At 43.2% G+C, this 72,089-nt stretch overlaps 1 protein-coding gene across 3 annotated transcripts; it reads right to left on the reverse strand.

Moving 5' to 3' along the window:
• Nucleotides 1-9,649: 9,649 nt before the first annotated feature.
• GRPR (gastrin releasing peptide receptor) lies at nucleotides 9,650-50,838 on the reverse strand. Of its 3 annotated transcripts, none has more exons than XM_054007075.1 (3): nucleotides 50,120-50,838; nucleotides 21,767-22,118; nucleotides 9,650-16,497 (listed from the first exon to the last, which is right to left on the reverse strand). In XM_054007075.1, the coding sequence occupies exons 1-3, from the start codon at nucleotides 50,422-50,424 to the stop codon at nucleotides 16,105-16,107; spliced, it is 1,050 nt and encodes a 349-aa protein (XP_053863050.1). In that variant the 5' UTR covers nucleotides 50,425-50,838; the 3' UTR covers nucleotides 9,650-16,104. The 3 variants fall into 3 exon arrangements, with proteins under 3 accessions (XP_053863050.1, XP_053863042.1, XP_053863058.1); XM_054007067.1 differs by having other exon boundaries at nucleotides 50,006-50,838; XM_054007083.1 differs by having other exon boundaries at nucleotides 49,942-50,201.
• Between the last annotated feature and the right edge of the window lie 21,251 nt (nucleotides 50,839-72,089).

Below are 72,089 nucleotides of genomic sequence, written 5' to 3' on the forward strand. Positions count from 1 at the left end.
ATGGAGAAAACCTCATTGGAAAATAAGTCACCCATGTAAAAAGGATCCCTTGTTAGTATGGAGAATTTTGCCAGGATGTAAAATGTATTGCATGTAAAATGTAGTAGCTTGTAGGCTCTTCCATGGGCTTCTGCACCAAGTAAAACATTAAAAATATGGCAGTCATTCCAACGTACAGCAGAATGTAAACCTTGCAATCAATTTGCCAAATCAGAGGTTGCTAGAGACCTTGTTATAGGATTCATTCTAGCTCATCCTGCATGGATAAAAAACACAGCACTATGTCACGTATGGTGAATTAAACCTTACTTCATGGATGTTAGAGCCATTTTCATTGATGTTTTGCAAAGACATTAATTCCATTGTCTGATTTCCCAAAGGGTGGGTGGGACTAGAGAAAAGTATGTTTTGCTTTTGCTGGCCCTCCATCTGTGAGACTGGAACGTTGACTCGACCCTTCCATCATTTGCCATTAGTAACGACTGAACCCAAGATCCGATAAACAAAACCAGAACACAAGTGATTAACTCCCACTTCTGCCTGAACCACAGAGTTCACTGATGATTAGTACACCTGCAGAGATGTCAGCACAGCAGATAATTAAGATAATGAACAGCAATCCTAAATGTTTTTCTTACAATTATATCAGTCAAGGATTCCAGCTCATTATCCTGGCTCAGGTCCTCGCTTCTGATGCAGCATACTGCATTCCAGCCTCATCTCCTGCATCCACGTGGATACATTTTACCTATGAAGTATAGATTACAATTTTATTTAATGAAATCTTTATGTCTGGGGAGCTAAAATCTCCCGCAGACTTTCCAGAATAAAATGAAACCTATGTAGTTTTTGACCAATCAAAAAGAGTAGCAAGCCAAAAATATAATTTAGAGAAATAAATACATTTTGTCTCTGGAGAGATTCAAAATGACATGATGAAGAGTTCTGGAAAGACACAGGAGACAGATGTACGATAGGTGTGCCGTTCAAATCTGAGTAATGAGCAACTCAGAAATCCTTGGTGAGTTTTATTTACGCAGACATGTTGGAAGGCGGTACCCAGTGCTTGTAACATGCATGAATGTTTTTTTTCTCATCTCCCGGTCTCACAATAGATACATGGCAGCATGCCTTATCACAATTATCCATTTAATCTAGTGGAAATAGCAAGCATTGGAGTTTACACTAAGAACAGTTATGCAAAGTGCAATGAGAGATCAGTTAATTAAGGTTGAAATAGACCTGTATTATCATAGGAATTTTAGCCTGCACACAGTGCTGGCTCTAACAGGATTTATCTATAAGTCTTAGATGGATTCGTTCATTAGTTAAGGGATCTTTCAAAAGTGCCCCTCACTGCTCCATTGTGACTGCTAAGCAGCTCAGTGAGAGGCCGGCACCTTTGCAAATGGGTTGGGTCCTTTGGCATGTGCCGAGGTAGGCTAGGATTAGCCATTGCCTATTCATCTTGGAGTGCTATGCTGCAAGCAGGACAGAAGAAGTAGCATGCAAATGGGAAAAGTGATGTGGCAAAGCAGATAAGTGCACCTGGGGAACTAAGTAGTGAGCCTCTAGACGCAATATGGACATATACTACAAAGCCAGGTCATGGGCAAAATGCATATTGAGAGGCACGTAAAGGACATTAGAAAGGCAGAACTGTAGCTAACCAGTGTAAATGGTCAAGTGTAGACTATACAACAGAGTAGCTAAGCAGGAGTTCTGCCCCCCTGCTCAATAAACATGAACAAAAAGACACAAATACACGCCACACATTTGTTGAAAAGGACAGAGATTTGAACCTGGGAACACATATTACACTAGAACCTCAGAGTTACGAATGGAGATCGTTCATAATTCTGGAGATCATTCATAACTCTGAAGTGTTTGTAACTGAACAAAATGTTATGATTGTTCTTGCAAAAGTTCACAACTGAACACTGACTTAATACAGCTTTGAAACTTTATTATGAAGAAGACAAATGCTGCTTTTAACCATCTTAATGCAAATGAAACAAGCATAGGGTTACCATACGTCCGGATTTTCCCGGACATGTCCGGCTTTTGGGGGCTCAAATCCCCGTCCGGGGGGAAATCCCCCAAAGCCGAGCATGTCCGGGAAAATCGGGAGGCTCGGCCGGGGCCTCTTTGTGCGGGGCCGGGGGCATGGTGCCCGGCCGGGAGCCGGGCCGGGGGCCAGGCCGGGCCAGGGTCGCAGTGCCGGGCCGGTCCGGGCCCACGGGGCCGGGCCCGCGGGGCTGGGAGCCGGGAGCCGGGCCCGCGGGGCTGGGAGCCGGGAGCCGGGCCGGGGTCGGGGAGCCGGGAGCCGGGCCGGGGTCGGGGAGCCGGGAGCCGGGCCGGGGTCGGGGAGCCGGGCCGCGGGGCTGGGAGCCGGGCCGGGGTCGGGGAGCCGGGCCCGCGGGGCTGGGAGCCGGGCCGGGGTCGGGGAGCCGGGCCCGCGGGGCTGGGAGCCGGGAGCCGGGCCGGGGTCGGGGAGCCGGGCCGCGGGGCTGGGAGCCGGGCCGCGGGGCTGGGAGCCGGGAGCCGGGCCGCGGGGCTGGGAGCCGGGAGCCGGGCCGCGGGGCTGGGAGCCGGGAGCCGGGAGCCGGGTCGGGGAGCCGGGAGCCGGGAGCCGGGTCGGGGAGCCGGGAGCCGGGCCGCGGGGCTGGGAGCCGGGAGCCGGGCCGCGGGGCTGGGAGCCGGGAGCCGGGCCGGGGTCGGGGAGCCGGGAGCCGGGCCGCGGGGCTGGGAGCCGGGCCGGGGTCGGGGAGCCGGGAGCCGGGCCGGGGCTGGGAGCCGGGAGCCGGGCCACGGGGCTGGGAGCCGGGGGGTGCGCCGGGGGTGGTCGGCCAGGGCCCGAGCCGACCCAGGCTGGAGCCGCCGGGGGCCAGCCTGGGCCGCGCCGCGCCTCCTTCTCCCTCCCCCGCCCCTTACCTTACCTTACCTTACCTGCTTCAGGCTTCAAGCAGGGGAGGGGGCGGAGACTTTGGGAGGGGGCGGAGTTGGGGCGGGGGCATGGGCGGGGCTGGGGGCGGGGCCGCCCCCCCCGGGAGTGTCCTCCATTAGGAGGCACAAAATATGGTAACCCTAAACAAGCACAGAAACAGTTTCCTTACCTGGTCAAATCTTATTTTTAACTTTCCCTTTATTTTTTTAGTAGTTTACGTTTAACACAGTACTGTACTGTATTTGCTTTTTTTTTGGTTTCTGCTGCCTGATTGTATACTTCCGGTTCCAAATGAGGTGTGTGGTTGATTGGTCAGTTCATAACAGGTTCTACTATTGTGAGCTGGCTAGAGAGCCTAGTCACAAAGAGGAAGCTGCAGCTCCTGGAGCAAGAGAGGGGCTGCAGCATGAAAAAGAGGAGGATGGGGGTGGAGGAGGGAAGAGACTGCAAGGGGAGGTGTTAGACCAGGAAGACAGATAATCCTCAGAACAGCCAGGAGGAGGCACCACCTGTGGTGAGTGAGTACCCCATGACACCGCTACTTTCCCTTCTTCACTTTTCTGCTCAAGACCCATTTTTTTATGTGGCACCTACAAGAAATCAGCCAACGACTGACTGATGATAGACTGACAAGCAGCCAGGGAGAGCTGATATTTTAATTTTAAGATAAACTTTCAAATGTTTTGGAGCGATCAAGCTGTACACACATGGAATCTCTTGATCTTTTTGTGCTCATTTTCCCTTGGCTGTTCCCTGCCATTATTTGTTATTCACTTGTTTCAAATTAGATTGGAAGCTCTATGTGGCAGGGACAATATCTACTTGTGTGTTTGGACAGCTCAGAGCACAATGGGGCCCTGCTCTACAAAGTAAGCATAAAATAATAAAATTAATAATAAGTACATTGGTACATTATAGGCTCCTGGGCCCAGCTCTTCAAAGGTATTTAGGTGCCTAACTGTCACTAAAATCAAAGGGATTTAGGCTCCTAAATGCCTTTGAGGATCTGGGCCCTAACCAGTTGCCAAGTGTGGGCCCAGCTCCAATTGACTCTATTGGGAAAAGGATCAGAGCCTACGTGAGCAATGCAATAACAGTGGTTAGTGCTTCCGTTTATGTTTTTACTCAGATTTTTGCTTCCGCCATTTTATGTTGAACTGAAAAATAATTAAGTGCATTGTTCTTTCCCAAAGTCTTTTAATCACTGGTCTGCTGCTGCAGCTCTGGACTTGACAAGAAGGTGATTGATGGGTTATTTTAAATGAGATTAGATTTCGTTATTGTTGAAGGTTTTTTTCATTAGCTCTTTTTAAGAGTGAATGTTCCTTACCTATTGACAATTGAAATGTGCTGGTACACTGCAACCTGCTGTAATGACACTCATTTAGTCATTGCCATGTAAGACTACTGTGTTGGTCAAAAGAAAGTACTATTTATAAGTCAGTCTTTGTGCAATTTTATTATAAACCCTATTTGGAGAGACTAAAATAACATCTTTCTGGGCTGAAAAATTGAATGTAGAGAAAATTTCTAGTGATATCTGTTAAAACTGATTTAATCATTTTGGCTAGAAACAGCTAATTTCCTGTATTTTGAAAAAATAATTATTTTAACTAAAATGTTACTGGATAATGGGGGTCAGCTCATGTCTATGCATCTAATCTACTTTAGGTATTTCTAGATTGCCTGTCACCACAGTGTCTAAGTGCTAAATCCAGTGGTTTTGTTTGGTACAGGAAGATGTTAGTGGAATTTGCTTTTTGCTCCTCTCATGTTCTTGGAAGCTTTGTTTCCGTAAGGAGCTTATTTTATTTTTGTGTGCCAGGGCTTTTTTCCAAAGGTTTTTACTTTCAATGGATGAAAGACCCAATTCCAGTTTTACTGGAGTTGCTCATGGGATTTCAATAGTTTTAGACACAGTCTCTGTTAATAAATTCATATTTTTGTGGAGGAAAATAATCTCTCTAGGTAGAAGCCCAGTTCTGCAAGCTGTCCAGTGCTCTCCTCTCAGCTCACACAGAATTCAGCAGAAGTTGAGGGGACATAGTACTTTACAGGACCATGCCTTATACTAAGGGGGATTTAGGAAAACATAAGGATCTGATCTAGATCATATACATGAAATAGAATTGATTAACTAGCCTGAAGCATCATAGTATAACTCCTAGGAAAAAATTAACGCAGCCATTATTAAAGTAGCCATGAATCAGGGCCCTGTTAGTACTAATTAATCAAGAGCTTAATGCAAACCGTGTTGAAAAATAAATATAATTAGATCTAGACTCTACTTAGTATTTGTTTTAAGCTTTTGGCAGAAATCTAATCCGAGGAGCTGCTAGATTGACATTTTAAATATCAAATCCAATCCCATCAACTAAAATCATAATATATCCCAAATTTTGTTGCAGAAAATACCTATATTTAACAAATTATTTTAGCTTTGAATCCAGGCCTTGGTACCTGGAAAGAGTTCACAACACCTATCATACTGAAATAAATGCATGTGTACTTCTAACTAATGTTAACTGACTCCAACATATTCACCAGTAGATCAGCTGCACATCAGTGTTCAGTAATGCTTAGTGAATAAGGTATTAAGTGTTCTGCTTTTAGTGTCAATTCCCTAACTTCTGTGCATTTCTAATGTCACAAAGTAATTTAACCTGACCTCAGGCAATTCTTATTTTATTTATTATCTATATAGATACATTAATTCCAGAACAATTTACCTATGTTATGGCTCAAAGACTTTTTGTGAGATTGTTCGTCAGTCTAATTTTATCTGCTGTAATCTATCAGCAGGGCCGGCTCCAGGCACCAGCCTGGCAAGCAGGTGCTTGGGGTGGCCACTCCGGAGAGGGGCGGCACGTCCAGCTATTCGGCGGCAATTCGGCGGACGGTCCCTCACTCCCGCTCGGAACAAAGGACCTCCCGCCGAATTGCCGCCGCAGATCGTGATCGCGGCTTTTTTTTTTTTTTTTTTTGGCTGCTTGGTGTGGCCAAAACCCTAGAGCCGGCCCTGTCTATCAGGACCTTTCTAATGGACCAATCATCGCAGTATCTAGGGGCCAGCTTTCAATGACTCCAATAGATGTTAGGTACCTAGATGCTTTTAAAAATCCCACTAGGCACCTATCTGCACCTTTAGGCATCTAAATATCTGTTTAAAAATCTAGCCCTAGGTGACTGGGTGAAAATATCTGTTCATTTAATTCCAAGTAGATAGTTGTTCACCAAAACACCGTCATAATGACACAACTTTTGCTTGTCTCAGTTGAAAGGAACAGGATGGAATAAGCTTAGAATCTGATCTTCCCCTACAGTTCTAAAGATCGACCGTCTTAAAGTGTTGTGCTATGAGTAAGCTTGCCACACCTCTGTGCAGACAATAAGTGTTCCATGGAGTAAAAGGGGCTTTCCGTTTTGTGCAATCCACTGAATGAAATTTGCATTTAAAAAGATACTGGAATCTGTGACTATCAAGTTTCATATTCCCTCACATCACACACACATTGAAATATCTTAGTTTGGGTGCATATGCTGTCTGAAAACTCCACTCCAAATATAGTACTCTTCTTACCTATTATAGCACTTATTAATCTGAAAGTACCCCTGATTTGTATCAAAATGCAGTGCAGGGAGAGTAGCAATACAGCGCACACAACAGTAATGCTCACCGTTCAAAGGTAAAAAATTAGGCAAACTAGTTAGTATGAATACTGCATTGAAGAGAATTCCTTCAATAAACAGACCTGGTATCTGGATACTGTATATGATACAAATGGAATTACTAGGTTAGAAATGGAACAAAGAGTATGAGCTGGAATATAAACATGAATCAAACCATGTCAAAGAGAAGGGACTGAAATATGCAGGATTTGAACGAACAGTATTGTTACTTTGATATTCTACTGCCATACAGCTTCCTTCACTCTTTATTTCTGAGTCCAGTTGACAGTGTTGTTTTGTATCAGGTGTGGGAAATGTTTAGTGAAGGACATTATTGCATCCTGGATCATAAATGCTCCACGGGGACTCTTTTAAACACAATCTGCCATTGAGACTACAAAAGCCGAAATTGCTATGCAATGGATGGTCAGTCAAAGCAGAATAAAAGTTAAACCAAGGCTGATCAATTTCTTTCAGTAGACCTGATCCAAAGCCCACTGCAGTCAATGTAAAGACTCCCATCGGTATAGCTGCTGACAATTTCCCTGACATAGATTCATGCCTTGTCCATTAATCAATCAGACTAATTCAGTTGAACTCTGTAACTGATAATCGTGGAAATTCAATTGTTCTAATGAATGCCATTCTTCTGGCTACAGATGCCGGCCACAGCTGTCAGAGATTTAGCAGCCAACTGGTCCTCACCGAAGGAACACTTTCCTGCCTAGTTTTAATAATTCTTAAAACAGCATATTATTTTTACTGCCAGCAAAGTAAAACATTAAGGGCCAGATCCTCGGCTGCTATAAATCAGCATCATAGATAAAATGGACAAATGGACCAAATTCACCCCCGATGTAAGAACTCCCAGTGACAAAGAAAAGCTCAAGGATTTTATGTGACACCACCTTTAAGTTCCACATTTGATCAATACTGGAAAAGCCGCTGAAATGCTTGACAGCTGATGCAAATTGAACAGAATACACACTTAGCAAACAGGAGATTTGTTCTAAACCAAGAAGATACATTTTTATTTCATTGGTCATGCTTTATTAGCTACAGGGATGCTGTTCAGTCAAAACTTCATGTCATTCAATATTTATCTTTTGATAGTGCATTTGATTTGAGTCCACATTTATGTATAGGCTGTTCATGAGCATTTAAAAGCACATTGAAAACTAGAAAATATTTCAGAAACGTACAAATGAAACTAAGGACACATACTTTAGCATTTGAAGTTTTTCCTATAAATTGGCTTCTGAGTCTTAATGCAAGTTTTCATTTTATAAGAAAAATAATTGATCAACAGATTTCACATCTAAACTACACAGCATTCTGGAAAAGAGAAAGCAATGCATGTTTCAAATAAAATAAACTTCATTATCTCTGTACACAATAACTAAAATAGGTAATCCTAGCCAGATGGTTTAATAATGCATATATTACTTTATAAGGCAATACATATTCAGAGTAGATATTAAAATCATACACACCTGGAGATTGGTACAGGTTTTGTTCAGCACTTGTACATCTAAACTCAGAAAATAACATGAAGGAGGGTTGTATCTTTGAACCACCTAAGTGTGAAGTGTTAATAAATCCAGTCTAGAAGAACTAACTGATCACCACCACCATAATACTTCTGTAGAAACACAAATACTAAATGGTCTTTTTAAGAGACAATTTTAAAGTGCATGGATTGCCATCCTTCCTGAAGAGATTCCAAACCAATTCTATATTGTAAACAACTGGTCCCAAATGCACATCCAGAGCACTTATAGTAACACATTTATTTTTCCTCTATGGATGGGAAGGTGGCTCTGGATTACTGTTGGAGCCCTGCTTTCAATCACCATCTCAAGGCCCTGCCTTGTGTCCACTAGATGAAATCCCCTTTGAAGCTTATTGGTGCTGCTTATAAATGGGACAGAGGGGATGCATTGCTATTGAACTATGTGAGGGACCCTCCCCCCCCTCCAACACAATCTCTACACCTCAGCTAAAATACCAAGCTTTTGCAGCAATCCCAGTTCCTGCCTGTATCCGGAGTAGGACACCCAGACTGAGAATAAATTCAGATTTACCACAGTGCAGAACATTCCCTATAGGCCACCAACCTGGTCCAGCCTCCTTTGTCCATGCACAACTAATATACACCAGATTAAGGGCCATATTTAGCCACTGGCCTGAGGCAAGATGTTGCAGCCCGCTTTTCACCCCAGCTTTTGGTGCAGAGGGCAAAGATATAAGCACTGTGGGGCTGAGGTAGGCATGTAACTCACCAGAGTTGTCTAGCCTCATGTTTCTGATCCCCTCAATGTGTCTGTAGGAATAATGAGTGCTCACTCCAGAGTTCTCCCCTACCCAACCTTTTTTTAGGTGGCTGCAGCCCTGGCAGACTGGGGGTGGGTCCATAAGCCTTCCACTCGAGGGCCATAGCAAAGGAGTTGCCTCTTTGAGCACAGGCTGAACCTGACAGGCCCTCACATAGACAGCTGAAGGGTGAGGGAAGCTCCTTGCTCAATCCCTCCTCCTCACACCTGGTTAAGGGGCAGTCACAAACTGGCCACAACATGGCTTTAGGAAAGTTACAAGGCATAGCTGGCTTTGTGGTTAACAAATTCATTTTACACATGTGGTCTCTGAACTTTGATGGTGGCCTTTGAGATCAATGGTAATCTTAGGCAAGTGATTTCACCTGTCGGTGCCTCAGTTTTACCAAGTGTAAAATGAGAACAATGAAAACTTCCTTTGTGCTCTAAGGAGAAATAGTGCTTCATAAGAGCTGAATATTCTGATCATTCTTAGGGCTTATCTACACAGTTGGAAAAGGCGCACTACATGAGGGGTGATTTCTAAAGCTCCTTAGCATGTTGCACATTCATTGGTCTGTATAAACGCTGCTGGTGTGCACTAAAGGCTCCTTAGTACGCTTTAATGTAGTCCACTAAAGTGCACTAGGGAATCTTTAGTGCGCACCTGCAGGATCTACACAGACCAATTAATGCACATCATGTTAATGAGCTTTAGAAATCACATCCCCATCGTGCACATTACCCCACTGTGTAGACACGCCATCAGTCTGCCTCTCGGTGCATGGATTTCTCACATTCACTTTCCAGTAAAAAGCAACAATAAGAGAAAACACGTCCCTGTAACTGAATGCTTATGTCCAGTGATGGTCTGGTTATCAATAGCCCTCTTATCTGCCTCCAGGGGGAAAAGTGCTCACAAATATACAAAATTCATTCAAATCAATATACTGTGCGGGCCCTAGAGTCTGACTTGTCTTGCAAATAAACAGCAACACTTCTTAGCGAGAGGATATTCATCATTAATTAGCCTGAAGTATAATTAATTCATTTATACTAAAATAGATTTAATCCATAATTCCACAGGAATTCTACCATCATGGCTCCACTTATTGTAAATATTCAAGCAAACTAATCACATGCATTATATAAAGTAGCTATTTCCAGAAACAAGCAACTATATACTTTAAAATAATGAGAGGTTTTGAATGTGATTTTATAGAGACTTGTAAAAAAGTCTCTTTGCTAACTGTGGCACAACACAGACTTATAATTCCCAGTGAACTAATCATTATGAAATGTAACATAGAAAGATTAACACTGATCTATCAAATTGTTCTACAAATGGTGGTATATGTTCTGATTCAATACAGTATCATTTCTAAGGTCCGGATCCTGCAAACACCTGTGCATGTGCCTTAAGTTAAACGTGTGAACACCTTTGTAGAATTGGGGGCTTAAAACGATACTAAATTTCTATATCTCAGATTCCACATCTAGTTCTAGTAATTTAAAGGCCATGTGGTTTCTGTTAGTATGATTGGCACTGATTAATGTAACTGAGGCTGGGTCAGTCTTATAAATCCCGGGCCAGGTCAGTTATATTGTCATAACAGAAAGCAAAATGTGGTCTAGAGTGTATAGCCCTGAACCAGCCTTAATTACATTTGTGTGACTAGTACTGGTGTAACCAAAAGCAGAAACTGACCCATAAACCAAAATACAAATACTTGGCCAACCACATCCTCACAGTAATGGCAAATTGTGTATTTTTCTGATTCTAAATACAGATTTAAGTGACCCTCAAATCAACTACCTTTTAAACTGCAATCTCTTATGGCTGTCTTGGCTAAGTAATAAGTAAATCTCTCTTGGCTAAGTAATATGTGTTTTATCATGAGAGATTATATACAGTGGTACCATTAGAAATTGGATGAAGTGTAGGGTTTATCACAGATACTGCCGTAGAGGTGCGGTAAGCATTCAATTTTTAAATGATGTCCTCTGTATATTCATCTGCATCCCAGAACAGTTGCCTCTTTTCTCTTGACCATTACTATATATGGGTTAAACAACGTTTTAAAAAATTATATAGGCACATCTTATGTGGCTCCACAGAACCTGTACTCTAAGCCTCACTGTGATAATGATGGATAACACTGGCAATAATAACAAAACATTCAACATTCAATGGCTTGCTTATTGCTCAGATAGGCAGCAATGAATTTCATGCCTTTAGAGGCCAAACCAGAGCTAGACTGAAAGACAGTTTTTTCTCATGGAATAAACACAGATTTTCTGCTCTAAAATTGGATTTTTTTATCAGAGGGTCAGAGGCACAAGCAATAATGGAAGTATCTTTTGCCAAATCATGCATGGAAAATGTCATCTTTCTATTCTATGGCCATAGCTTTACTTCCATGCTGATCAAATTAATTATGAAAATTGCCTATATGTTTATCAATATGCAATATTTCCTGTTTCCTTGCTAGGTTAAAAAACTTCCTTTAAATGAAAAGTTAGAAGTCACTGCTCAGAATAAATGGCAATCTTTTCTGCTCAAAATAAATATTTGGGTTCAATAATATCACATTTATATTCCACCATATGCTTGTTTAGTTATTGTTGCCATGCAGCACAAATATTTGAGGGTCTATAATTACATATTTGACCTAATACAATATTTAGAAACACTGGGTTACAATTGCAATATTGGTGCAGAGCTGCATGGTGAATGAGAGAGCTGGATTTGTACCTTTCAATTGCAGAGGTTTTCTTGACTTTTTAGATTGTTTCTGGTGTTTTTCTTATGAACAATTCTAAAAGAATAATTCTAAGCCAATGCAATTTTAAACTGAAATCCTGGCCCTGGCCCCACTGAAGTCAAAGGCAAAACTCCTCTGCTGTGTAAAGCATTACAGTCTGATTAAGCAATAGTTCGGCCTGATGTATGCTATTTAGTGCCGATTGTTTCTAAAGTCCCATTTGTTTTTAAAAAAGCAAAACAAAAAACAAAAACAAATTTCCTGAGACTACATCTTGGGCCAAATCCATGGTCTTACTGAAATCAATAGTAAAATTGCTATTGATTTCAATGAGATCAGGATTCAAACCTTTGTAGTTCTGTGACAAATTGCATCATGTTTTTGAAACTGGGGAAATGAGACAAGTAATAAACTATAAAAAATACAACCCCAAATATTTCATCGTCCTTAAAAACAAACAAACAAACAAACAAACAAACAAACAAACAAACAAACAAACCCTCTCAAAGTCTGTGTCTTTCCTGATGTCGTAGGCTGTGTTTTTCTGCTACTTTAGTGAAGTGATGGGCCAAAAACAAATGCCAGTTTCAGACTGGCAAGAAGGCTGCAGAGAAAATTCGTTCTTTGTCTGCTATAAAAAAAAAATTCTTTGCAAATTTCCAAGAAAACACATTTGAGAAATCTGTCTGGGCCAGCCCAATTCAATTCTTTGCTATCTGCAAATTTTCCATCAAAGCTTTTTTCAATGGAAAACTGGATTTTTGACTAAAGGAGACTATTTTGAGGAAAATAGAAGCTTTCTGAAATATTTTTGGCAGAAAACCAAAGACTGATTTTTTTTCTACCAAACCTTTTCAGTTTTTATCCAAAATATTTTGGTTTTCGGTTGCAAAAAACCAAACACTTTTTAAGGTTTTCAAATTTTTGATGAAAAGTTGAAATTTTCAGCAGAAACACACACACACACACACACACACCTTTGACCAGCTTTAGAAGTGAGGAACAAAATTGAGTCATCAGGAGAATACAGTAACAGACTGTCATACATGAATTTGTAACTAGAAAGAACTCTCTTCTTTCTCTGTACTATCCCATCTATCTGGTGCACCAAAATTAGCGCATTTGCTTTTGAAGAACAAACAGTTAGCTGCTATTTGCATTTTGAGGAAAGCACTTTTTAAATCAGAACAGCAAATCTCTCCACTGCCGCCCTCATAGATCTCAGTACCTGTACTTGCAGTAGAAAGGTGAAAACTAACAATAGTCAGTTAGTACCAGACTCTAATGGGTTATTCACATTAAGTGCTTGTCTACACTTACCGGGCGATCAACGCGTGGCGATCGATGCATCGGCAGTCAATTTAGCGTGTCTAGTGAAGGCCTGCTAAATCGACCCCAGATCACTCTCCCGTCGACTCCCGTTCTCCAACTGAACGAGAAACGCAAGGGGAGTCGATGGGAGAGCGTCTCTAGTTGACATCGCAGTAAGCAGATCTAAGGACATCAACTTTAGCTACGTTATTCACATAGCTGAAGTTGCATAACTTAGATCGATCTCCCTCCGTAGTGTAGACAAGGCCTAAGTAGTACCCTGATCTACAAGTAGGTCCATCTGATGTCAGTGGGACTACTTATGCTGCAAGGTACTACTCAACATCAGTTAAGCCCTAAACAGTTTAATCATCATGTTTACTAATTCACATTGGTTGAATTTACTTAATTACTAGAGCAGTGGTGGGCAACCTGCAGCCCATGGGCCGCACTCACCCCATCAGGGTAATCTGCTGGCAGACCACAAGACAGTGTTTACATTGACTGTCCGCAGGCATGGCTGCCCACGGCTCCCAGTGGCCAGGAACAGCAAACCAGAGTCACTGCGAGCTGTGGGTGGCCGTGCCTGCGGACGGTTAGCCCATCAGGGTAATCCGCTGGCAGACCGTGAGACAGTGTTTACATTGACCATCCACAGGCACGGCCGCCCGCAGCTCCCAGTGGCTCTGGTTTGCTGCAGCCCGCGGGCCACAGGTTGCCCACCATTGTACTAGAGCATGGAAAATATTCATTGCAAAATCCAAAACCACATATATTCCTCTCATTTGGGATTTTCTGAACTGCTTGAAAGGCAAGCCAGAGTCTCTCAAAGGCTCCCAAACCTGGGCCCAATCTCATGAGTAGGGCCCTACAAATTCACGGTTCATTTTAGTCAATTTCACAGTCATAGGATTTTAAAAATAATACATTTCATGATTTCAGCTATTTAAATCTGAAATTTCACAGTGTTGTAATTGTAGGAGTCCTGACCCAAAAAGGAGTTGGGGGGGAGGGGTCGCAAGGTTATTGTAGGGAGGGTTGAGGTACTGCTACCCTTACTTCTGTGCTGCTACTAGCGGCAGTGCTGCCTTCAGAGCAGGGCAGCTGGAGAGTGGTGGCTGCTGGCCGGGAGCCCCGCTCTGAAGGCAGAGCCACCGCCAGCAGCAGCGCAGAAGTAAAGATGACATGGTATGGTATTGCCACCCTTACTTAGGCACTGCTGCTAGTGGGGAGCTGCCTTCAGAACTGGCTTCGCAGCCAATAGCTGCCACTCTCTGGCTGCCCAGCTCTGAAGGCAGTGCAGAAATAAGGGTGGCAATACCATGACCCCCCTAAGCTAACCTTGTGACCTCTCTACAACTCCCTTTTGGGTCAGGACCCTCAAATTGAGAAACACTGATCTCCCCCGTGAAATCTGTATAGTATAGGGTAAAAGCACACAAAAGACCAGATTTCACGGGGGGAGATCAGATTTCATGGTCTGTGATGCGTTTTTCATGGCCATGAATTTGGTAGGCCCCTAGTCATGAGACCCTAGTCATGAGATCCCAGGACAATCTATGGTTTCACATCTAAACCAGGCAAAACTAGTTTCTACAGCTGTGAATGCTGAGTTAATATAACCCACTAACTAAAATTCAGAGGACACACACTCTCGTAGACTGAAACTACTGAAACCAACAGAAGGAAACCAACCCGTGAACTGCTGAACATCCAATGTCTGCCCTTGGAGGCAGGCAGGCACCTCCTACTGAATTCAGTGGGCACTGGGAGGTTTTGGTCTGATTATATCCCAACTAATACATTATATTTTTGCATTTTCAATACAAATTTACCACCAAGTTTTGCTGGTTTCATTCTCTCTTTGTCTTTGATACCCCCTGCCCCAACAAGGTGCACCATTAACTCAGCATTCACTGTTCCAAGGGTCAAATTCTGCTCTCATTTGCACCAGTTTGTTTTAAGAGGTTTATAACTGTACAGCTCGATCCGTATCACAGTTATTTCAATGGGAATTGGATTTTGCCTTATGTTAAAGCAGGGTTTGGAATCTGCAGTGACTGTAGCACATTATCTTCCTATTCTGAGAATAATGGATGCCATGGTGCCACAACCACTAGGCAGTGGAAAATACTGAAGGCCTGATTCTCCACCAGTTTTATGATTTCAGTGGAGATACAGGTATAAAGCTGCTGTAATTGGTTTGAGGCCAGGCCCTGAGTTTTTAATGGCATTCACTGTACACCCCCATATTACAATACATCCCCATGAAGAACTTCTGTGCTTCATTTGACATTTGTTGTTCATCTTTAATCAAACACAACTAAAATTCTGTATTACACATTTAATAATGTAACTCCCCATTATTTTGCACCCCAAAGAGAAGAGCAGAGTAGTCAGTAACTCTCAAAGTGCTGTGCTTTTTCCTCTGCAATATGGCAAAATGCGCACACTCAAACTGTAAACTTCTTCTAACTCACATTTATTCAAATGTTACTGCTTTCACATTGATAGTGTACAAGATACTACTCATTTCAGATGGGGCCAGCACACCCCAGTAAATACTGTTAAAATCTTTTTACACTATGAATACTGTATTCAAAACATTTATAAATAGTTGACAGTTCTAGGAAATAGTCAACACTTAACTTTTTTTAAAAGGGTCGCTCTCATTTAGATGAGTTTACTTCAGCCAAAAAACAAGACAGAAAAACAAACAAACCCATGAAGTTGTTTCTGCAAACAATGGGACAAATCTTGAATCCCTTACACCGTTTTTATGTGACTGTGGTTGGAGTCTGCCTGAGTCAGAACTGAGGCAAAACTATGGACTTCAAGATTTGACTCCAAGCCAATGAAGGCCTGATCTTATAGGGGCTGAGTGCACTCAACTCTCGTTAAATCGGTGGACAATAAAGGCATTCAGCACATCACATGAGGTGTTCACTACGACGGTGTCAGGCCCTAAAGTACCTGGAAGTTCTTGTATGCAGTTGCTTTCTCTATGCATGTATGGTACTCACTATCCCCGCAAAGCAGAGCAGGCAGCCATGCTATCTACACTGCGCAACCATTTCCAAAGCTGTCCCTGCCATGTACCCTATACACAGCCTTCGTTACAGATGTGGTTGCCGTTGATGAGGCTGAACGTGGCCACTGAATGGTTGGTGCTCTTGAGGGAGGTCATTCGAGTGGTACTTCTGCCCATGCTTTGGGACCTGATGAGGAGACGGGTTCTGCAGCACAACAGCTGGTTGTTGAACTGTTTCCTAAAACTTTTGCTGAGCAAGTAGAGCGCGAAAGGGTTTACGCAAGAGTTAGCAAAGGCCAGGATTCGAGCACAGATGCTGGTGATGAAGTGCAGCACTGAGGTGTCTACCTCTGAATAATGGTAGGACCGGTATAAATAGATGATGTGATTCGGAAGCCAGCAGAAAGCAAAGAGGCACACAAACACCAGCACTGTCTTGGCCAGACGCTTCCGTGAATCGATCTGAAAAGAACAAAGAGAAAAGTAGATTAGCAAATGTTCCTCACTTTGGCAACAGATGGGAAATTGGAAGCTAATTACTTTTCCTGTCACAAGGGAGTGGATGGGGAGGGGGGAATGAGACAGTGAATGCAGGGGAGTCTGGACTGGATGGGACTTTAGCACTGAGTGAGTCAGCTCCCCAAAAAGTAAAAAACCAAACAACTAAATTGTCTCCTCTATCCTAAAGATAAAACTCAGGTCAACTAATGCTCAGTGACTGAGTATCACTAACCCCAGCATGATCTATAGAAATCCAAGAATCAGCAACTTATTAGCCATGGTAGGGGCTACCTAGCACACTGCACAGAGCGCAAATATGTTACCACTTGGGGCCATGTGGTATACATACACATATATAATGCCGGCAGGCAGAATCATTGTTTCTCCTTCATGGAATCTTCTTCCCCAGCTCCTGTAGCCTTCCTTTCTCCTCCTCCAGGCTTTTTGTATATTTCCTTATTTAAACCCCTCCTACTCACCTGAGTTTCTTTGTTCTATGCTTGGTAACTTTTCTCCAGAAAAACCCTCCCCTCAGAGAAGATGGATAAAAATGGCTTTCCCCTAAGTTACAGTCACTCTTTAGGTTAACTTTTGTATGCTCAAACAGCCATCATTAATGTTAAGTATTCCCCATTGTCCTTCATCTAGTGAGTACCAGATGCATGTTCTGTCAACATTGATGGATCCACATACATATAGGCTTTCTGGGACACAGAAATGTCATGATACAATTTAATAATATTATCCACCATTTGTAAATTGCACAGACAGAACCCACAACCTGTCACAGGGCCCATCTCAGAAATGACTGTCCCAATCTTCCAGCTCAGACCATGATGGGTGAAGGCCGAGGTGCGATGAAAGGACAAATGCCCTGAGGCCTGGCCTACACTAGGAAAAGCTGTATTTTTACCATATGATAGTTAACGTGTTACACAGACAGGGCAAGCTGTGGTTTTACATTGATTTAGAGAGTGAAGATGAACCTTAAGGGGAAATCCTGAGGGGGACCCTAGGGTTCCCTCAAGCAGCTAAATCGAAGTAAAGCTACAACGTGCCCAGTCTGCACTAGGGTGATACAATGTGTTCTCTCGCTCTCTCTCATTCTACAAACATATCTATCTTCCTAGAGTAGACAAGACCTTAGAGGGACCCACCATCCAAAAGAGGAAGACACAGCTGCTCCACCCAGGGAACCTCTAGACAGTATTGCATCATGGGAGAGGCAATGCCTCCTGGAACTTGCTGGCACAGACAGTGCACTACCACTTGCCTTAAGAGGCTGCTGTGTGCACACTGCTTTGTGGGCATGCCCTACCTCCTCCCCACCCTGCTTAGAGTGGCTCTTGCCACTAGCTCCACTTGCTCTGCATGTAAGTCTTGAAGTTGTGAACACCACTTGTGGCCACCGCGCTCTTCCATATTCGTGCAGCAGCTGGGCACATGCAGGCCCTTGCAGAGTAATGGGCTCGGTTCTGATTGCTTCAGTTGAGAAGGGTGAGAGCTCAAACTGTGGGTATGCCTACATAGCAAAAGCTGTGCACGGGCTCAATTACCCATGCCTGACTCCAGCTGGTGTAGGCAACAATATCAATGAAGACAGCACAGCATGGGCTAGCAAGCTGGTTACATACCCAGGGTCCATGCTGGGCTCTCACTACCTGCTCTCAAATTGTTGCTGAGGTGTCCTCACTGCTTTTGTTACCTGCTATCTTGGATAGACTAGTGGTCCTCAATCTTTCTAGACTACTGTACCCTTTTCAGGCGTCTGATTTGTCTTGCGTACCCCCAAGTTTCACCACACTTTAAAACTACTTGCTTACAAAATCAGACATAAAAATACAAAAGTATCACAGCACACTATTACTGAAAAATTGTTTACTTTCTCATTTTGCCATATAATTCTAAAATAAATCAATTAGAATATAGATATTGTACTTACATTTCAGTGTATAGCATACAGAGCAGTATAAACAAGTCATTGTCTGTATGAAATTTTAGTTTGTACTGACTTCACCAGTGCTTTTTATGTAGCCTGTTGTAAAACTAGCCAAATATCTAGATGAGTTGATGTACCCCCTGGAAGTCCTCTGCGTACCCCCAAGAGCAGGGGAGGGAAAAGTTTTTGGCCCTAGGGCCACATCTGGGTGGGGAAATTGTATGCAGGGCCATGAATGTAGGGCTGGGGCAGGGGGTTGGAGTGCGAGAGGGAGTGCAGGTTGTAGGGGAAGAGGGCGCGGTGTGCAGGAAGGGGCTCAGGGCAGGGAGTTGGGGTGCAGGAGGGGTGTGGAGTACAGGGTGTAGCGGGGGCTCAGGGCAGGGGGTTGGGGTGCAGGAGGGGTGCGGGTTGCAGGAGAGGGCTCAGGGCAGGGAGTTGGGGTGCAGGAGGGGTGCAGAGTAGAGGGTGCGGCGGGGGCTCATGGCAGGGGGTTGGGGTGTAGGGGGGGTGCAGAGTGTGGGAGGGGGTTCAAGACAGGGGGTTGGGATGCAGGAGGGGTGCGGCAGGGGGTTGGGATGCAGGGTGGAGGGTGCAGAGTGCAGGGTGAAGGAGGTGTTTGGGGTGCTGGCTCCGGCCCAGCGCCACTTATCTCAAGTGGCTCCATGGTGGCAGTGGTGTGCAGTGGGGCTAAGTCAGGCTCCCTGCCTGCCCTGGCCCTGCGCTGCTCCTGGAAGTAGCCAGCATGTCCGGCATTGGCTCCTGGGGGTGGGGTGGGGCAGGTGCTCTGCTGCGTGCTGCCTTTGCCTGCAGATACACCCCCAAAGCTCCCATTGGCCGTGGTTCCCCGTTCCTAGCCAATGGGAGCTGCGGAGGGCGGTGCCTGCAGGCGAGGGCAGCACACGGAGCCCTCTGCCCCCTCACTCAGGGACATGGTGCCAGCCGCTTCCAGGACAGGGACGGGGCCAGGGCAGACAGGGAGCCTGCCTTAGCTCCACTTTGCCACGGGGCTGGTAATCCCGTGGGCCAGATTGAAAGCCCTGATGGGCCAGATCTGGCCCACGGGCCGTAGTTTGCCCTCCCCTGCCCAATGGTATACGTACCCCTGGTTGAGAAACACTGGTATAGACTAGCCCGTGCACAGTTTTTGCTGAGTAGTCATATTCAGAATCCCAGCTCTCATCCTTGTAAAATTGAAGGAGAGTTAGATGGGTCTCATTTGAGGTATAAATGTTTAGAAAGTGTATCAAAGTCTGATCAGCCACTCCTTTTCAGACCCCTTATGTATAGCACTGAACAATCATTATGTACTGTTTGCCACTACTTGAGGCAAGATTTGAGACTTTTTGTGCTCTGTTCCAATGTGGCAAATGCTATATTCTCATTACTCACATGGAAGATTTGAGTCAGATAGTCAAATCCCAAAGCACTATAAGTAAATTGAGAATTAAGCTGGTCACAAAAAGCAGATCTTTTCTCATGATAGAAGCAAGCACGAAGCAGGCAACAGAACATTGGCATAGCACGTCATGACTTTATTTTGTGTTCCTTTAATTGCATAAGCTGAAAATTAGCTATTGAATTCAGAAAAGATTGACATGTACCAGATGACAGTCAAATGTCCCCAAAGATCTAACTGTAAATTAAACCCTGTGGGATAAATCTCTCCATGAGTGAACTGTACATATATATTTTTAATGTATCTTTAATTTGATACTGAAGCTATTGTGGCCCACATCTGCACTAGGAAGAAAGGAAACAATGCAATAAAGAAATCAATATCACTTATCTAAGACAGAGACCTATCACTATTGAATGCACTGCAGGAGTGAAATCATTGACTGACTGCTGGAGCAGACTTACTTTTTGCTATCTTTATAATGCTGTATACAAACCTTTAGGGGAAAGGACAGACGAGAAGTGACTCTTTATACTTCTAGTGCACTTTAGTGGGTAATCAAATCAGTCATCAAACAGGCAGAAAGGTGGGAGTGGTGGGAGAAAGACTTATAAACATTCAAAAGTAATGTAAGAGAAGTTCTTTTTAATATGCTGAAAGCACATCTTTCCACCCATGTGGTGCTACCTGATAACTAGTGATGGGAAAATTTCTAAAGGTTCAAGAAATTCAGTTAGGTTTGTTACTGATAGAGGGTAAAGTCATTGTTTGTACAACTGACCGCACTCAGGCTACCAGCAGACTTAGAGCCTAAAACATAAAAGCGTGGGCCTCTACTGATTGTGCTAAAGTAGCACGGGCTTACCTACATGAGAAAGTTGCACCAGCTCAATTTAAGATGAGGATTTAAACTGATTTATTGAAACTGGTGCAAACCCCTGTACTGACACTTATTTCAGTTTAATCATGGCTTACGTTAGTTTACTTGAAATCCTGCAGGAATCAGTTTAAGGCAGACTGAAATAATCCACATGTTAACTGAAATAGGAAAGTCCACACGGGGGTTGTACTAATTTAAAACGGTTTAAAAGCAATTCAAGTTAAAGAAGTGTAACTTTCTCATTTAGACAAGATCTAAGGGTAGCAGCATACTGGAGCTGGAAGGGTATTTCCAGCTCGAGGAGACATATCTGTGCTTGCTCTGATCAACCTAGTGTGCTAAAAATAGGAGTGGAGCCACACTGGTGCAAGCAACTAGTCCCCCAAGTACATGTCAAGGGTTTCAGACAGGATTGTTCTTGGGGCAGCTAGCCCAGCTCACTGTTTGTGCCCCCATGGATACTGTTATTTTTAGTCCTCTATCTTGATCAAAGCTATGAAGGGTATGTTTACCTGAGCTGGTAGTCCATCTCCAGTATAAACATACCTTAAGTGGATACCTTAGCTGGAAGCAATAGTAGATTCACACATTTCCAGCCACTAAATGGAAACAGAGATCCACACTCTCCCAGTGTAAGTGTACGTCCAGACTACCTGCCGTATCGGCGGGTAGTGATAGATTTATCGGGGATCGATATATCACGTATCGTTAAGACGCGATATATCGATCCCCGAATGCGCTCCCCATCGACTCCGGAACTCCACCGGAGCGAGCAGCAGTAGTGGAGTCGACGGGAGAGCCGCGGCCGTCAATCGCGCGCTGTGAGGACGGGAGGTAAGTCAGAATAAGATATGTCGACTTCAGCTACGGTATTCCCGTAGCTGAAGTTGCGTATCTTACATCGACACCCCCTCTAGTGTAGACCAGGCCTAAGTTTCTCTATACATGGTACAAACTTCATGTCATTCCAACATCCACGAGGGTAATGTACTTTCAAATAAAAATAAATTCATACCTGTTTCTGAACATGTATGTTTCCTTCCACAGGTATGTTGTAAGCACTCCGGATCAAATTTTTAGCAATGAAGTAGTAATACACTGAAATGACCGATAGAGGAATGATGTAAAAGATCAGAAATGATGCCATTGAATGAATTTTTGGATGTAGCCCATCAGAATGTGGGTAAGGGGCACAGCTGATGAATGTTTTGTTAGTGTCTCTGTCATAGAAAGGGTGCAAGTCAGAAAACACAACTTCAGGAATGGCAAGCAGCATGGATAAAATCCAGATCATAGCAGCTTTCATACAAATCTTCATCAGCGCATGAGGGGCTTGGATATCCATTGGCCTCACTATCGCTTTATACCTAAGAGCAAAGAGAAAGAACTGTTAATAACTATGACGTTGAACAATCAGTCATACTGAGTCATACTGGGTCAAATTTATCTTTGTCCAATCTTTCACTGATTTCCCTTTTCATTTCCAAAAATCCCAACAACGGTTTTCAACTGGTGCTGGTTGAAGTTTTTAACATTTCTGAAATTTTGCAATCAGCTCAACTTGTCACCAGTTAATTCAATTTCAGGTGTACTGATTTTGAACATGTACGGAGATATTCTGAAATCCATGTATGTGTACAAATGGCATTAAGAGGAAGTAAAATAAATGAGTGTACTTTTAAAGCATAAACACCATGATACTACTACTGCAAGTATAAAACTTCATTCAGTATTGTTCAAGGAAACTAGACTAGATATTGCTTAAAGAGTTTGTAAAAGCTGCTGGTGACTTCTTTTGGAGTTGAGGGTACACAGCACTTCTGAAACTCAGACCTTGTGTTTTCAAAATTGTAACAGACATTCTACTTCTTTTAATTACTTAGGTGTGATCTAGGACACAATTTCCATTTGTCCATAATTAATTGTATCTAGATTAAATAGAATGTGGTGATTTATAGAAGACAAGTTATGAAGAAAGAAATTGTATGCTACATTATGTAAATATGCAAAACAGCTTTTGTGTTTCTGTACACTTTTTCCTTCCAGAATTTCAAACTTTTTTAAAAGTGTGAATTTCCAATTCAGCACACAAGCAAAATATATTTGAAGCTCATATGTAGAATGAAAAACCCATATAACAAAATAGCCACATGTAAAAAGAACTCCAGATTGAAATCGGTGCATTTAAAAATTCACAGTTCATAAATATATTTAAAGTATAAATTAGAAGTAAGAGATGACATTTAGGAAATAATATCTATAGGTTTTATACAGTATTATTCTATTAATCAGACTCATGATAATGGAATTTATATTCCATTCTATACTTAAAATCTAGATATTTTTATTTGCCCAATCCCCTTTTAAAAGATTATATGGAAAATGAATCCTTACGGAGCTAGGGGCTAAGTGGTCATCATAGAATAAAACATAAATGGCGACTCACTTTCTCATAACTGTTCTTCGAGGTGTGTTGTATATGTCCATTACACTTTAGGTGCCTGTGTATCACATGCACCGGTGCTGGAGAGTTTTCCTTACTGGTACCCATATGAGTGGCTCTGCCCACTGATGGGCTCCTCATACTCTGAAGCAAGGCTATAAAGGGTGGAGTTGCTCCCTCCCCCCTTCAGTTCCTTCACACCGGAACCGATAGTAGGCTCTGATGCATCAGGAAAGGAGGGTGGGTCGTGTAATGGACACATGCCTACAAACATCCTGAAGAACAACAATTATGAGAAGATGAGTAACCATTTTTTTCTTCAAGTGCTTGCATATGCCTGTTATACTTTAGGTGACTCCCAAGATATTACCCCAAGAGGCAGGGCAGGGAGTCTCATCAGAAGAGGGACTGCTTCCCAACATTGGCATGCTCCTATGATGCAGCATACAGTGTTTGGTGAGTGTATGAATCGAAGACCATGTCGCTGCTCTACAGATGCCCATAACTGGGATTGTGCCACAAATGCTGCTGAGTTCGAATGAGCTCTTGTCGAGTGCACTGTGCGTTTCTCAGGAGGCATTGCTTCATGATAGCACATTGTAATGCAGCTGGTGATCCATTTCGAGTGTCTGAGTTGTAATGGGGTGGTCTCTCATATGTTCAATAAAAGAGGCAAAGCTGGGAAGAGACACCAAAAGGCTTTGTTCTATCTAGGTAAAATGCCAATGTTTGCTGAATGTCCAAAGTACGGAGCCTCCGCTTGTCTTTATGTGTATGTGGTTCAGGAAGGAAACTGGCAGGTGAATAAACCGATTCAAATGGAAATTGGCGACCACCTTTGAGAGGAACCTGGGGTATATTCTCAGCTGAACCTTGTCTTTGTAGAAGACTGTGGATGGTGGATCTGTGACAAATGCATTCTGTTCTCTCATCCTTGTGACGGAGGTAATGGCCTCTAAGAAGGCTACCTGTGCTGACAGATTCTAAATGAGTATGATGGTAAATGCTCACAAGGAGGGTCAATAAGCGCAGAAAACAGCAGATTTAAATCCCAAGAAGGTGTTGGGTCTCTACAATCTATCAAGACCCTAAAGGAACCTGGTAGTGATTGGGCAAGTGAAAACAGTCTAATCATCTGTGCAAGAGTGAAATGCCAAGATAGCTGACAGATGCTCCCTGATGGAGCTAAGGGCTAGATCTGACTCCTAAAGGTACACAAAATGGTCCAGAATTATGGGAGGTGGCCCAGATGGAAATACACTTCCATTTACTCAAGTAAGTAGCTCTTGTGGATGGCTTTCTGCTATTAAGGAGCACTTTCTGACCTGCTACTGAGCAATGTGACTCCTCTGTATTCAGCCACTGATGAACCATGCCATAACATGTAGCACTGGGCTGAGATTCTGTGTCAGGAGATCTCTGGCTATTGGTAACAATAAAGGTTCATGAGTGGACAATTTGCAGAACTCTGTGTGCCACATCTGTCTCAGCCAGGCTGGAGCTATAAGGATCATCTTGCCCTGATCTTGCTTGAGCTTAAGAATCAGGGAGCTCTTTGTTCCATGGAAACAGGAAAGTGTCTGTCATTGATCCTGAGGTGTGTCCCGCTCTGAAACAGAAGTGGGGATACTTCCTGTTCTGTCAAGTTGCAACCAGATCTACAGATGGGAAACCCCCTACACTGAATACCATGCTAGAACATTTGTGTTGAGGGACCATTCATTGTCCAAACTGAAGGACCTGCTCATACAATCCACCAAGCTATTTCGAACCCTTGGCAGTGTGTTGCCTAGAGACTGACCAAGCTCTGAATGCACCAGTTCTACAACTTGGCTGCCTCCTGACAAGGCTGTCTGACCTGGTGCCCCCTTGCTTGTTCAGCTAAAATGCCACTGTGGTAGTGGTGTTCAGCCCCTGGATAGTCTTGCCCCAAATGTGAGGCAGGAACTGCTGAATGTACAGAATATTGAGCTCAATTTGAGGACTTCTATGTGTAATCTGGCCTCGTGGATAGTCCACAAACTCTGGGCTCAAAGGATGCCCAGATGCACTTCCCAACCCATAGCTGAGACATCAATTACCAGTCATGGTAGGGAGAGGGTGGAGGATGAGAGAATGGAACTCCCCTGCACAAATTGTCTTGACTCATCCACCAGGTCAGAGATGATAGTATGCTATCCAGGATGCACACTAGCTTGTCTGGATGATGAATATGAGGGTGATAAACCTACTTGAGCCATACCTGCAAAGCTCTGATGTACAGCCTGGTGTGTGGGGTGACATACTACCACATTACCTGAGTCTGGGAGAATTCTTCACAGTGGTCTGAGGACGGTTTTTGAGGGATGCACAGAGATCTGATATAGTGTGAAATCTGGAAAGAGGCAGGAAAGCCTTGGCCAAGGTCAAATCCAGGACTGCCCTGATGAGCTCTAGCATCTGAATATGCACTAAAGATTGCTCGGTTTCAGGCCCAGGATACTGAGAAGACAGAGCGTCTGACAAACAGTGGCCTATACCTGAATCGTCGGAATGGAAACTGATATTTATGTGCCATTCTTTTTGGCCACAAGCAGAATGGAGGAAGGTATTTGCCAAATTGTTTTGCCCAATTGTGACACTTATGGACAGGGACCACCTTCCCTGCTGTTGTGGGATGGAGAATATCAAAAAGTTTGTGAGTATTCTCTTCCACAATCTCCAGTTGAATCCCCAAGGAGATTGCCCAGGAGCTCCTGGTGTACCTTAAGGTAATCCGGTACCAGGGAGAATGTTTCCAGTACCAAGGCCTCATCAGGAGATGAGGATGATGCCTGCCAGGAAGGTAAAGCTTGACAATTTCCAAGATTGCTTATGTGGTACCAGGGCAGATTGTTGCTCCAGAACCAGTTCAGGCAAGCCCTGAGTTTTGAAAGTCCAAAGGCTGATCAGTACTGACCATGACTGGTTTGTTGGTATGGGCTGGAGAAAGCTCCCTCCTGAAAGTTCTATTTGTGCAGGGGAGTGGTGAAGTAGATCTAGCTGCAGGAGGCATCCCCGAGGGCAACCAGTGAAGCCACTGCGGGCACTGGGCCCCAAGAATGCCTGACCAAAGTGGCCCAATCCCTGGCTGAAGCCCTCTCAGAATCCCAGTGGTGAGTATGGGAACAGGACTGAGCTCTAGACTGTCAGTACAGGGATATCCTACTCTACCTCAAATTCCAGTGAGGAATCTGAGTAATCTAATAGCCAGGGTGGTGCATGGCCAGGATGGGATTCTTGGTGATTCATCTGGATCTGCGTCAAGCATGTGGTACCAGAGGAAGCATAGACAGCTTGCAGTGTAGAGAAACTGGTACTGAACCAGACAAGTGAGTAAGTACTGGGCCTGAGGACGGTGGTGCCCAACTAGAGTACTCTGGTACCGATGGCTGCACTGAGCCCTGACAAGGGTCCTGGGCCCAGAGCAAGGGTGAAGGTGGTACTGACAGGCACAACAAGCCTCTGGCTGCAGCACAGGCCACTGGTATTGGAATAGACATGGGCTACTGACCTGCTGGAATAAGGGATGATGGAGCCATTGCAGATGATGTGGTAGCCAGTCTCAACAGTCCCCGAGAGGACACTGGAGTTGATGGCTCAGGTGTGTCCATGTGAGTTGGAACTGGAGAGTGCAAAGCTGAAGAGTGCACTTTACCACAGGTACTGGACCAACCTTCTGTAGAGGAGTCCCATCTTCTGGACTTTGAAGAACTGGATACCAATTTCTTCCTAAGCTTCTGAGTCTGGGGCTGTTCCAGAGTCCTGGGACTCAAAGAAGATGGTCCGGGTGGTGGGGATCTCCTCTGGCTCTGGTCTGCTGCCAGGGCTGGGGAAGCAATATGGGAAAGAATCGCCAAGGAACAACCTTTCAATGACTGAAGGGTTTGGATGCTGGTCTAAGAGTGACCTCCAAAAGGATATAATGAGACATTCCTCTCTGCTTTTTTGACCTGATATTAAAACCATGACAATGGAGAATCTATCTCCAAAGTGAGCATCACCCAAGCACTTGCGGTAGCGTGAATGAGGGTCACTAATAGGCATAGCCTCTCTGCAGCTCAGACAAGGTTTAGACCCCAGGGACCTTGGCATAGGCTCCCTCTGTACTGGGAGGGGCCCGGAGGCCCTCCTGACAGAAAAAAACAAAGTAGAATTAAAAAAATTAAAAGTAAAGAAGCAACATATGATTTTTTTTTGAATGTCAAACAATGGGAAAAAAACCCCACTACATCAAAGAGAACTTTGTTTGTGAGGAACCCCAGTGCTCTGACCATGGATGGTAAGAAGGAACAGAAGGAAGGGCAGGGTGACGCTGCCCTTTATACCCTCATTTCAGAGCACAAGGAGCATGCCAGTGGGTGGGGCACCCCCATGTGTGTCACTAGGGAAAACTCTCCAGCACATTGTGTATGACATGCATACACTTACAGTTTCATGTAGAAATGCAAGCACTCAAAGCAGAATTGTTCTATATAGGAAGCTATTTTATACATGAGGTAATACAAGCCTGTATTCATATTGTTATATGTCAGGCTTGTAGTAGTTAATTGGTGCATTGTGCTACGACTACATCATTCGTAATGTGATGCAGAGTATGTTACGATATTTGTGTGGTCTGTGAGCACAAAGTTTTTAGAGAATGAAATAGCATGACTTCTCATTTGATTTTGAGCTTGAATCAGCTCTTCCACCCCCCGCCCTCTTCACTTTCTCCCTCCACTTCTCTTTAGAGATTTCTGCTGAGGATGTTTAATCAATCATGTGGTTTATAATTAATTAAAAAACCTCTTGTCTCCATTTCAAGATCTGCCTCAGGATATCTGTGACTTCAATGGCAATTAGTTCTGCTCTTCTACTTAGTCATTTTTATATGAGGGGTCAAATGGTATTTCAGGCATGGTAGGGATTTGTCTAATGTCCACCTGCTAGTCTATGAATTTATCTTTTCCTCCCTCTGTCAGTAGCAAATATATCAACTTTTTTCCAACTAACTGAGAGGCTGGCATGTGCAGTCCCTTGTGATGCGTATTATTAATGATTGTACTGAATGGCACATACTGCAGAGCTCATGCTACTCCCCTGCAGGCAAAACTCATCCCCTCAGGCTTTGTCATCATCGCCAGGACATTTTATTGTGTTTGCAGACAGTTGTGAAAAATCAAGTTAAGCTTACACCAGGCGAAACACAATTTTCCCGATGCACAAGCAGATCAGCTATGATCAGCATCACATCGACTGATCACAATAACATTCATTTTGTAATAAAGGCCAACCTCTTGTGGCATAACTGGTAGCAGCATTTGGATGCAATTTCTACCCCTAAAAGACAAATTCAGTGAAGTTTCTTGAAGGCTTTTTCTAAATCTTTCATTGTCACTTAGCATTATAGCATCCTGTTTGTTGGGCCACCTGTTCAACAGGTAAACATTCTTCAGAGCTGAATACTAGGTTCAAAATGGTCTCTACCCAAAAATATCTGCAGACATATCCACATTGACTGCTGTGCAGCGGTGATATACTGCCCCAAAGCACTTTTATACAATATTGAATGTCCAGAAATAATATTGAAAACCACGGTCGGGCTCCTTTTGTCCCTAACTTAATGCACAATTAAGCCAACGGGAGGCTGCCTGCTGAAATCAGTGGGAAGACATTGGATCAGACCCATGGATGGTTAAAAGTACAGGAATCAACGTATTTGCTTCCCGTGGCTACTAATACCACATATTTTGGGGGATGTAGTAGAAAGAGAGCGCCTGAGACATGATTAGCATGGAGCAGTCTTCTCTGTGTCTGCTGCGGATCAGCTCTCTGGCAGCACAAGCACTGCCTACCAGTCTCCACAGGCCTTGCCTTCTCTGGACAGGTACCAATAGGCACACACCAACCTCTGAGTCCTCAGAACATTCCCTGCAGTGCTCCGCCCCTTATCCACTGGACACTCGCCTAATTACCAGGTCAGCATGTTCCCAAAGTCACAATACACTCAGGATCGCCAGGTTTATTGTAAAACAAAATCATAACATGCTTTCTTTCTAGAGACTAAACCTAATTAACAGGTTAGGTTAACCTCCTGTCTAAAGAAATTTCTCCCCTAAAGGTCTCTCCAGCATTTTCAACCAAGCCGGGTTGAGATCAATGTTCCCTCTAATTTTTTACATCCATGTGCGGAATGACTTTTGTTATGTGTACCAATATGGAGGTGATGTGTGGCGGGGGTGGGGCTGAGGGGTTCGGAGTGTAGGAGGGGGCTCAGGGCTGGGGCAGAGGGTTGGGGTGCCGGGGGTGAGGGCTTTGGCAGGGGGGTGAGCGCTTTGGAGTGAGGCCAGGGATGAGGGGTTTGGGGTGCAGCGGGGGGCTCAGGGCTAGGGCAGAAGATTCCTGTAACCCACATGCACCCCCTCTGTGCCCCTTGCCAGTTGGCACTAAGAAATTCCTGGGTCACAGTAGTCTCATTCGCTTCAAATAGAACTTCAGTGGTAATACTGACAGTTAGCCATGAGCTTAAGTACCCTGCTGAAGCAGGGCCTAACTGAAGCTCTTAAGACAATGTGCTCTCTGCTATCCATGCAGTGAAACTAAGGGCTTGTCATCAAACACGCACACACACACACTCTTTCTCTCTCTAAGGGCCTGATCCTGCCATTATATACATACATACACAAGCACACAAACCCCCTAAACTCAATGGCAGCTTGAAGTGTCCATCGTACGGCACCATTCAGCTCTCAGTAACAAACCTAGCCACCACCTTGCTGGTGCTGCTACCCTAGTTTACTCTCAAATTCAATATCCCTAATTATTGTGTGATACTGACATTTTTCAGTTGAAAAACGCCTAAAGAAATTCCCACAAAGGATTAAAAAGCAAGAGATGATTCATGGGCTGTAATAAAGGCCAACATTTAGAAAGGAGAACATGCCTTTTGAAGACTCAATCACATAAAATTTGATGCTAGTTGAGAACCACTGTCAGTGCCAAGCACTCCAAGTTGTCAATTTGCACAGAGGAAAAAGCCTGGATTGCTGATTCAATTGGAACTATGAATGAGACTGACCTATGCTACTGTTCAGACTTTGAACTGTTCTGTACCCATTATACGTATTAAACAGAGAATCACAGAGACGCCACTAATGACCTCATATGCAGGATGCCTGCCTGAGTTCTATGTGTCTTGGATCCTATTCTCTGCCAGGACAAAGAAATCATAGATGAGGTTTTAAACAAAATCAATTACTCTTTTAAAACCCATTCTTAAGGCACCATACATAGTCTAAGCCGGGAAAGCAGTAAAAACATAGGGCTGGATGCTCAGCCAGTGCTGCAGCAGCACAAAGCTGCCCTAAAGCCAGCTCAGCTAGCCATTTCCCAATTCCCCCTCCCTAGGGCACCCCATTGGGTGGCAAAGAGCTGCTACAACAGCTTCAACACTAATCCTTTTTTCTGGACTTTTCAAAGGGGGCCTGGCCAGAATGTCCCTACCTGTGGCAATCTTTGGCTGCTAGAACAGCCCGGGAGGGTCACAGGCAGCCAGCATAGTTCAGAACACGGCTACTAAAATCTGTGCCAGGGGACTGGCCTAGTGTTGAACTAGCCACTGGGAAGATCCAAATGATCCATCTTCTCCTGTGAACTGCCCCCAGCTCTCCCCAGCCCACTGCCTCTAAAGGCCAATAAACTTCTGTCCAACTGAATTATGTACGATGAAATGTTCTCAAATTTGAACAAGGCAAGAATCTGGCTAATGAAACCTGACCCAGTGTAGTCCCTGCCGTAGCCTTAGAAGCAGGATAATAGCTACACGTACAATACTCCGTCGTGTTTCACCGAGAGCACTTCCTAGTCTCACCCCTTTTCATGAGCAGTGGCTAACTGACTCCCTCCAATGCGCCGTCTGATTGATTTAAATTTTGCTCTTGTGAATTTGTTATAACTGCCAGAATTAAAAACCATGGCCGGAGATGAATAGAAGACAGGCTGTTGAGGACACTACAGTACTTAGATCTCTCTAAGTATGTGTCTCCTCACTAGAGTTGCCAGTTTTGGTTGGACATATTCCTGGAGGTTTCATATAATGACATTATCTTTAATTAAAGATGAATCTTTAATTCCTGAAGACTTCAGGACTCCTGGAGGGTTGGCAACCCTAGTAGTCTTGACTGAATCCCAGCAGGCCTCTGTTTACGTGGATCTGGCTGGATCTGTATTGTGATCATTGGATAATTATTTCCTGCTGCTACAATCATTGAAACCACTCTACCTTTCTAATAAATGCCACAGACAAGGGATATATATGGTTAGGTTTTTTCCTACTGAGGTTAATATGTCATGAAAAATGTTGGGAAATTGTATTATTATTCCTATATATAATAATACTACCAATAATAATACCACCATTAATGTACTTTACAGCTTCAGCTACACAAACATTAGTTAGTGCCATACAAACAGCACTAATGCCACATCTACAAACATAAACAGACTAATATTTGTACCATAAGAAAAAAGAACTGCACACCTATTCTCTAAAAGCACTCGTTATAACAAATCTCCACACCAGGAACTCTGTTCCTTGCCAGCTGATGTAAATTGGCTTAGCTCCATTGTGCTCCTCTACAAAGTTAAGACAATCTACACCAGCCGAGGATCTGCCCCCCGTGTATTATTGCTCAGTCACCCCTAACTGTAGAGATTTGAGGGGCAGGTTTTATTCCACAGCAGAGAGTGGGACATTCTGTCCCTGCTACAGCAGTCTAAGTCCCTACTGTTTTTTCCTCACTACTTACAGCTGAGGAGCTACCTATGACTGTTGCATCCACTGCAAAATAACTTAAAATGACTAAATCTGGGGAAAGATGTGATGTTTTTCCTCAAGGTTTAAATCTATTTAGCCATATTTGTCTCTTTTTCTGTCATTTGTTTAAAGGGAGGTAGTTCTGCACTATGTGAGGAAGCTGGTGCTCCAGGCAGCCTTATCTTTCTTTTCTGTTTCATGCCTCTTTTGAATTGATGACTCATATTCTCTTTTTTTTTCTCCCTCTTTCAGGTCATCAGTTGAAGCAAGTGTAGAAGAAGTGTGCTTTACTGTGAGGCCCTTTGATGGGGGTCCCTGTGGTATTTCTGATTGTCACACTCCCCTGGAGGAGTTGAGGTTGATGGGGCAGACAATGGAGCTGGGTGAATAACTGACTTTTTCAGTTTTCTGGCAGTTCTGAAAAAAAAATCTGTTTTGCCCTGAACTGAAACCGACATTTTTCCGAATTTTGGGTAAATCAAAAGTTTAAAAAAATTGTTTTGGGTCAAATGAAACATTTTGGTTTTGGTCGGTTTTCACCTCTTTAAACAGAGGCAAAGGAAATGAAGGGCTAGTGTTACAAAAAGCCGAGGCGTTCCCCTCCTTATATCTAATAGTCCAGCGGTCAGGGCACTTACTCAGGATGTGGGGGAGACCAGGTCAAATGCCTCTTTCTGGAGCAGGGATCTGAACACAGCTCTTCCCCCTCCCAGGTGTACACTCTAGCCAATGAGCTATTGGGCATAAGGGGACCACTACTACCTTCTCCTTGGTTTTTGTGAAGCTAGCTCCAAACAATCAAAATGTTTTGTTTTCGCTAATGTTGAAAGAAAAATTCATTTCAACCCAGCCAATTTGCTGAAATGGATATGAACTTGTGAAATGTTTCCATTGATCTGAAAATGCATTTTTGGGGGGCAAAAACTAAATTTTGTCCAAAATATTTTGGCTCAGCTCTCACAGAGAATGATTGCCCACTGATCTAGAAGTGGAAATTTTGGGCTACGTGCACAGAATGATAGAACAAACCATGGGAACCCTTGACTAAACAATGTCAGCTCTTTGAAGAGTCTGGCTGTCTCATCTCTGAGAAGCTGAAGTCACCTGAGTCCATCTTAAACTACCCAAAGTCACTGTCCCTTGGGACACTGCTCTCCATTTCTGAGTGTGCAGATAACTAAAGGTGTAATTTTGTACTGCAATTATTTTTGTTCACAATTTAGGTCTGAATTTCTTATTTGTGGATGGAACCAAAGACTTAGACTTCCAAACAACCTAAATTGTGGGTACAAATGAGCCTGGCAACAAAAGGGGACTTACAACTATTTACACACCGACTTCCAAAATTGAGGCCTGGGTAGGCCCTAGTTTAAAAACTCAGAGTGCATAGGAGCCATACAGCCATTCCAAAGCCTCCTTCCCAATATAGATGTATAAGATATCATGGATTCACAAATATCAAATTACCCATAGCCCTGGCTTATCTCCATAAACAACTGAACAGCTTCCCTGATAAACATGACTTGTCATGAAGCTTTATATGAATTTAAAAAGCACATATTTCCCAAAGTTAGTAGTTTCCAATAAAGGACATGCAATGGAAGGTGAGCCAGATGTTCAACAGTATATCTCAGAATGATGCCTATTTAGTGTACTAAAAACACATTTTACTGATCAGAAGTCACACCAACTTTCAATTTGACAATCAGACGGAGATCTCCCTCTAACATGCACTGACTTGGTGGCAACCAGAAGAATTTTCTCATTCTGCTTATTCAAAGGGCAGTATCTAAGATTGCATCTGCCCTCTGATATGATAGGCTTTTGGAGATCTATCTCAGGAAATTATCGTTACTCAGAATAGATGATCAGAACATGTAGTGTACTGTCCCCTAGCCTGCTGCATTTCACAGCCCCCTTCCAGAACCTCTGTTCCACCTACTTCCTGCACCAGTCCCCTATCAGCCATGCATAGTAATGTCCCCCTTCTCAGGCATTACATATCTGCCTTACTGAGTGTGACCGCTAGGTCAGACTGCACTTGTTCCAACACTCCACCAGATTTTGGGTACACATGTGCCCTTACAGACTCCTGGTCTCTTGTCTCCCAATGCCTCCAAAGACCTTTGGTTTTTCCATCAGAGCACCGCTCCACTGGCCTTTCTCCTCTCACCACAGACAGGGTTGAAGCCTTGCTCCAATATGGCAGGGTTCTGAGGCTCTGCATGCATCTTGGGGAGAGACAGGAGGAGAAAACTCTGCATCACATCTGCTAGATCATTCCTCTGGGCTGGGTCTGTAGGAAGGTGTTAGAACAAGGCCCAAATATTATCAACTAAAAAGAATCCTATTGCTGCTAGGTTTTGGACCATCTATAAAACAAAACCTTAGACCATCCTCTACAATTTATAAATTGGACAGAAAACTCAGGTACATTAGTGGGGAAAAAGTCCGGACTCCTGGGCAAAATGTTCACTACAAAATTCCAGAAAATTTGCCTGGCCTCTGTTTTAATACAAACTCAACATTCAGACTACACCAGATTTGCTGTATACTTTGTGAACTTTTCAGGCTGAGTTGGAGCCAATTTCATGCTAGTGTCAGGTTTTGCATTGAAATCATGAGTCTTTTTATTTTTTAATGTTGACTCACACAGTTTGAGTTTTACTTTGAGATGCTGGGTTCATTTCATCCTGAAATGTAAAGAAAAAACTCAGGTGGTAGGGTATTAATTCAGGGTGAACTGAAGTGTTCTCAAATGTTGAGGTGAATTTCTGAGAAGTGAAACTGCTGAGTTCTGCACAGATCTAGAAAACAAACTCCCATAAAGTATCTAGTGTGTCCTGCTGTAATGAAGCAAAAAACAACTTTTATTACTGTCTTCCCATATTTGAGCTCCCAGTTGAAAAGAACAGAAAAACATGAACAATTTAAAAAAATCAACTGTTCCAAAGGTCAAAAAGGCTCAAGTTCAATGTATTTATAAAATTTCACCTGAACTGATTCCTCTGTCCCTTTTGCCAAACATAATATGTGCACCCCAGTCTGAGCTCTGGCAAATAAAGGGAAAATTTGAAAATTATTAAAGATATGTAACTATAGTTTTCTATTGTCACAGTGCAAGAGTTCCCCAGACAACATGAAAGGTAACATATTGGCATGATTCCAGCTACCTTAATTAATATATAAAGCCCTTAAGCCTCGGGGAAAGAAGTTTAATCTTATTACATGTGTGAATTATTATATTAAACAAACATAAGAAGGAGTCCTGTTGATCGTAAAGTAGCATTTCATAGGAGAAATTATAAAGAAATCTGACTGGACATCTGCAGCAGCAGTGAGCAGAACAATGCCATAAACCTTGGGTTTTGTGGTTTGTTTTCTTTTTTTTCAGGAATGAGCAGTATGAATATTTATACATCTGTAGGTAAGTAAATCAGCAAATCTATTAAATCGATATATTTCCACACAAGGTTGCTGAACTGTGCAACTCACCAAGACACTCCTGACAGCTGCCCAGCCATTCATAGTGGGCCTGTTTTATAAATAAATGGAGCTATCCCATCTCCTAGAACTGGAAGGGACCTTGAAAGGTCATCAAGTCCAGCCCCCTGCCTTCACTAGCAGGACCAAGTACTGATTTTGCCCCAGATCCCTAAGTGGCCCCCTCAAGGATTGAACTCACCACCCTGGGTTTAGCAGGCCAATGCTCAAACCACTGAGCTATCCCTCCCCCCAAATGGGGCTTTGCTTCAGATTGTGGTTATGATGTTTGATTCTGGGGTGGACTTTTGTTGTTGAAATCCATATTTGAAGCTTGTTGATTTTAATAAATTGTACATCTATATTGGGAAATGCGAATACATAGGCAGCTAGTGTTTGGAATGTCAATCACTTCCTCTTCCTTTTCCAGTAACTTGACATTTCAATGGCAGAATTAGCATAGTAGGTACTTCTTGAAACTTGAATTCAAATCCTACTCCTCACTTGTGCCCATTACAAAATCACCATACAATCTGGATGAACTGCAATTTCAGTTCAGGAATGGCTCAGGATTGATACAGCAAAAGGGATTAGAGAAGAATTACATTCCATTGGTATTTTGGGAAGGAGAGCTTAATAGTGACTGTTTAACAGTGACTGCACTATTCCTGGCTAACATCATTGCTATAGATCCTTCCTAAAATCTATCCCAAATTAATTTAAAAAATAGAAAACAAAACTGTAGAGAGGTGACGTAGTTTATTGCACGGAAATAATGGCAGCTCTAGGGACAATCTATTCCTTGGCAAACAGTTCAATAGTTCTCTACCGGGGCACCATTTCAGATTTTGGTAGTGGGGGCAACTCTAACTGTGATTCCAGCGGCTACTTCCTAATAACTTAGAAACTAGCTGACAGGATCACAGTACCTAATTCCTACATAAAGAAAGAAAATTTAATAAATATTAGACCCACTCAGCTCTAATACTAACATGTTCTGACATCTTGTTTCAAGTCACTTAAGGGACATTGGTTAGGTTTAAAATTTTAATGTATATTCTTACTTTGTTATTAACTTGAATACAACAATTGAAACAATTGTAGAAAAATCTCCATTACTTTCTATCATTTCTTTGCAGTTCACCAAGCTTGGAATAGATCATTTAACTTTTGGAAACATCCTACTAGGGCAAGGCCCCATGAGTTTATATTGCAACTGCCTGGGGCTCTATGGGTTTTACCCCACTACAAATAATAGACAAGATACTGACTTTAAACAGGAGTGAAACTGACACTTTCAAGTCACTTTCACAGTATGGCCAATGCCAAATGTTCAAAAATCATTAATCAGGCTCACCAAAAATCAAGAGATTGGCTTTAAAACCTGAGATTATGTAAAAATAATCAATTTGGTGTTTTTTTTTATTTCCCTTCTACTTTTTGAGCTTTCAGGTTGCACTAGGGTAACATTTTGAAGCTTTTTCTATAGCCACAAGGGCTAGAAACTTCATTTTTCTTTAAGAATGGAGGCTGAAATCATCACATCTCCACTTAACTCCAGAAGCTGGGGCTGTAAGGAAAATAATAATTATCATGAGACTCATGAAAAAATCATGAGAGTTGGCAACACTGCTTTCACTTCTGTTTAAAGGCTAGTTACTTTCCAGAAGGCTCTTAAACACAACACTACAGTGGTTGAGATGCAGTTCTCACAGGAGAATATTTAAAACCAAACATCAAGAACATTCCATATTTTAAAGTTGAGAAAAAAATTGAGACTTGTGAGGCATCTCAGGACCACTGCAGGCAGGAAAGGAAAATAAACAGGCATAGGAGCTCTTCCTCTTGAAAGAAAGTTGGAGGGTCAAATCTTCTAGTCCTTAATCAAGTAAAACTATTGCCATCAGTGCCTCCACTCATAGATATTAACATGTGCTCAATAACTATACATTTCAGACTTAAATATCTGAGCCATCTTTTCCAGAGTTATGTATCTTATATGCATTGGCTCAGGGGCTACATTTTCTGGCATATGCTGAACAGTACTGAGCACACAGATGGTGCTCAGCGAATAATACAAATCATGACAATAATCGGCGACTTTATGAACTCTGTGATGCAATTTCTGTTCTTTGTTCTGGAATTGGCCTGGATACAGCTGAAACCCTAAGAATTTGAGGCGTAAACACATCTGATATTCATATGACACTTTCTCATTCCTTCCTTTTCTCAAACTCAGAACAAAAAATGACAAAACAAAATGGTTTTCAGTTAAAATGTAAAATTGCACAGCAGCCATTGCTCTACAACCCAGCCTAGGGCAGAACCTGCCACCCCTTGGGGGTTGTGATCTCCTTTCATCTGACTCTTGTTCTCTTTCTTTCTTCAACCTTCCTGACCTCTGTGCTGCTTTTCATGGTGTCAACCACGACAGCCTTCCGAATTGCTTGGGACTGATTGCTGGGGTCTCAGAGAACTGGCCTTCTTGGTTTTGCTCCCATCTATCAGTCTTCTTTTTTTACAGCCTACAGCAGAAAGATAGGCTGGTCCAGTGGATAGGGAGCTACATAGGTGCCAACTCCATGGGTGCTCTGGGGCTGGAGCACCCACGGAAAAAAAATAGCGGGTGCTCAGCGCCCACCAGTCACCTGCCAATCAGCTGTTCAGTGGTAGGTGAGTGGTGCTGGGGGGTAGGGGCAGAGCAGAGATGGGAAGAGGTGGAGTGAGGGTGGGGCCTTGGGGGAAAGGGTGGGGTGAGGGTGGAGCACCCTCCTCCCCCCGGAAAGAAGAAAGTCAGCACTTGTGGGGAGTTAGCCTTGAGAGACTTGAGTTGGGGTCTACTTCCCCCAGGGACTTCCTGTATGACCTCAGGCTGATGCCTTAGGGATAGAGTTTCAAAGGTTTTTAGGCACCCAAAATGAAGCTAAACATCTAGTGGGGTTTACAAAGCACCTAACCTGCTAGGTGCTTTTGAAAATCCCATTAGGTGCCTAAATACTTTTGAAAATCTGGGCCTTAGTCTCTCTGTGCCTCAGTGGCTCATTTGAACAATAGGGATAACAGCACTGTTCTACCTTAGAGGGGCTGTGAGGAGAAATAGGTTAGACATTGTGAAGCATTCAGACCCTATGGTGATGGGACCACATATGTACCACAGGTAGAGTGGGAACTTCTCTATACACTGCTAGTTGTTCTCTGAGTTTTGGCCCCTTCTTTTCACCTACACCCCTCAAATCTCCCTCTTTTCTGAATGTAACCTTGGTGCAGAGGGCTTGGCTGCATTTCTTCGAAGTCCCCTGCACTTTGTCTTCAAAATCTTCCACCCACTGTAGAGGGATTCCTGTTTTACAGGCTCATCTAAGGTCTTCCAGATCCTTAATTTAATTACCAGCCCTTTCTTATCTTAATCACCCTACCTGTTTGTAAACAAAATACTGACTCCCTGCCCCAGGGACACAAGCTGGGAGCAGCACCTCTCCTCTGCAAATTCACATTCCACATACATGCAGTGCTGTTGTTAAGAGTTCTGCCTGGGAGCACACTTCTTGTACGAAACTCGGGGTTGGGGTGGGGTGACAGGAGCCCCTCCCTGTCCCCCCTACATGGTGCCCCTCTTCTTTACTTGTGATTATCAATCAAAAGTCCTCGTGTGAAAAAGAAGAAGAAGAAGAGAAAAGAGCTTTTTGTTCAGCTAACAGCCTAATTAAACCTGAAGAATCTTTTTTACTAGTGATGATAAATGAGAAGGAAAATACAGGTTAATTTAAAATCCCAGACTGAGTTTGCAAGGATCACATTTAGAAAGAGCCCATCATTTTACTTGTAAAATAAGCACATCTGATATGGAATCAGTGAAAAGCAGCCCAATGGAACCCCCATAATACCATTTTTAAAGTCACTTTTCAGCGAGAAAACACAATTTAAAACAATGGTGCCCATCCATTGTTCAGAATGTGTCAATATGTTTGATGCAAGTCCATTTTTCATGATTGCATGCTTATGATTTTCTGCTAAACTCTGTTCTATTTCAGGTAGGTTCTTATGCCTCCCTCATCACAGTAGTATCTAAGGCTCTGATCCACAAGTCTCACTTTTAGGTTCCTAAATCTAAGTTTACGGTTCCACTGTGAGCAACAAAACTCCCACTGAACTGTGTAGGTGCCTACACTCACTCAGCACTTAAGTTTTCATGGGTAAAAGCTCCCTCAGCACCAAACTTTCTGCCTCTGTGCCTGTGACCTGGTGCCTCACTCTAGGCGTCTGGATGCCTACCTCCTGCCTAAGCCCCAGAGTTATGTTATCCATGAACTGGGGGAAAATAGGTGCTCATCTACCTACCTCCTGTGCTTTAGGTGTGCTCAGAGGCTGCCCGCTGGATTGGGTCTCATTCAAAATCTGTCTGGAAAAGGCAGAATCCCATTCACAATCCAGCTGGAGGAGGTGGTGCCCATCTTGTAACTTTTAGCCCAGTGGTTAGAGCCATCTCTGGGAATGCGGGAGATCCAGATTCAGTTCCCCACCTCTCTGGAAGTGGGGTAAGAAAGGATTTGAACAAGGGGGTCTCCCACCTCTGAAGGGAGTGCTCTAATCACTGAACTATAAGATATTCCGATGTGGGAGCTCCCTCAGTCTCTTCTTTTGAAGCTGTTCTGCTGGATAAATAATGAAAGAGTGATTGGCGCAGAGGATATGTGGGTGCTCTAACCACAAAGCTATGGAATCACTCACTCTCTCGCTCCCACTCTTTCTGGCCCATAGACTATTGTAAGTATTTATCCACAGTGGAACAGTTGTCTTGTGTAGTGCGAAGCAGCCACCTAACTCATTCCTACAAGAAACTACTTAGGTGCTGAAACTGTCAGACTCCAGGAGAGGGGTTCTGGTTTATGGAACACTAAGCAGAGAAAGGCACCTCCCTGCAGCCTGGACGTAGTCACATCGCTCTGAGAGAGGCGCAGGGTTTAGGACACACCCTTTCTCTTGGCATCTCCCATTGGCTAGCTTAGGTAGCTCCTTGCTTTGTATGCTGGCTTCTGTGGATCACATTCTACAGTGCCTCTCTCTCTCCATTTGTTGTATAGGGAGCCTAGCTCAGACTTGTGGATCATAGTGTTGTCCCTGTGATTTTCTAGGTGCTGTGCTGCTGAGCATTGCAATGCCTCCATCTTTTTGTGGATCCAGGCATAAGTGCCTTCCAGTAATAAATTGATGGCCATGACTAATATCTGTCACAAACACTTGTTCCCTTTACAGAAAGCTCACCCTCCCAATTCACTTACATCCTATTTTTCTGTTTTATCCCTTGCTGTGTTCCATCTCATATATAGATTGTGAGATCCCTCGGACAGAAACAGAGCTCTTTTTTGTTAATTGTCTGGACAGTGCCTAGCGAAATGGAGCAAGGGTTCCTGACTCTGTTACAGTAATGCCTAACAACATCAAATACTAAATAATAATCCACCTATACCCCACTGTTGCTTAAATATTGACACACACTGGCCCATTAGCACTAATTCTGCCCTCAGATTTTCATCCACAGGTTCCATTGACTGAAAAGGGACTTGTATGTGTTTCTGATAATGGAATTCGCTCCACCATGTTTAAGCCATCTGGTGTAACTGGAAGTGTAATCAAAATATTAAGAAAGTTCATGCTGTTTGCACTGTTTTTCTTGGTGCAGGTGGACAAGGGAGCTGAGCTAATGCAAACTCAGGCTGTTATAAGGGTTTGTATTGTGTTGACACAGTGGAAAGCAAAACAGGATGTAAAATTTTGTACATCAAGCAAAAGAGATATGCATATCTACATGTATACTGTGCATGCAGCACAATAAGAACTATTCAAAAGCAATCATGAGGAAACAATTCATTAAGGGCCCTATGCAACTTCCACTGTAGTCAATGGAGACTTTCCATTGAATTAAATGGGTGTTGGATCAAACCCAAGCCATTTAGCCCATTCAGATTTTCTTATCTGAACTGGAAGTATTAACATTCAGGTTCAGAGCTCTCGTATCTGAATCCAGAAAGTAATTGTGAGGGAACCATTCAGTAAATTTTCATAGGCTTGAACAGGCAATCTTTTGTTTTTCCGGAAAATGGTTTACTCAGCCCTTACTCAAAAGCTTCCCGTTACTACATAGAAAATTATAGCACAACAAGCAGATTATCTGAAAACAGTACTTTAGTGCCCTGGAAGCAATACATAACTTATGAAGTGTTATTGCTAGATTGCCTGGAATACATTCATAACCCAGATGCACATTGAAGTTTTACAACCCATGCTAAATATGATTTCAAGCTTTTGTCAGCCACAAAAAATCACACCTTTAAAACAATAGCATGGAAATCCAATCTGGGTAGAAAAGCAAGCCACATTGTGGTTTTATTTCACTGTGGCATGTTTTATTTAATCCCACTATAGACATTATAGTCCGCTAGTAATAAAATTGGACAGCTGAACAGATCTACAGGCATTACCTTTTCTTCTGGGATTATACATATAGTTACAAAAGTGTGCTGTATGTCTACAGGGAACAGGAGAGGTTAATTCAACAGGTAAGGAGACTGGCTTCTCTAATTTTAAGTCCTTGGAAATATCTTCCCAAAGGGTTTGGATTTCTTTTCCTTCCATGGCTTTCTTAGGATCAATACACTGCAATAACAGTACATAGGAGAAGCACACATTATTTGTATAGTCACACTTACTGTAAGGGACACAACATAGTCTAAGCACAGGACAGAGAGTCAGTTGTGTCTGAGTTTTAATTCCATTTCTGCAGCTGTCCAAGACAACACAAAGTCAAATGTTAGGGCCAATGTTTTCAAAATTGGCCTCAATTTTTGAGTACCCAACTTTAGACACCTCAAGCCTGATTTTCAAAGCCCTGAACTACTGCAGCTACCACTGTCTTCAACTGTTGTTTACAGTTGAGGTCTAGATCCACACAGGGATTTAGGTGCCTAACTACCATTTTAGGCACCTAAGTCCAAAATTTCGATCCTCAAAATTCCCACTCAGCTGCCTCCTAACCCAGGAGGCAGCTGTACTCCCATCACTGCCTGAGTTTCTACCAGAAAAGTCCCCTAGGTACTTACATGTCTGCCAGTGTGACAGCTACATGCCCAAGTGCATGCCCAAGTCCCAGCAGGCTCCTAAAACTAGCCATTTCCCCACCTATCTTGCCTGCAGAGCCCAATCTGGAAGGACTGCTCAGGGGCCACCATAGAGCATGCCTACCAGATCAGACACACCACCACAAAATACACATGTTGTTCAGCTCTCGGCTCTGAATCAGGCAGAGTAGGGACTTGAACCCAGGTCTCTTACAGCCTGGAATAGAGTCCAATCACTAGGCTATTGCGGGGGGAGGGAGGGGGTGTACCTCCACATTTTTTGTGAAAAAGGGCTGGTATGGCTTAGGCACCTAACTTCAGGAGAGGGCTCACAGCTGTAAATCCCAAGCAAAGAAAGCTGCCCAAGTACTTTTGAGGGATGGGGCTTAGGCCACACCCCTCACCTTCCTATTGGTTAGCTTAGACAGCTCCCCACTTAGCACGCTGGGTTTTGTGAATTCGGAGTCTTAGGTGCCTAACTCTCCCATGGATTGCATACAGAACCTGGGCACCTAACTCAGGGCTGTGGATTCCACTAGGTGTCAGGGCACCTAATGTTAGACATTGCAGTGGTGACCCTGAGTCCCATTTGTGATCTAGCCCCTCACTGTATGCTCATAACTCCTGCACATAAGTTTATCAAATGCTGTTGTATTCTATAACTATGCAGCTTTCTGCAAGAGCTGAGTGGCACACAACCCTGCAGTCTGCCAGTATTAACACCTTGATAATCTAGAAGAGTGTTTTTCAACCTGTGGTCTGTGGACCCCTGGGGGACCACAGACTATGTCTAAGATTCCCAAAGGGATCCACACCTACATTTGAAATTGTCCTACAATGCTTACAATAAATATGCCATTTGCAAACTCACTGAAACTACATTTCTTCCTCCTGTGTTTTGTGAAAACGAGATTACGTTGGGAAGAGGACAGGCTTGTAACTCACTGCATGAAAACTTTGACCTTTGTTTTAACAATCTCTGTGAAAAATTGAGAGTGAGTGTTCAGTGCATGGCAGCCCAGCTCATTTAAATAAAAAAAACGTCAAATGCCTGTCAGCCTCATGCTCTGAGGGAAAACTCAGTTACAAACCAACAGAGAAATCTCCAGTGACAGGGACAATTAAATGAATTGGCTTTTTTCTTAGTTCGCAAAGCATCACCTACACAGCCAGTTTTGACTTTTCTGGATGGGTTAGTTAGTGTCAGATGTGTGTGCTCTCGCCACATAGCTGTGTCCAGCATACACCCAAGCAGACGAAGTCGGTCCTTGTGTGGGAATTAATAAACACTACCACAAAAACTCCTGTCCTTTGTCAGGATAGAACAATACCCAGATGAACAGCCTTCCTCCAGCAGGGTTTACCCATAAACTTTAGAAAACATACACACTCTCTCTTCAAGGACTCATCAAGCCTCTCTCCCACCACACAGCCACTACTTATTTTCCTGTTCTTTCATATCCAGCAATGGTGCCTGATAGGCCATGGAGCACAGCTTCAAATAAAATACCCCACACCCTTTAGCACTTTCCTATCTACCTCCACACCCCTGAAGAGCTCACAGGAAGCCAGCAGCCACCCAGGTGGATACAAAGCCAAACTGCACAGGATACAAGCTTCCTTGCTCATACCCAACACAGCTGAGCAGATGTATGCACAATGTAGCCCACCTGAAAACACATTCATATTATTGTTACCTCTTCCTTGTGCCCCCTCCCTCACTTGTTGTCTCATTCAAATGTTGTGTCTTTTCTTTAAACAGTCTATGCACTAAAGAATTTATTATTGGTTTGTACAGACCTAGCACAATGGGGATGCGACCCTGATTGGGGCCTCTGGGCTTTACTGGAACATAGAGTAAATAAACATTCAAGAGTCAGTAGCATGCCCCATCGCATCCAGCAAAACAGTTTTCCCACATCCTATAATTTAACTGATTCCTGTCTACTATGATCACACTATTATTCACAGGTTGGGCTTAAGAGTTTAGCGAATAGTTTGTGAGATGATTCTTTAGGGCAGCGGTTCTCAACTGGGGCGCCACGACCCACTGGGAGACCACGAGCTCTTTCAGGGGGTCCACCAAGCAGGGCGTCTTAGAATTCTGAGCCCTGGTGGCTGAAGCTCGGAGTCCTGAGCCCCAGCACCCTGTGGGGTGGAAGCCCCGAGCCCCCACCTGCGGCGCTAAAACCCAGAATCCCAAGCCCCAGCACCCTGTGGGTCTGAAGCCCAGAGCCCCAGCACCCTGAGCCCTGACAGAAGTCGCCCCACAGGGCAGAAGCCCCAAGCCTCAGCGCCCCACGGGGCAGAATCCTTGAGCCCAGAGACCCAAGCCCAGCAGAAGCTCCCCACAGGACAGATACCCAGACCCTCCGACCCCATGGGGATAAAGTCCCAAGCCCCCCTCCTTGCAGACCTAAGGCCCTGAGCCCCCCCAGCCCGATGGGGCATAAGCCCCCCTTCCCAAAGCTGAAGCCCAGAGCCCTCCCCCAACTGGGTCATGGAGTTTTTATAGCATGTTGGGGGCCTCCAAAAGAAAAAGGTTGAGAACCCCTGTTTTAGGGTACATCCACTTTTAACCAATCAATGGGCGGGTTAGAGGCTTTTCAGCCCCCATCCTAGTCTCCTACTATAGGAGAAATAGAGCTCAGAAGTTTGTCCTGGTGCTTGTGCATAGCTGCTAACAATGACAGAAGTTTTGTAAGTGATAGTTCAATTGTCTAAATAAGTTATAGGTCCCTGCAGGGCAAATCATTGGAGGGGTTTGTGTGTATATTAGTGAAGTTTAGCATTCAGACAGTAGTTTGCAAACACTCTGTGTGGTGGGATGGTGGTCATATCCCTATTGCAAACTACAACAGAAAGATTAAGTGACATAATTATGTCAATAGAGGAAGTTCACCTCAGGTCTACGATTAGAAAGCAAGAATTCATTGCTCCTAATCCTGTGCTTATTCCTCTAGAACATTCTGTTTCTAAGGGTATGTCTACAATACCTGCTGAAGTTGCGTAACTTAGATTGATCCCCCCCCCCCCCCCCCCCGCAAGTCTAGACCAGGCCTTATACTACTGAACTGCGTCTCTTTGTGGTCTGAGATCACAACTGGTGGCTCAACAGAGAAGTTCTGTTCATTCTGTCTAGGGAACACTAAACAAACGGCTTAAAGATCACTAACTTCATACCATTGTCCCAGTGAACTCATTCTTCCTTATGACAGGCTCAAAGGGAAGAATAAGCGTAAAGAAAATGTCCTGTAAAGGAAATACAAATGTCTCCAAGCCCGTCGAAATGACCTTTCAGGGTAAGATCACCTCATTGAAAGCTCATCATGAGTGGCATCTTTTTGAGAAGGTTGTTTCTTAAAGATTCCAGATCTGACTGGAGACCGGTTGAACGGATTTTTCAACAGCGTGGAAAGACATGAGAGCGATCACATGAGGCAATGAAACCACAGATTAATTGATGTTAAAATTAACTTCAGAAAACCAGAGCAGTATGAACATTTGCCCATAAAATACAAACTTTAATTTTTCATTAATGAAAAAAAGTTAGGAAAAGTCACATTTCATTGCTGCAGTTTCCATCATTCTGACTGTCATTAAATAGCCATTTCACTTTGCACTTAGCAAAAAAATCAGAGTGTGTGTGTATGTGTGCAGGGCTGTCTAGGTAAAGAGTTATTTATTGTCATGTACTGCAGTAAGCTTGTCATGGACTCTGCTAATTGGGATGTTCTCTTCCTCTGAGCACAGGGTATGTTAAATTGACTTGAATCAACTCATTGAATTATTTTATCTTGAGCTTAAAAATTGCATTCCTTGTACGTTGTATTTTCATTAAACTTTTCCTGGCTGATAAATTCAGTGCATTTGGCAATTAAAAGAAAATCACTAGAGTAAATAAATATATAAAGTTCCCTGTGGCACTCAGTTTGTTTATGTTTTCTGGTAGCTCTTCTGGTTTGTCTACCAGAAGCAACTTAAAATAGTGTGGTGGCTCAGTGGTTAAAGTGTCATTATGGTCAAACATCTGGGTTTTCCTATTTATTTCTTCTCCCTGATTTCCATACCAAATTAGCTCAATGTAAATACCAGAGCAAGATTGCAGGGAGCAGTTCCCCAGAAAAATCTACAAAGTCACTTCACCCTCCTCTCTCCAATCTCCTTAAAACTCACTTCTGCCATGATGCCTACACAACGGGGTGCTGCAACTACTGTTTATTATACTATCATACTCATCTCACTGCTACCTTGTGAATCCTACCCCCAATCTGTTTGTTGATTCTACCTATTGTTTCTCACCTTGTGCTTAGATTGTAAGATACAACTATAAGCTGTTCGGGCATGGGACTCTATTTTTACTTACAGCAGCTAATACAATGGCGCTCTGATCCCTAATTGGGGCCTCTAGGCACCACTTCAATAAACAATAACAATAGTATTTTTTTCTGTCAACACACTGTGCAATTTTGCTAACGGTGCCTGAGGCACACTAGAATTGAGTTTACTCTTATGCAGAAGATGAATGGGAAAAAAAGCTTGTGATGCTATGATAAGCCCCCTCCACTGGAGACATACAAATGGGCTGTGCAGATATTCACGCTCTCCTGGGCTCCACAGCTTTGGTATAATGGGGCAGTGGGGTTCAGATACTCCTGAGCAAACCCTTAGTGACCATCAGATGCCCTACTGGGCCCCTCAGACGTGGTTCCCTTTAGTGTGCATGGCATGCCCTGCTGGGATCCTTGGGCTATGATCCTCCTTGGTGGGGCTCAGATGCCCAGCTGAGTTCTGTGGACTAAGCTCACTTTTAATGGGGCTTGGATGCCACTCAAAGTAGATTAAGCAACTCCTCAAAAAAATGACCCTCCTTGTCCCTCCTCACATACTTTGATCAACACTGAAATAGTAAACAATGAAATTGTAACCAGTGGGTTTAAGTGTCAACACTTTACTGAGAAGAATGACAAAGTTCATACACATTAAAGCTACCATCTCAGCCTGGCTGCTGATTCAGGCAGAGATCACTGCATTGGTTTACAGGTAGTTCACACTTGCATGGCTTTCTTTGTACCCATGAGGGTTAAAGTCTAGAGAGATTTTTTTTTTATGATTCTGTAAGTTTTCATTGGATTCTGGAACATAAGCTGACAGTCTCCAGAAAATAAACATTATCGTACCAAGCACCTGGAAACTGGCCAATGGGACCCCCTGTTCTTTTGCAACTATATTGTCCCAGCAGCACTGACAATAACCAAAATAAAAATCTTAGTGAACTAAACAGAAAAGACCCTTAAAGGAACAGTTCCAGTGTGATGCACGGGATTTAAGTTTCTTCACTCTAATTAAGGTTAATAGCTGTTTCATGGATACAGCCTCATACAGTGAATTCAAAATCTACCTCAGAGAGTAGGCAGATTGTGCTAGAAAGAAGGGTGCCTTAGTTCCTTAAGTCATTTTCCCAAAATGACATTTTAGTGTGGTGCATTTTTCAACTATCAGCGCAGCATGATGGGCAAATGGTTTTGGGTTCAAATGGGGCTGAAATTAAGAGTTTCAGTCTCTGGAAAACAGCTTGCTACAGCTGCAGTTTTCTGTTCAGCTCCCTTGTTCGAGCAGTAGCTTGTGTTCACAGATTGTTCAGTAAAAGCATCTGCACTGTTTGCTTTTACTGGCATGTGATCAGGTAGCAACAAATCTTTCCCTTGGTGTAATTTGTTCTTTACAGTGAATTCTTCTTTTCCCGACATGTTTTGAGTGATTTATATTAAGCCCATAGAAAGGATTTTCAATGGTTTCTAGAGAAAGAAATACTATCATTACAGATCCCTGCTTTTCGGTAACCTCTCAAATGAGCTGTGCTAGGTGAAGAGCCCACTTGCCTGTCACACAGAAATGAAGAGCACAGGTGGATAAGATCCTGTTCTGGTGCATTTGTATAGCTTTGCTCGTTTTCTAGCCTCTCTTACAGCAAATTGACTGCAAAGTATTGGCTTCATTAAGGTGTATTCTTTATCTAGGACTGACACTGATAATGGTGTCTTTATATGTGCACTAATATTCAGTCGTTGAATCACTGTGACTACAAAACTGTATTCCATTCCCACTGACATCGAACCACTCTCTGAAGTGTCATGGACTGGTCTTTATTTTTTTGTTTTAAAGCCATATCTAGGAGTCAGTGAAAATATTTGAAGTGATTTTTGAAGGAAAACCCAACCAAACTGACACATGGTTAATTCTATCTATGCAGAGAAGCTTATATTTGATTTCCTTATGAACAGGAAAATACTATCCACAATGTCTTTCTGTGCAGAACAAAACTGACACCATTTTTCTTACTGGAAGAGTTGGTGCCTTTGTGAGGTTTCAGAACTTAAAGCAGGTCTAGAACTATTCAGAACTTAAAGCAGGTGTAGTAACTAATCTGTTACTTCAATTCTACAGCACAGAGTGCAAATAAGACATTCTGGGCTGTTTGAAATAGGCATGCATTTATGTAAGAGCTGTACTGCAAGTGAATTCTTGTAATTTAGCAGAAAAGTAGGCTGTATCCTTAGAAGTAATATTACAATTCAAATGTCTGTTGACTTTTGAAGACTAAAGTTTGTAAAATTGATTCAAAAAACCTTACATGAATCTAAAATGGCTTGATTCCTACACCCACGGCAGTTTTAAGAAGTCAAATGTATATATATATTAGAATGTTATCGCTAAATTGAACACTAACTGGAAAAACATGTTTGCCAGAAATTATAGCACAGATCAGTTTTGGTTAGTTAATGGCAAATCAGTGAACCAGGGCAAATCTTTTGGGGGCAGGATCTCTGAAAATCAGGCCACTTAGGTGTCTGATATGGATTTAGGTCCCTAACGTCAGGCACCTAATTTTGGATATTTTGAACGTACATGATAAACTGTTGCCTCAGATGAAATCAGCTGTGTGAAAGCTGAGCCATCAGAGAGAAATGGTTTCACCGATAGTAAATTGCTACTTCAGTGTCTTCACGCTTCTTGAAATATGACCTGGTGAAGACCTGTGACTAAATCATCTTATTTAAAAAACTTGTAATACTGCCTTAGGACAAATTATCCTTCACTAATGGATACTTTTCTCGCCAGGCTTTAACTTTATCTTCATCTTCTATCATTTTTCTTTGCATTAAAAAAACTGACATTGTTAACGAATCTGTACAAAGACTCAGTGTAGCCTCAGAAAACTTCCCCACTAACATTTGTGTTTGGAGGCATGGACACCAGAAATAAACTGCAATTGCATTAATCTACTATATTAGATTGGCAACAATAGATATTTTACCTATCTGCATTTGTACCTTATATAGCCTGTGGGTCCATAAAAGTCTAGATCACATTTCAGGCTTTCAGTAGGAGGCTCACCTGTCTGCTGAGAGAGCTGTAAGTGTGAAGACTGACACCCCCACTGAAGTGAGTTGTATAAAGGGGATAAGTTTACATCCAACTCGACCAAAGAGCCATTCATCAGCTAGGTACCTGCTGGCATCCACAGGGACACAGGTCACTAAGAGGAGTAGATCTCCTAAAGCCAGACTGGAGATGAACAAATTAGGAACATTTCTCATGGACTTCACAGTACAAAAGATCTTAATTAAAGTGATATTGCCAATAAGTCCTATCAAAATGATGATTCCATAAATAGTTGGAATGGCATACAGGAAACCTGGGTAGAACCAATCATCACTCGGGATGGAAAGATTTGCACTTTGATTGATGGAGATGTTGCAAAGAATAAAGTTATCCACTTTCAAGTCTAGAAGAAAATGCTCTTCAGAAGCCATTATCTGAATTCGGTTCTACTGGAAGATAATTTTCTTGTTCAAAAATCCTCACATAAAGCTTCTTGAGTTGAGTTTTCTTGCTGTATGTGTCTTTTAAAGAGACAGAAGAGACTGAAAGTCATATATCACTGTGTAATTTTTTTTTTTTAAAGTCACTGAACAGAACTATTTCCATAATCTGGAATCAGTTTGATCCTGGAACTTTTCTCCCTCTCGTTCATTTGGCTTGCGAATAAGTAGTACTCAGTTCTAAAAGGCCATTTACCAAATTAAGAGACAAATAGACACATGGCATTTTCAGAATCCAGGCTAGTTAAATTCTCAGCATCAGCACACTGCTCCTGAGCAGAGTTCAGTCTGAATTACATGAACTACATTTTGCAAAACTTTTGATTGTGGCTGTCAAACTGCATTTCCCAGTCTCTTCCGGTTCTCAGAACCTGCAGCTGTAGGCTGGGTTTAAACGTGAGGGAAGGGAACAGCTCTTTTAAAGACTCTGATCCTATAGGCAGGAACCTCTGGACGTCAACACGCTCCCTGCTTTGCAGGAGGATAGCAAGCTTGCTTAAATGATTACAGTAATAGTATGGAAGCTGCAGGCTTCTGCTGGAGAATGCCAGCCACCTGCTGGACAATTTAATCACTGCTTGATCACAAAAGAAGCTGCTGTTAACTCTTTAAACCAATAAAACGGTGTTATTGTTACCTCTTGGTTTTTTCAGTATTATAAGCGAAAAGAGCTTCATTGTCTCATTTAATTCACTCTTGGATGTGGTTCAGGGAATGCCTTAAAAACACTCTTTTATTAGCCTGCAAATACCCTGGTTTGCCCCGCAATTATACCTTTGCAACTGAGAGTGCTGGCATTCTAACATTCAATCTGCTTCAATAAAATAAAATAAAATCATCCCCCGGGACAACTCCACTGAACTTGACCAATTAAGACAAAATCAATATTATAGTTAGCCTCGGTAGACGTTTATGAAAACTAAGCAACTGCCATAAACCAAGGAGCCTGAAATCTGCACATTATTGGAAACATCGCTATAATTCAGGAATTCCATGGCAACTATGGGAAGTGGTAAATTTTACTGTTTAATTCGGGAATTTCTATTTATAAGGTTTCAGAGTAGCAGCCGTGTTAGTCTGTATCCGCAAAAAGAAGAACAGGAGTACTTGTGGCACCTTAGAGACTAACAAATTTATTAGAGCATAAGCTTTCATGGACTCCACGAAAAAAAGCTTATGCTCTAATAAATTTGTTAGTCTCTAAGGTGCCACAAGTACTCCTGTTCTTCTTTTTATTTATAAGGTGCCTTTCATGCTAGTGATCCAAACACTTCTTTTCAATGTAATTGTATACACAGAACAATAATACACATTTAGATGAAGCATGGGGATGATGTATCTAGGTCACTCCAAGTACTGCAGTTGATCTTTCTTATAGATTAATCAAGGGACCATTATGATTAATTCCTCACTGCTTTGTAACAGAATTGCAACTCACAATATGAGGACCCTTTCTTCTGAAGAAATGAGGGTAAATTTAAATCACACTAAAAATTCAATGAAGTTATGTAATTTGAAAGTTAGCCTGGCAACTGGTTGTGACTGAAAGCACCCATATATTTATACCTTACCTGGTATTGTAATAATCTTTGTACAAAATATGCCTTGGGAGGTATCATTTGAAAACTAATAACTTGCTGGTCAATAATATAATGGTGAAATATATGTAGGAACATTATTTGTAAAGTTATGACTTCTCCCTGCATGCTGTTGTTAGCACATGTTCAAACCCACAAAGCCCTGACAAGGAGAAAGGTGTTAAACAGGCCTATCCTAAACAAAGGAATGTGTTTACCTCAATTTACAGATAAGTAGTTATCAGGGCCCTTGAGACAGCAAGAGGGGGGAAATGGCAGGAGACAATGAAATCTGCATTTCAGCATACACAGGGGAGAAGAAAGAGCATGGAGCCATCTTCTCTATCAGATTCTATGTTGCCTTCTCTACTGTTTGAATACACTTTGATTTGAGGGGTAATCCTCAGAAGAATCCACGTCAGAGGGTGACTGGACTACAAAACTGAGAAGCAAAAATAAAAAAGTTCCCAAGGCATCTCTCTTTCTCGTTCACCTAAGAAGACAAAGGAACCAGCCCTTTGACCCTGAGGGAGATCCTGTCCTGAGACTTTGGTCAGCTATGTTGCTGAGAACCTGTGGTAAAGATTTTACCTTGAATCAAGTCTAACTTGTTAAGTTTTCGCTACTAGAAAGTGTTTTATCTTTATTAGTCTAGTGACCAGTTCTGACTTTAATACCTTGTACTTGTACTCACTTAAAATCTATCTCTTTGCAGTTAAATAAACTTGTTTTATTTTTAATCTAAACTAATCCAGTGTTGTGGTTAAACTGGGCTGTGTGGTAACTCCAGTTAAAGTAGCAAACTGTTGAATATCGACCCTTTACAGGGGCAGTGGACCTCTACTATCCAAACTGTCCAGGAGAGGGCTGGACAGTGCAAAACACACATTTTGGGGGAAATCAGAACTGGGAGTGGGTTGGGGTCACCCTGCAAGTAATAACCAAGGCTGCAGGAAGCCAGAATGTGGCTGGTGTTTGCTGACAGGCTCCTGGGATCAGAGATGCTGGACCAGGACTATAGCTATACACAGACACTCAGGGTGTGACCTGCATGCTGTCAGGCTGTTTGTGAGTGGCCCAGGTTGAGAGCTACAGAGCAAAGCATTGTGTGGCACGTGGTGATACAGTCCCCGACTGGTCTGGATTGCACCCTGGTAATTTTGCGAGTAAAACAATAAGCTACCAATTACCAGAAATATTCACAAGAAGGGATGGGTGAATCAAATAATACATTTACTAAAAAGCATAAATACTGACCAATAGACTGAGCTGAATATTTCCAAATATCATTGGACAAACTTTAATTGCCAGATACTCAAGAGTTGCATGCTAAAATGGGGTTAAGGGTCAGAGGGAGCATTGTAGCCTATCGGTAACTGGGTTTTGACTCAACCATGTGATCTACGTAAGCACTCGATGCTAGCTTTGCTGATATCCATTCAGGCCCCAATTCAGCAATGAACTTAAATACATGCTTCACTTTAACCAGGACTACTTACGTGATTAAAGTTAAGCACATGAATGACTGCTTTGTCAAAGCGGGGCCCCAGTGCTTACTGGAAGAGAGTAGGAAAAGAAATAAATTTCACTGTTTCCATTTGAAACAAAAAGGTATGACCAAAGTTTAAGTTTACTCTTAAGAACATACCATGCATTTGGCTCAGAAAAATGGAGACACACACACATGCACGCGTGTGTGCACGCGCACACACACACACACACACACACACACACAGTCTATCAGCCTCTGTTGTTAGTTACTGTAGCAGCCTTTGTCTCCTTTGAGGGTAATGGGGAGCCAAATCATGGGAGTCCAACAGAAATAGGATCATGTGGCTATGTAGAAAAGAAGAGAGGCTCTAATAGTAGCACCTACTGCATGGAAGAGGGGACATTGCTGGAGAAAAGAAGAATGGACAACAGCCGTGCAACATGGTATGTTTTCAATGGCTACAAGAGGTTGTTAGAAAGCCTTATGCATGGTTTGTCAAAAGGAAAAGATGAAGATTAGAAATGGAGATCCAGAGAATGGCAAGTTCAAGAGACAAAGCAAGAGAAGGAAAAGCTAAATACTGTGAAGCTTGAAACAGTATTTATGTTACAAAAATGTTGAGTTGTTGATGTGACAGGTTGGATCACAGAACCCCCCTTGGGAACTGCCACCTGATGTGCCCAGACTACTTCTACCCCTGCTTTCCCTGCCAGCTCAGGACTCTAGCACCCTGTCTTGCTGAGCCAGACACGCCCGTCGGCTCCAACAAAGACCCAGGGTCTGAATTACTTGCCCCAAAGCTGCAGGCTTCACTGAAAGCAGCTAACAGAAGTGTTCCTGTCTTTAACACTCAGATACCCAATTCCCAATGGGGTCTAAAACCAAATAAATCCGTTTTACTCTGTATAAAGCTTATTACACAGGGTAAATTCATAAATTGTTCGCCCTCTATAACACTGGTAGAGAGATATGCACAGTTGTTTGCTCCCCCAGGTATTAATACATACTCTGAGTTAATTAATAAGTAAAAGGTGATTTTATTAAATACAGAAAGTAGGATTTAAGTGGTTCCAAGTAGTAACAAACAGAACAAAGTAAGTCACCAAGCAAAATAAAATAAAACGTGCAAATCTATGTCTAATCAAACTGAATAGAGATAATCTCACCCTCAGAGATGCTTCAGTAAGTTTTTTCCTCAGATTGGACACTTTCCAGGCCTGGGCACAATTATTTCCCCTGGTACAGCTCTTGTTCCAGCTCAGGTGGTAGTAGGGGATTCTTCATGATGGCTCCTCTATCCTTCTTTGTTCTGTTCCACCCCTTTATACATCTTTTGCATAAGCTGGGAATCCTTTGTCCCTCTCTGGGTTCCCACCCCCTCCTTCTCAATGGAAAGACACCAGGTTAAAGATGGATTCCAGTTCAGGTGACATGATCACATGTCACTGCAAGACTTCATTGCCCACTTGCCAGCACACACGTATACAGGAAGACTTACAGGTAAAACACAGCCATCTGCAGACAATGGTCCTGGTTAATGGGAGTCATCAAGATTCCAAACCACCATTAATGGCCCACACTTTGCATAATTACAATAGGCCCTCAGAGTTATATTTCATATTTCTAGTTTCAGACACAAGAGTGGTACATTTATACAAATAGGATGATCACACTCAGTAGATTATAAGCTTTGTAATGATACCTTACAAGAGACCTTTTGCATGAAGCATATTCCAGTTACATTATATTCACTCATTAGCATATTTTTTATAAAACCATATGGACTGCAACGTCACAGTTGACATCAAACTTAGTTTGCCATTTCAGTGCACCAATGCATAGAACATTCACTGATAGACCTTATCTAAATATCAACATCTGGCCTTTGTAAATTCAGCAACAATAATTTTGAAACAATGAAGACATTTCCCAGAGGTCTTTTCATTCTTAACATAAATTGTACATGGTTGGGATATTTCCTTCATCACTAACAACACTCACTCACTATAGTATTTACTCACCATGGGCAGGAAAGGGATTGCACATTTATACAATAGCTAGCTCCTAGATAGTACTTTTCATCTATAGATGTCAAGTCTCTTTACAAAGGAAGGGAAGTACCATTACCTCTGTTATACAGATGGGGAAACTCAGGCACAGAAAAGTGAAGTGACTTGCACAAAGTTACCCAGCAGGCCATTGGCAGAGCTGGGAATAGAATCTGGGTCTCCTGCGTCCTAACCCTGTTCCTATCAACTGCATTACAGTGTCTCTCCATTGGATAATGAGACTAGCCAAAGTCACATATAGGACTTTTTTTTAAAAAGGGTCATAAAGCCAACCACTAATAGACAGCTATAAGGAACAAACTCCTCCTTATTCCATGAATGGCCACAATGGGCCAGACTGTCAGGAGAGCTCAGAGCCAGATAGTCAAGAGCTCAGTGTATAGAATTTTCAAAAGTGTCTAAATCCCATTGAAAGGCAGCGGGACATAGAAACCTAATTCACTTAAGCCCTTTAAAAAACGTCCACAAATGGAGACAGATTTTCATATGAGCTCAGCAGTCCCACTGGGACAGCTAGGGCCAGCACAACAGCCCTGGCAGAGCCCCATGATGGATGGTCACCAGACTCATAATCATACCAACCGTTGGATCATATGTGCATCCAAGCCAACTGGGTCTGGGCAGAGTTCAAGCACTATCTCTGGCTCTAGGTCTCTAGAGCATACTCCCGAGTGCCATCTCTCTGTCTGAAATCCTTCCTTGGGACACAACACTCTGCAGTCCAATTGTCTTAAGCCCCAAGACCAGTGGTGAATCTCCCAAGCCTCACCAGTTGCTTAGGCACGCTCCCCCAGAGCTCCACCCTTGTAGGCACTATGGGTTATAGTTTAACTCTTCAGAGATGCACAGCAGGTAAAGCAGGGAACACGGGCTTTGCACAGGGAGTTCTTAAACAAACACATACTTCACTTTTAGACAGCACAAGAAAGTTACAGATCTAGGCAAGACAATAAAACCTGAATGCAAATCCTCAGTCCTCCCAGCTCCTGAGAGTCCCTGGGTCTTGGTCAGTGTCTCTTTGGTAAGGCAAAGCTCCCTTCTCTCCTCCCACCCAACCCTCTAGCTAGCTCTTGTGTTTCTGGATTGGGATGGCTGACCTTACTCAGAGAGCACGTCTCTTTTTAAAAGCAGTCTGAGACACCTTGACTGTTGCTCCTTTATGCTGGGATTTTTCATGCACCAGTGTGGGACTGCTGGCAGAGAGCCCTTACAAGTCATTGCTTCTGAGGACAGAAATTCAATTGTTCTACTAGGGTAGAGCTATTCAATTGTTGATGGTCGTTGATGGCCAGCTCCCCAGGTATAGTCTGTTCTGTTCACTATGTGCCAGATGGCTGAGTAAATTCACAGTGAGTGTTACAACCATAAATCATATTTCACATACAAAAAAGATTTCATGAGTTGACAGAGACAGAGATATTCCCCAAACTGTCACAGCCAGATTTTCAAAAAGAGCTCAATATCCAACATGCTGAGCTCTTTTGAAAATGTGGCCTCATGGGATTTCTCACACCTTCCTCTGGGACATAAGATGGAAGCCTACACTAGATGGACTATTGGTCAGAGCCAGTATGTGATGCCTGTGTTCTTAGCCATGAGCCACTGGTACTGGGGTGTGAGACAGAGTCCATATGCATAGAAAGCCAGGCATTTGGGGTTTGTCCTCTGTTAATCCTGTGGATCCTAGAATCTGCTTATTTTACACTGTTTCTTCTCCTAGAACCTTATCACTCAAGCCCTAGTTTCCAGAGGGGACAGTGATGAAAAGACCCCTGAAAAGTCCAGAATCTGTGAACTATTTTCACATATGTTCTTCCCTTACATGTCTTTTTACACAGGAAGGGAAGGATCTGAGCCTAGATGTATAGGAAGTAGGGGAGAGCAGCGTTGGTGAGGGTCAGGAAAACGCACACATCAGATGGGCTCGCTAACTCACAAGGAGCATGCTTGAGACCTTGCACTTTAATCAATTCAATCCTGCTACTGCTCTTGGTCATAGACAGAGTAGCAAAATTTAACAATTGTTGGCTGCTGGTGTCAGATTTAAATTTGAATGTATTTAACTGAAGATGCTACCAGCCAAGCCCAGTACAGTGTGACACGTAGCATATATGTTCTAATGTTACGGGGCTCAGGCCAGTAAAAACAATCTCTAGGCTCTTTGGAACCAGGACTTTCCCCTCTTAAGTCTTTGCAGTGCCTAGCACAATGGAGCCATGAAATTGACTGGGGCCTGTAGTGACTACCTCCATGCTAATTAACAATATTAATAAGTGAGGAGGGAAAACTGGTGTGTGTGTGGGGGTCACCTGAAGTATTGTTTCACTTGCTAGCTTTGTTAATGGCAGCCGGGTGTGTGCTCTTTTGAGTGCAGAAGACAAGAAGAAGCTGTTAAATATAACAAGGTCAGAGCAGCATCAATCCAGGTGAGACGGCAGAGACTGCATTTCAAGTAGCACTATCTCTCCTCCATGTCCCTGGCATGCAGAGGGCGTGCACAGGGCACACGATTCCTTGAGATGGCACAGCCTGCTCCTCCTCCTGCACGGTCAGCTCTGTGGCTCATTAAGGATCATGGCCTCAGGTTTTCTCTGTCCCGTCTCACCTTCTTCAGCCTGGAGCACAAGGACACAGAAGTCAGAGTGATTCCTCTGCCTTGTCAAACAGAGGCTATGTCTGAACTGGAGTGCATACTCAATTACTTGACTGTGTACTTGCTCACACATGTTCCCCATACCCACACTGCATGTCCACATATGGTGTACTGGATATGGGTATAATGTGGAGGACACTGTACTCCAACCACACATTGATCAGCACCCAGGTGTGGTCAGCAGACCAGGTGGCTGCTCTCAGAGCAGGATACACGTTCCCCTGTATTGATCAAAAGAGTGCATCAGAAAGCTGTTCTGACTTTCGCTACTACCTGTGAAAAATGCGGGGACTGGGAAGTTTATAGCCTGGGTAAGGGTCAGGCAGAAAAGGGTTCAGTGCATTGTGGGAATGCGGGTTGCAGGACTATTGCAACTTGAGATTTGGTACATAAACTTTGCTCCTGATCACAGTTCACGCTGGCATGAGCACGGGGCCGTGCCACAGCCTGAGGCGTGTTCTGACCCTCACACATCCCCTCCCAGCTCACTCACTCTGTAACTTCGGAGACATGCTTTCAGGATTTAGATATGGACAATGGGGAGTTTATAGCACACCCCTGCTTACGGGCACATGGACAGTTACTAGTGTAGATGTTGCCAGAGACTGTGGGGTGTTCAGTGAGAACACAGGAGCAGGCTGAGCTCTGTCCAGTCTCTGGTGGTGCTGATGCCTTTGTTGTCAGATATTTGTCCCTTCCATGAGATTGCAGTGTACTCCTGTGGGTGCCAGTTTTGCCAAGGCTGGAACTGTTTCTCTCCTGGCTGCCAGTGACAGACAATTTTTGCAATAAAATGTTGCAGAAATAAGTTTATAAATCCTTTTCTTCAGCATTAAATTTACTTTTTCTTCTTCAGAGTCAATCATCATGGCCCTCCACAATTCCCCAAGTAATGCAAAGGCAGACAAAAATGGCAATATGATTAATAATGATAGCACTTAAATTAGGGGGAAACAAGGCAGTTACATACATTCATTTGTCAAATACATATATTTTAAGAAAAATAAATGTATGGTACATTATCAGCTGGGCTGTTTAACCCATTTTTAAATAAAAATATGCAATTACAAAACTAGCTGACACAAGTCACAGAGAAATGTGTTAAAGAAACACCACGATGTCACATTAGGCTTTATGGGTTTTCATATTGTTTTTGAGGGGGTGGAAATCATGTAATATAGCAGAGGTTTTCAATAGTACTAATTTTGAACAAATCATTTTGTTCTATACCTACTATCACTGTTTGTTTTCTATTATTTTCTCTTATGTTTGAGTGAGAACAAATCCTGTATAAAGGAAACAATTTGTCTTATAAGATGAGTGCAGAAACACTTGCAGTGTGTAACAGCTGCCTTCTGAATTACCCATGTGTTGCTGTCCCAGTAAAGTGCAACAGACTGCTGTCTACTGCCTATAAATAATTTGGCATAAGTTCCTCAGAAGACAGGATACTGGGCTAGATGGACGTTTGGTCTGGCCCCGTAAGGCCACGCTTATGTCTTAGTAGACACTGGATGTCAGCCGTGTTTTGAGTCCTTATGTAATACCATCTACTTATGCTAAACAATCTATTCCACCTTGTATTTAGCTGTTACACTCTGAGTACCTTTCCCAGACTCGAAGAAGAGCTCTGTGTACCTCAAAAGCTTGTCTCTCTCACAAACAGAAGTTTGTTGCTGGTGTTCACTGAGGCAGGCTCCGGCCCACCAGCTAATTGTCCCTTCAGTCTTAGCCGCTTCTGGGAGTTTTGAGGGGCTAGCTCTGAAATGTTCTACAACAAAAAGCAAATTTAACTCAGTGGTGGGCTGTTCCCAAGTCTTCTGGAGGCATTCCTAGCCTTTCCTTCAGGTTTGTTCTCAATCAGTCTCTGATTCGTGCATTGCTTGCACCTTGGGGTCTAACTGCTCCTCTCCAGTGGTTGCTCTGGCTAGCAGGCCCATCTTTCTGCAGCTCGGCAGGTGAAGCTTCCTTCAAGCTGAGAGGCAGAGCTCTGGCCAGTCAGCCCTGAACTGAGCCCTCCTCTCTCTTTTTATTCGCCCTTCAGGCTTGGCAGTTGGTCCAGATACAGTGGAGCAAGTCTAGCTGGGCCCATAGGCTTTCCTTAACCCTAGTGTGGGGGCTCTCTGCCTCATCACAGGGACCCTCACACACAAAGTCCCACCAGGACCTATCTTGTCATTCCTCTTTATCGATGTGGGCACAGTGCTCTCAAAAGGTCTAAAAGAGGTAGAAATATATACAAATTGACCAAGGATATGGTATAACCAGGTAGAGATTAGGTTTAAGAAAGAGTTAAGGGTTGGCTTTGATGATGTTTGAGACATTTAAGTCAATAACAGTGGAAATCTCATGAGTTCAGTTCTTCTTGTGAGAGTTGGGCCAATCTGAACCAGAAAATAGGATTCCCCCAGTTCCGAATTCAAACTCCTTAGAAATCAAAGGATCCAGTTTTGGCGTATCATCTAGTGTTAAGGATTTACAGTCTATTATAATGCACAACACATGTGTGTGCACAGCATTTTCATTATGTTTCTGGGTTATTTTAATATTCTATATGTTGTTCTATTTCATAATATAAGAGACCACATGCTTGCCAACTGTACTTAACAGGGTACATTTTCAGCTTATCAAGGAAGGGAATTCATCAGAGTGATTTTAATTAATGTGAATTAATTAATTAATTAAGAGGTGACATCACACAGTTGAAACTGCCTTCTGGATAGTACATGGTAGTACCAAAGAAACATTTGAAAGGCTAATAAAATACAATAATAATTATTCTAAGATGCATGTGCTTAAAGTACAAAAGTGGCAAAACATTTATTGCAGACTGTAGTGAGTCGGTGTGGCTCCCCTCCTGTCCGGAAGAGGGAGCCCACGTGCAGGCACCAGAGTGGGTGGGACCACCACCGCCTGTCCCCGCCCCCCAGAAGTCAAGGGGCGGGACAGGAAGTATAAAGGCCAGCCGCCAGAGCTCAGTCGGCAGCCAGCCACCACAGGGAGCAGACGTGCGGCCGGGAGCTCCCGGCCAGGAGACCGTCGAAGACCGAGGCCTGGACCCTAGCTGGCCTGAGCTACCCCGGGCCCGCTACGAGGAGGAGCCGCCAGAGCCCGTTCACGCCCGCTACTGGGAGAATCCCTGGGAACCGCACCCCACTAACCCTGAGGGTGAGACTGGACCCGAACCCCTTCGCCCCTGCTGCTATCCAGAGGAGCCGCCTGAGGACCATTGGCCGGACTTCCCGGCAGAGCTACCAGACTTGCCGCCGAGCCCGGGCAGAGAGGAGCCCATGCAGATGGACTGGCCCGATCCCGGCGCAACGAACGAGGTAGGCTTTGAGGGGGATCACGGAAGTAGCCCGGGGGTAGCCGACCCCGGTCCGGCTGCAACTGAGTGTGAGCCTATGTCAGTGTGTTGCGGTCTGGATACCCCACTGACCAGCAGCGGCAGCAACCGCTGTTAGGGCCCCGGGCTGGAACGCAGTGGAGTGGGTGGGCCTGCGTTCCCCCCTGCCACCCTCCGCACGGGTGGCAGGCTTCCCCCTCACCCAACGCTCGGCTACAGAAGTACCTTATTTGAACTATTTGCTCGCTCAGCCCCTGCAACAAGGGCCTGAGCCTAACTGTGTTTGCCCCGCCCGGATCCAGGGCCTGGGCTTTGAACTATTCACTCGCTCAGCTCCCTGCAAACAAGGGCCTGAGCCTAACTGTGTTTGCCCCGCCCTGATCCAGGGCCTGGGCTCTGAACTGTCTGTTCGCTCAGCCCCTGCAACCAAGGGCCTGAGCTAACTGTGTTTGCCCCGCCCTGATCCAGGGCCTGGGCTCTGAACTGTCTGTTCGCTCAGCCCCTGCAACCAAGGGCCTGAGCTAACTGTGTTTGCCCCGCCCTGATCCAGGGCCTGGGCTCTGAACGGTCTGCTCGCTCAGCCCCTGCAACCAAGGGCCTGAGCTAACTGTGTTTGCCCCGCCCTGATCCAGGGCCTGGGCTCTGAACGGTCTGCTCGCTCAGCCCCTGCAACCAAGGGCCTGAGCTCACTGTGTTTGCCCCGCCCTGATCCAGGGCCTGGGCTCTGAACTGTCTGCTCGCTCAGCCCCTGCAACCAAGGGCCTGAGCTAACTGTGTTTGCCCCGCCCTGATCCAGGGCCTGGGCTCTGAACTGTCTGCTCGCTCAGCCCCTGCAACCAAGGGCCTGAGCTAACTGTGTTGCCCCGCCCTGATCCAGGGCCTGGGCTCTGACTGCCTGCTCGCTCAGCCCCTGCAACCAAGGGCCTGAGCTAACTGTGTTTGCCCCGCCCTGATCCTGGGCCTGGGCTCTGATCTATTTGCTCGCTCAGCCCCTGCAGTCAAGGGCCTGAGCTTTAACTGTGGTTGCTCCGACTCTGCACTAAAGAGCCGGAGTTTCGGGACTAACTGACTGCTTGTTCCCACAGTAGTGAGTCGGTGTGGCTCCCCTCCTGTCCGGAAGGGTCGAGCCCCGGCTAGGACCTACTACACAGACTTACAAATGTCTTCATTTCTAGAAGCTGAAGGTTTCCAGAAACTCATGGACTATGCAGTCTGAATGGAACAAATATCTAGCAGTTAAATTGAAAGAGTAAATATTTTTTTTAAATCCTGGCAAATTCTGCAAATGAGATAAATAAAGAAGAAGGCTTCTGGAGAAGTAGTGGACATCAGTTGACAACTCTGTTCTCATATAATGCCATATACTATGAAAACATAAATCTCTAGATATATCCTACAAAGCATTAAATGTTTGGACCAAGGTTTAACACTAAAACAAACAAACAAGCTAAAAGCATTATTCAAAGATCCTTTATAGTTTCAAAAGCTTTTTGCTAAAGACAAATATGCACAGTGATCAGGTTATGCTACTGCAAAAGGACATGTTCACAGGTTAAAAATACGGAATGAAATATCACATTACAAACAGAAAAATATTTGTATTGTATCAAAGGCACCATAATATTTATCACAATTGGCAGCCAGTCTCCGATTATTTGTTTTGATTCAATTCAGTTCTAGCCCTCCCCTTGTATTTATGTTGGAATACATTTCTTCTTGTTTGCACAAACATTAACTCTATATAAACATGCGATATTTATCAAGAATTGTTACTGAACATGTAGAGAGAGTGTTCTATTTAAGGTGAAGCATCAGAAATGTCTATATTAACAATATTAACTTTCTATAGAACAAAATTTTAGTTGACCAATGTAAATATAATTTTTGCTATAGTATGGTATCATTCTCAGCAGTCAGGTGGAGTTTAACCTAAATCACAGAAGTTGTCAGTTCCCCCAAGAGTCAATTGGAGGCTCATCATAAAGTCTAATAGACCCAGATCCACAAAGGGACTTAGCCATTTCAATGCTGAGGCACCTAGAAAAATCACTGGAGCGACAATGGGATCCATGAGGCCTGAGTTAGGGGCCTATACTGAACAGGAAGAGACAGGAAGAGACAGGTGCCTAAGAATGTGATCCCCAAAAGCTAGCATGCTAGGCATTTCCTCACCTAAGCTAGCCAATGGGAGATGCCACCTAGAGATGTGTCCCAATCCCCTCCTCTCTCAGAGACAGGCCTCTATCTCTGCTTGTGATCCACAGCTGCAAAGCCCTTAGGTGCCTACACCATTTCTTGCAGGAATTGCCAGAGGAGGAGGTGGTGGATGTAGATCTTCCTCAGTCTCTCCAGTTGAAGCCATTCTACTTTGGATAAACAATTAAAGAAGCACTGGAGCAGGGGAAAGCACCTGGGGTTGATAACAAGACTCACTCAGCCATAGCCTTATAAAAGTTTGGAAAAAATATGGCATTTCAAAATGTATGCATGCTCAACTAGTGAAAAGCTTGATTTTTTTCCCCATAGCAACATATGGATGTGAACTGTGGGAAGTGAATTTTGAAAATTCAGAAGAAAATTGAAGCCTTTGAGAGGGAGTGCAAGCAAAGATTCTTGTGTATCCCCTGAGTGGAGAAGAAGATTAATGCTTCTGCTAGAAACATTAATGGGGAGAAGCGGACCTAGCTGATGGAAATCAACAGGTGCAACCTTATGTATTTTGGTCACATCAGGCGTAGAAATGGAAGTAACCTCAAGAAAATTATCATGGAAGGAATGGTGGCAAGTCATCAGAGTAGGGGACAACATGTGAGAAGATGGATAGATGGGAGGTCAGCTGCTGAGAGCTTGAAGCTAGCAGTGGATTGAGAAGGCATCTGAAAATTCTGCTATGATGTCACCAATATTCATACATGAATGAGTGGATTTTACTTACTTATCAAGAGCACCCAGACATAGTTGGATAAATTATAATCCATGCTTAATTTAAAGTTATGCTTATTCTGTCAATATTCACACTGAAAATCAGAAGCCAGAGACACAGATGCCTTTTGACTTTGTAATCAGTCTCCTAATGACATCTAGAGGAACTAACTATAGTTTCTGCAGTTCAGTTAAATCCAAATTGGCTGCTAAACAGATCACAGTCAAAAAGGCTATATACATTAGAAAAGTCAACAGTTAAAAGTCAACATCTGCCAGTCATTACTACATCGGTACCACATCTCCTAGTGACACAAAAAGACAATGGGAATCTCAGATAGCACTGTGTGGTAACGTAGCAAATACTGACCTTCTAATAGCAACCGCTGCACACAGTATAGTATTTCTCTTCTCTGCATATTGCAGAAACATCACTACAGTCTGTGAGGGGCAAAAGGGGCAGATCCAGAAATGAAGGAAAGCCAAATGATGTAATTAGCTTCCTGTGGGGGTAGGAGGAGGGGAAGCTAAATGGAAACATTTAAATTAAATGCACAGGCCTTTGAAAAATTGTTATTATCATTGAGTTGAATGTGTGCAGCAATGAATTACTTTTTTATCACTTCAGTAGCAATAGGAAGAGATGCTTAGTGATGGCTAAATCATCCCTGTCTGAGCCACAATGGAACTGAAAGCAAAACCTCAAAAGGAATTTACAGCTGAAGAGTACTTGGCTTCAGATGGCTACCTGAACTGGTGAGGACCATAAACTAACAGAAGACAGCAGAATGATTTTTTTTCTGCAAAGTAAATGGTCTCGATTTGAGTTCAGATGGGGTCCCATGAGGAAGTTCAGATTCTAGTGTACAATTTATTTGTATATAACATCATTCAGGGAATCCCAAACTACTGTGCAGAAAGTCAGTTCAAATGCTAACGAGAAAAAAAAGTTTTAAAGGGAGATGTAAAGGGAGGGAGGGATTCAGTAGCTTGGAGGCAGGCAGCAGAAAATTCTAGATTGATGAGGTAGTACGAGTGGAAAAATGACTTGCTAATGGGACTGGAAAGGTAAAAAGGGGAGACTGAAAAAACATTGAGGGAAGCAAGGTAGAGAGTTATGATGGCACAAGTCCATGGAGTTGTTTGATAATTGGAGAATAATTTTACACTGGATGTAGAGATAAATGGGCAGCAGGTGAAGGGGACAGGATGGGAATGATAAGGTCTTGCTTTCTGATGTAATTTTCTAACCTACTCACAGCATTCTATATCCTACAGCTTTTACAGAGTTGTGTGCTAAGAAGGCCATGAGGGATGGAAATGATGAACATGTGAACAAGGATTTCAAGATAACGATTAATTTTTTCATATGTGTCAAAAAATCATAGAGTTTAAGGCCAGAACCATTTCATCTAGTCTGACCTCCTGTACATCACAGGGCAACAAATTCCATTTAGCACCTGCACACTAAACCCACAACTGACATTAGACCAAAGTATTAAGTTATTATGACCAAAGGAGATTATGCTGTTATGTGCCGCAGACAGAGAATAGGAGGGACTGAGATGCACCAGTGCCTGAGGCCCCTGTAATGGCAGGGAATTAAGTGAGATATACCCAGTTAATCAGGACAAGTGACCCCATGTCCCAGGCTGCAGTGGAAGACAATACCCCACCTCAGGCCACTGCCAATCTGACCTGGGAGAAAATTCCTTCCCAGACCTACATAGGGTGATCAGTTAGACCCTGAACATGTGAGCAAGAACCAGCCAGCTAAGAACCTGAGAGAAAGAATGCACAGTGCCACCTTAGAGCCCTGGCCCCTGGATAACTTGAAACTAAAGGAGATGTGAGAGAGAAAAGAAAGGTTACAAGCAAGGATGGAGGCAAGATTTCTGGTCTTAGTAGCAAACATAAACTCTGCCAGAGGAGAGTAATGGCAAAGTAAGCCATATTGGAGGGAATGGAGGCAAGGCAAGAGGACTTAACCCAAAACAAGAGCTTCAGTTTATGAAGCATTTATTGTAGAAAGTTCCTGTGTAGAAGCAAGCTGACAAAACCCTGGCCGGTAGATGAGATCATTTACAACCTAAGGTAACGTTTTATAATCACATATAATGTCCTTTCTTAAGCAAGAGAGAAAAGGGAAATATTTTAAGTCCAAAAATTATCTAGGCCTCTTTATTTCCTGTGTTTTGCTTTCTTTAAAATTCTTCCCACTCTATCTATAAGAGATTCAGCACCCTATGCGTCATTACTTCAGGTGCTTTTCCTCTTTATAAAGATTAGGCCATCCAATTGGGGAAAAGAAAACATTACCAATTTAAGGGACTGAATCCCAAATTACAGATATCATATACTCAGAGGAGTGCCCCCTATGAGCAGTTTGTGAAAATCTATGGGCTCCAAGATGTCCACAGAAACTGTTCATTGATCAATTATGAATAACCAACAAACGTATAAAACACATGATCAGTTAATGAAGAGTGGAAGAAAGAGAAAAATAAATTGTTTGCAACAAATATTTTGATCAGAATTGGTAAAGCGTGAAAAAGGGTGAATAAAGGTTGTGAAATAAAAGTTACAAGGGATATAAGTAGGGCCCTACCAAATTCAAGGCCATGAAAAATGCGTCGCGGACCATGAAATCTGGTCTCCTGCTGTGAAATCTGTGTCTTTTGCCCTATACTATTCAGATTTCACAAAGGAGAACAGCATTTATCAAATTGGGGGTCCTGACCCAAAAGGGAGTTGTAAGGGGTTGCAAGGTTATTTTAGGGAGGTCACGGTATTGCCACCCTTACTTCTGTGCTTTCTTCAGAGCTGGGCAGCTGGAGAGCGGTGGCTGTTGGCCGGGCACCCAGCTCTGAAGACAGCGCCCCATCAGCAGCAGTGCAGAAGTAAGAGTGTCAATACCATACCATGCCACCCTTACTTCTGCACTGCTGCCTTCAGAGCTGGATGGCTGGAGAGTGGTGGCTGCTGACTGAGGGCCTGGCTCTGCAGGCAGCAGCACAGAAGTAAGGGTGGCAATACCATACCATGCCATCCTTACTTCTGCGCTGCTGCTGGTGGCAGCTCTGTCTTGAGAGCAGGGATCCCGGCCAGCAGCTGCCACTCTCCAGCTGCCCAGCTCTGAAGGCAGCACCGCTGCCAGCAGCAGCGCAGAAGGAAGAGTAGCAGTACTGCAACCCCCACTACAATAATCTTGTGATACCCCCCACACACAACTCCTTTTTGGGTCAGGACTCCTACAGTTACAACACCATGACATTTTATATTTAAAATCATGAAGTTTATGATTTTTAAAATACTGTGACCGTGAAATTGACCAAAATGAATCGTTAATTTGGTAGGGCCCTAGATATAAGAGAGTTTTTATCCACAGAACAGATACAGCACAGAAGAGAGACAGAAAATGAAATGAGAAATTAAATGGGACGTAGGCCAGGTGAAGAAACTTTGTTATCCCTATTTGGAATGTGGCTTCATTAACATTGAGACAGTAGGATCCTGAGTGGACATCAATTTTATCATAATGTAACTTCATGGACCTCGCTCCTATAATAATTAATGGAGATATCTCATCTCCTAGAACTGGAAGGGACCTTGAAAGGTCATTGAGTCCAGCATCCTGCCTTTGCTAGCAGGACCAAGTACTGATTTTGCCCCAGATCCCCTAGTGGCCCCCTTAAGGATTGAACTCACAACCCTGGGTTTAGCAGGCCAATGCTCAAACCTCTGAGCTATCCCTCCCTCCACCTCCTGCTGTACTGTGGTGTAAATAAGCCCGTAATCTGGTCCATTATATGAAGATCAGTCGATATCTCTTGCTTTAGGAGGTGAGGAGACACAAATTAAATCTGTGGGTCAGATTTTCAGAAAAACATATAGACAAGTGTATTCCCCTGTTTGATGTATAATTGCAGCAACTCCAAGCACAAGCACAGGAACTGCAGAGACAAATTAGATCTGCAGTTATGTATGAACTTTGAAAACCTGGCCTTGAAAGTGAATAATAAAGGTCGTACTTTGCAAATAAGGAAAAACATGGTATATCCACTAAAAGGGGATAAGAGGTCATCAATATAGGAATTCATTAATAACAAAAACTCCTAGTTTCTATGGGAAAAGAGATAAAAACAGGTCTGTGGAGAAAGTGCATATGAATTAGGTTTAATGAATAAGACCAGTTTGTCTGAGACTCTGGAAACTTTGGGAAAGATCAACCTCAAATCTGCCCAACCATCTCTTCTCAAATGTGGTTTACCCAAGGTTTAAATTATGTCATTCCACCATGATATAGGCCTTCATTAGGCTTAACTTCCCAGCTTGGGGATACTTTATATATTAAGCAACCAAGATATAAGATCTCTAGAGCTTCAAGAACCAAAATTTTGTCTCATGGAATAGTTGTTGTGACTCCTTCATTATGGCTATTAAAATGAAAAAGGATCATTCAGTATATTCACACAGTCATTAAGCAGAAGCATTCAAAATCCAATCAATTAAACTCAGATGAAGGCAATTTCTGAGTTTACAGGTTTATTGACAGCTGATAACAGCTCTTCCTAGTTTTCAGCCACACTACAACATATCTCATTTAGCTGAGTAGGAAAGCTAGAAGTTTGCCAATAAACAGACAATGTGGTATATGAAATAACTTATTCTAAATTTTTTCCAGCATATTATCATGCTTAATGAAGCATCCCATTCATACAAATCGCAAATGAGTGGATTCTACCATAGCACAAAAACTGATTAGAAACTAATTCTAATAACTGCTAGAATAATCATTTTCTCTCAGCTTCAAGAGAGACAACGGCTCAGATAAAAGCTTTTAGATCTTGTCTTCAGGGTTTCAGAAGAACTCAGAATAAAGAGATGGACCATAGCTCTCAACAAAATGCTTTGTGGGTTCTCTAGAAAGAGAGATACAATTAAAGCATTGTGCATAAGCCTTGGTTATTGCTATAACATAACAGTATGACCATCTTATTTGGGATGCATACACATGGGACGTTTACTTAAGTAGGAAACATTGGGGTATATTTTTTCATATACCAGTTAATCTGGTTTTTGCCATATTTATAGTTTGCCTGCTTGGTTAAATGGGATGTCATGTAATGTGCCTGAAAACTACAAAGCACTGTTAATAGCTGTCCATAAATCAGTGAATACAGAAAGTGCCTCCAACTGAATTTTACTGCTCTGATCTCCATTTGCTGCCAGGTGTTTAAGTATATCACTCTAAAAGATCTGTTCCTTTTAGCAGCCATAAAGGAGATACAATAGCTATTATCAACACACACAATACAGGGCCTCAAGGTGCTAGGGGATCTCCAGGATCCATTTCCTGGCTCAACAATTTCATATAAAATAAGACGTCCTCACTAATTATACTAATGACTTGGAAACCTGTTGCTATCCAGATTGTCCTTCAACAGGGCATGGGAGGGTGTATGGAATGTGATCAAATACCTCACCTCACATGTTCTGTGCCACAAAGTTCACCTTTTAAACCAAGACAAGAAACGAATATAACAGAAGGAGAGAAAAGTGAGGGAAACAAAAAATAAGATCATATGGTCACATATGGTAGATTACCAGTTACATAATTTGAAGGTTCCTGATGGCTAAAAGTGGGTTTTTTAAATTAAATAAATAAATGCAGATATCCTTGACTGACACAACCAAACTATCATTGGTTGACTGATTTGCTAGAGGCGTTATATATTCGCTTGTAATTAGGCAAAGCTCACCCTCAGGCATCTGGGTATCAAAGGAGATTAAATCCAACTCTAATGAACAACATGGAACTTTCCTGAATGATACAAAGATCATGAAGAGCATTTTAACTCCTAACTGCCTCCTTTTGACGTATCTTACCATAAATATGAGATCTGCTAGGTATAGTGCCTACACCTGGAAAAAAATGATTGGCTAGTTTTTCAAGGAAACCATCAAGGAAAATGATCCAAAGTCACTAGAAAGTATAGCCACCCTAGACATAACATTTATTCTATTAGGGCTGGTCTACACTGGGGTGGGGGAGGGGATCGATCCAAGCTATGCAACTTCAGCTACGCAAATAGCGTAGCTGAAGTCAAAGTATCTTGGATCAAATTACCTGGGGTCCAGACGGCGCGGGATCGATGGCCGCGGCTCCCCCATCAACTGCGCTACCGCCGCTCGCTCTAGTGGAGTTCCGGAGTCGACGGTGAGCGCTTTCGGGGATCGATATATTGCTTCTTAACGAGACGCCATATATCGATCCCGGATAGATCGATTGCTACCCGCCGATACGGTGGGTAGTGAAGACGTACCCTTAGAGATATCCATCAGGAAGAAAGCAAGCCAGGGGAATCTGGGGCTAGGTCTACACTACCCGCCTGAATCGGCGGGTAGAAATTGACCTCTCAGGGATCGATTTATCGCGTCCCGTTGGGACGCGACAAACAATCCCCGAATCGGCGCTCTTACTCCACCAGCGGAGGTGGGAGTAAGCGCCGCCGACAGAAAGCCGCAGAAGTCGATTTTGCCGCCGTCCTCACAGCGGGGTAAGTGGGCTGCGATACGTCGAATTCAGCTACGCTATTCACGTAGCTGAATTTGCGTATCTTAAATCGACTCCCCCCTGTAGTGTAGATGTACCCTGGGTTGCCAAAATTTCCAATATACTTGTTATCATGTTGTCACACTTAGTCAATTCCTTGCTAGGAACTTCAAGTGTGATTGACAAAGAGAGAGGCATTTTTTATTCTTCTAGTATGCGGTTAAAAGCTTTAGTCAAATCCAGTTTGATCTCATGATCTTGCCAGAATGTAGAGAACTGCCAAATGTGATCAAATACTTTGGAAGGCAAGGAAGCGACTATTTGATCTGAAAATAGTTAAATGTTTCTCCTCAGTGTCTGAAACCCATTCAATCACCTGGAAGAAAGAATGGATAGAGCAGAGAATTTATGTTTTACAGCATCTCTATGACAAAATACTGTAATTTCTAATGCAAATTACCCACTTGAAGTGAGTTGCTTAGATGCTGGTGTAATTAGACCATGTCCACAATGTTGTCTGAAACAGTTTTCAAAGACAATTATTACTAAGCATTGTAGTAAATCTGTTCCCACATCTAACACTATGTTTCAGACCCATGCTATCAGCTTTCTGGGACTGATGAAAGCTCACTGAAGTCAAATAGGAGTCTTTCAATTTACTTCAATAGGCTAATTTATAGAACATTTTCTGCTATTGCAATTATCTAAAAAGAAGAACAGGAGTACTTGTGGCACCTTAGAGACTAACAAATTTATTAGAGCATAAGCTTTCGAAGAAAGATGCATCCGAAGAAGTGGGCTGTAGTCCACGAAAGCTTATGCTCTAATAAATTTGTTAGTCTCTAAGGTGCCACAAGTACTCCTGTTCGTCTTTTTGCGGATACAGACTAACACGGCTGCTACTCTGAAACCTATCTAAAAAGAAATCTTTGCCCATATCAGAAACTAAAACCAGTAGCAAATGACTGTTATACACAAAGA

The sequence above is a fragment of the Malaclemys terrapin genome, chromosome 1 (assembly GCF_027887155.1).
Source record: "Malaclemys terrapin pileata isolate rMalTer1 chromosome 1, rMalTer1.hap1, whole genome shotgun sequence".
NCBI lineage: Eukaryota > Metazoa > Chordata > Testudines > Emydidae > Malaclemys > Malaclemys terrapin.

Coding starts and splice junctions, on each gene's coding strand:
- GRPR (XM_054007067.1), bottom strand. CDS start 50,424: ATGGCTTCTGAAGAGCATTTTCTTCTAGACTTGAAAGTGGATAACTTT. Junction 22,119..50,005: donor ACAGCTCTCTCAGCAGACAG/GTGAGCCTCCTA, acceptor CTTTGCTCTTAG/GTATAAAGCGATAGTGAGGC. Junction 16,498..21,766: donor ACATACATGTTCAGAAACAG/GTATGAATTTAT, acceptor TGTTCTTTTCAG/ATCGATTCACGGAAGCGTCT.